Genomic DNA, 72,089 nt, shown 5'->3' with positions numbered 1-72,089 from the left:
AGAGAGAAACTGATCGTGCTTAGAAGAGGAACAAGAATAAGAGGGCTTAGATTTAGTGATCTGCAAACAAAGCAAGGGCAATGTGAGAAAAGCTTTTTTCACACATTGAGTGGTTAGGGTCTGGAACGCCCTGCCTAGAAATGTGATGGAGGCAGGATCAAGTGAGGCATTCAAGAGGGCACTGGATGGTTATTTGGGTAAGAAATGGTGTGTAGGGATATAGGAAAAATGCAGGAGATTGGCACTAGGTGATAGAATTGGTGCAGGAATGAGGGGCTAAGTGGCCTCTGCCTGCGCCGTATCAATTCTGTGAGTTTGTAATGGGCCTTGCCTCTGCCCATCACAGGTAACTTTGAGCTGAGAACCACACAATGGGACGCAGTCACCTATTAGAATGTTTTGCGGCTTGTTTTGCAACATATTATCCTCTGTTGTTGGCCCCTGACCTCCCTGTTCCCCTCTCCTCACCATGTGCTCCAAACTGTAATGTGGTTGAAGGAAGCAGGAAAGACTTGAGTTTACATAGCACCCGCCACAATCACAAAACACCAAGAGAAAAGAGTTTACAACCGAGAAGGTACTTTAAAAGTGTCACGGCTTAACCGGGAAGTGTGCACCGATTATAGTGGCCACCCCCATTCCAAAAGCTTTCATGAAACGCATAAAGTCGCACTGAGACCTTGAAGGTGACTAACTTGCCAGACTTTTAAACTGTATTGATTTTTCTATCTATTCACCATGTGGAAAGAGAGAGAGAGAGAGAGATGTTTTCAAGTTGTAGAGTCTGCATGTCTCTGGCTGCCCTACAATTACAGCTTTGAGGCAGACTGCAGCTCAACCATCAGAGGACTGCCATCAGGGAGAATTTCCTTATTTCAAAGGTGTTGCTCCGTCTCAAGGTATCTCCTTCACGGCTTTGAAAAGCAATATTGCCTTGCACAGCTAAAATGTCCACCACTTGATTTTCCCAAGCTGCAAACTCCCCTGGTATTTCTGCTAGACAGCAGTCCAGCTTCCATTTTATAGCCCCAAAAAGGAAAAATATATGGTCACTTACAAAAGTTTCATCACTGATGTAATGCAAGACCCAATTTGTGTGCAAGTTGTTATGGGACAGATTGCAAATTTTAAAACAAATCTCCCTCCCTATTCTTGCCACCTGACAATAAGCACATTGTTGCTTAATTTTCCCCCTTTTTTTAAACAGTTGGGGCCTATTTCCCCTACTCACTTTGTTGGTGGACTCTGACCTTTGCAAGAAATGCAACAACATGTGGCAATGTTAAACCAGAAATAGGGTTTATAACACACACTCAGACACAGGGGAATGCTTCACAAATCAGGCACAGATACAAATGTAGATGGAGACATGGAATCAGAAAGGATCAGGAATTATTCAATTAATATCAACTGAAGTATCAAGAAAATAAAACTGTTGGATATCGATTAGCAATGTCCTTGCTTCTTAGGATGGAGTCCAAAAGTATGGATAAATATGGAATTCTGTTTTTAGAAGGGAGGGGAGGTGGTGGATGATGGGTTAGTCAGTAGTTGAAGAATGGTAGGCAGCTTTTTCTTGTTAAAAATCCCTTTGAAGGTCTTCTGAATAAGTTTTGCTGAAACGTGACTTCTGCTTCATTCCTTAGATAAGGAAATTTCACTTGCAGAGGGCACAAATACAAGTTTTTGCCTGCTTTTTATAGGCCAGAGGCATTTCCTTTGTGGCTGGAGTTTGGGGTGTTAGTATTTAGTTGGAGCAGCACTGCCTGCTGTTTCTAGGTGGCAGGATAGGTAGAGAGAGTGATTAATAAAGCAAAGTGTTCTCAGCTTTATTAATAGGGGCATAGATTACAATAGCAAGGAGGTGAGATTGAATTTGTACAGGACACTTTTTAGACCTCAGCTGGAATATTGTGCACAGTTGTGGGCACCACATTATAGAAAAGATGCAAATGCATCAGAGAGAGTGCACAAGTACAGAAGAAGGGTTCCAGGAAATAGAACCTTTGGTTATTGGGGTAGTTTGAAGCAGTTGGGCATGGATAGGCATTCATGATTTGATAAGAGTTTTGCAAACCCATGAGTGGGCTGGATAGAACAGATAGGGAGAAATTGTTCCTGTTCATTCAAAAAAAAAGCAGGAGGGCATAGATTTAAAGTGATACCGAAACGATGCAAGGTTAACATGCTTCAGCTGTTTTATCAATGACCTTACTTCCATCGTGAGGTCAGAAGCGGGGATGTTCGCCGATGACTGCACAATGTTCAGCACCATTCACGATTCCGCAGATACTGAAGCAATCCAGGCTCAGGCTAAGAAGCAGCAAGTAACGTGTGCGCCACACAAGCGTGAGGCAATGTCCATCTTAAACAAACTCAACACCAGCCACAACATCAAACAGCCCACCTGATAACACATCATCCATCACCTCAAACAGTCACTCCTTCTACCACACTACACTTGGCAGCAGTGTGTACCATACATAAGGTCCACTGCAGCAACTGTGTGAACCTGCTTAGCAATCTAGGAGAACAGGGGCAGCAGATACTTACGAATGCCCCTCCAAGACACACACCATCCTGACTTGGAAATATATCACAAATCCTGCAGTGCCACTGGGTCAAAATGCTGGAAGTGCCCCTATGGATGGCAGTGGTTCGAGTTAGTGGACGTCCATCATTTTCTGAAGGGCAATTGGCCATGGGTAATAAATGATGGCCTTGTCAGCCATGCTCACATCCTAGAATGGAGTATGTTTTAAAAAGTACAGATTTGGAAAGAACGTGACCCAGTTGAGAGCAGTGACCTACATTCATTGACTGCTGAAGCCGTCCCTCAATCTAGACCGGCGCATTTTAGTGCAAGCAGGGTTCGCTCACCCAGGATGAACTGCCCCTTGCTGCCCTGTGTAGCTCAGTCACATGAGTTTCCCTGGCAACCGCTCAAATCTGAAATTGGAGTTGAGTCTTTGTGGTGGGCTCTCTGTTTCTCGCACAGATTCATTGTGTTCCCATGGGAACTGTGGTTTCTCTTTGACATCCTGAAATCTGTAGGATTCTAATTACAGTAGCAAACCTGCACAGAAATCTGTGGAGTGACAGGGCTGCAAGAGACACCATTGCTGCTTTGACAGAGCTGTCACCAGGAGTGGCGTTTTAGCTACACACAGTGCTGACCCTGCTCCGCGCTCTCACTGCCTGGTCTCAGCTAACGAAAGGCATTCAGGTAACTGTCAAAAATCAGGATTTCGAAGCTCTCTCACACTAGCCCCCACCTGCCCCTCCTCTCCTGATGCTGGCTGGGTACATGTTCCCCAACGGCAGCTTTCCACGCACTCTCATGAGCCACAATAGTGATTGTCACAAGGCTGGTCGACTGCAGAGGCTGCACCTACCTGCCCTCTTTGGGTCTCTCCAATCCCATCGTACACACTAGGAGCAAAGAGAGATTTATGCAATAGCTCGGTCCTAACCAGCTTTGTAGCCAATGAGGCCACTTGTCACATGGCAGACAGCAGAATGCTACAATGTGATGTGATGAGTCACTTCTCCTGCCCCACTTTGAACTTTAAACAGCTCTTTCATCCACACGATGGAGCGGGGATATAGGTGGCTGTGATTGATGCAAATTACCACACATTCCTTTGCCCAGGAGAAGCCTCTCCATCAACACTTGCTGAGTTCATGAACTGTCCTATTCTAACTACAGGGCATGGACAAGCACTATGTCCATTAGAGATAACAAGGTGTAGAGCTGGATGAACACAGCAGGCCAAGCAGCATCAGAGGAGCAGGAAGGCTGACGTTTCGGGCCTAGACCCTTCTTCAGAAATGACTACATCCATTATCTTGTTTTTCATTCATATCCAGTTTGAGAGGCTAACTTCTGTCACCTTGTCTGAGCAGCCACTATCTACAGCTAGATGTGCTAGACAATTTGACTACAGAAGAAATCACAGTTGAGTATAACACCGCCCTCACCCAACATTGACACCCACGCTCTGACATGTGTCATTAGATTGTCATTGGGAACAGTTCCCATCGAGCATGAGAACTCATTAACAATAATTTTTTTAAAAACATATTTCTATATCCAGAAGTTATATCAACCGAAAAAATTTTTTCTCCACCAAATCACCGGGACTTTCTTTTCACTATTAACTGCCACCAGTAAATCACCCACCCAACCAATGGGATATTTTACAGTTTGATTTGGACAATGCAAACCAGCAAAAGTGGGGAAAGGCTAGGGAGAGTAGGAAGGAGCAGCAATGATTTCTTTCTTCCCCTTTCCTTAACTTACAGCAAGCCGTTGGCAATTATAGCAATGCACTGGTTTTGCTGGGGGTCCTGCAGGGAACACCTCATTGAGCCTTCTGGCCAATGCAGGTCAATGCCACCCCATCTCCAGGACACTGTACCTTCAATCCAGGAGAGAAATGGTGGCTCACGACAAAATATCCATTTGATGTTCTTTGAACTCTCTCACTGTCAGATCAATACATTTCTCAAGTATGGAAAGAGATTGGGCGATTTGACTGCATGAGATGTTGGAGGCTGAAAGCCATGTGATGACACCTCCAGGAATACATGTCCAGGGCTGGCAACCCTCAGATTCTGATCAGGAGTTGAAAGAACCTGAGAATGAGTGAAGGCCATTCAGCCCTTTGATCCTCTTCTATCATTCAGATCATGGCTGATCAGTCCCTTGACTCCCTTTACTTGCCACTTGATAACTGCACCCATCAACGATCTCAAACTTGGGCATTGTAATTTGATCCATAGTCTCTTGAAAAGCCTCCAGTGTGTGTCCACTTGAACCTTCACGCACCCCTCAATTTTAAGATCAGCAACGTGACTCCTATCAATTGCCCCACCCCCTCTCACTCACTTTCTCGCTATTGGTCAGCGGATATGCCCATTCTCGCAGTGCACCAATCAGAAAGAAAACAGCTTCCTCCCATCATTGCCATGTTTCCACCGAATAAGCAAAAGTGCTGAAGTTCTGTTTGAATGCCTCTCTGGTTTCTGGTGCCAGGCTGTTCCCAACAATGCCTTGCCAGTGCTATCTTCATTTCCTGGTGGGCTGGGAACCCATCTCCGGTCGCCTACCTGGGCAACAATGTTCTGCCAACATCTCCCCAACAACCAGGGGAGTATTTACACCCACACAATCAGCTTTTGTGATTGTTTCCAAATGAAGGTCTGTGAGGAGTTAATTTTACAGGTTACATTATCTGTACAGCTTTCAAGTGGATGCTTGCCTCCCTGTTTTATGTGCTATTAATGACTGCAGTCTGTCAATAGACTGTAAAGGATATTTCACTCCTAATTAGAATTGGAGCCAAGCCCAAGGTCTGATCGGAGCACAATTCTATTTAGAATTCGTATCAGTTGCTGACAAGACTTCGCCTTAAATGGAAGAAAGATTGACAATCATAGGACAGCTTTCACAATCTCAAACCTCATCAAAGAGGTTTCTATTCTGACGTTGTCAATGTTGATCTGGGCACAGTACAAAGACTTAAGTTTGTAATCCAGGCTGGCACTCCAAGTATGTAGAATTCCTACGTGTGGAAGCAGGCCATTTGGCCCATTGAGTCCACACAGCCTCTGAAGAGCATCCCACCCAGGCCCACCCCATCCCTGTAACCCTGCATTTCCCATGGCTAATCCACCTAACCTGCACATCCCTGGACACTATGGGCAATTTAGCACAGCCAATCCACCTAATTTGCACTTCTTTAGACTGTTGGCAGAAACCAGCACTTGGAAGAAACCTAAGCAGCCATTGAGCAAGTGCAAACTCCACACAGACAGTCACCCAAGGTTGGCATCAAACCCAGGTCCCTGGCACTGTAAGGCAGCAGTGCTACTGAGGGACAGCTGCACTGCCATAAGAGCCTAGTTCCTCGCTGTAGCATCCTCAGGATACATGAAAGATCCCATTTTGAAGCTGAGTTTTCCCCGGCATAGAGGTTATTATTTATCCCCCAACCAACACCCAAAACTTATTGATAGGCCTTTTATCCCATTACAACCTGTGGGAAAAGGAACGTTTAGAAATAGAATCTGGAATTGACCTCTTTTGTCCATGTTTGAACCAAGGCTGTAATGAGGTCAGGAGCTGAGTGGCCCTGGAGGAACCTAAACTGGGCGTCGCTGAGCAGGTTATTGCTGAGCAGGTGCTGCAGGATAGCACTGTTGACGTCATCTTCCATCACTTTACTGATGATTGACAGTGAGCTAATGGGTTTGTTCTGCTTTTCGTGGACAACGTGCCTTTGTTGGTGTTCCCAATTTTGAGCGGAGTTCAGTGTTGTGGAACAGCTCGAGTTGAAATGTGGCCAGCTCTGGAGCACTCTCAAAGGGAATTGCATGAGAAAATGTCCCCACCAATGACATTGTGCTTGCTTTCACTGGTGGATTCCATCTGGGAAACCCATGCACCCACAGTTAATACTGAAAACCTTGGTTTAAAAAATACTCAGAACGCCTATTAAGACATCTAAATTGTCAGCCTGCCTTTTCTGAGAGGGTTACACACATGAAGACCAACAAACTGCAGTTAAATCCGGAAGTCAATGAAACTAACTGCTGTTAAATCCCGTCTCAGCCTCTAACATTCCTTTGCCTGCCTGCACCCAACCCTCACCCAACCCTCACCCCCCCACCCCACCAACCCCACTGTCCCACAGCCCACCAACATATTTTCCTTCAGATCTTGACTCAAAGAAGTTGTGAGTGAAAGAACCTGTACTGTTTAGGGCCCTTCATCACCTGAGTATGTCTGAATGTGCTTGATAGCCAATGAACAGCTTTCGAAGGGTAGGAACCATATCAACCGATTGGTGCACAGCAAGCTCCCACAAACTTTAATGCCCAAAAGGACCAGATAATCCATTTTGGGTCAAGAGCAAAGAGTGGGAGGTGGGGGAGGGACGGAGAGCGAGAGAGCCAGAGAGAGTCAGTGCGAGAGAGAGAGAGATAGCAAGAGACAGAGAGTAAAATAGAAAGAAATTGGTATCAGGTGTTGTTTGAGGGAAACATAATGGGCAGGATATCAGCATGAATTCATAGATCATAGCATCCCTACAGTGTGGAAACAGGCCCTTTGGCCCAACAAGTCCACACCGACACTCGAACATCCCACCCAGACCCATTCCCTTATAACCCACCTAATCTACACATCCTTGGACACTATGGACAATCCACCTAAACTGCACATCCTTGGACTGTGGGAGGAAACCCACACAGACATGGGGAGAATGTGCAAACTCCACACAGATAGTCGCCCGAGGCTGGAATCGAACCCGGGTCTCTGCTGCTGTGAGGCAGCAGTGCTAACCATTGAGCCACCGTGCTGCCCTAATTCTCTTATTCTTCTTCAAATATAGTCCCATGGAACGTTTTGATGACCCTCAATTTTGCATCTCGTGAAATTCAGCACCGATGACAATGCGGCACTCCCTCAGTCATCAACAGGTGGTGGTGTTGTGGTTATGTCACTAGACCAGTAATCCAAAACCCCTGGCTCATACCCAGAGGATATGGGCTCGTAGATACTTAAATTTAAATTCATGGAAAATCTGGGAGGAAGCGAATGGTGATGTGTAGCTATTGTTGATTGTCATAAAAGTCCCACCTGATTCACTAACAGCCTTTAGGAAAGGCTGTCCTTATTTGGTCTGGCCTATGTGTGACTCCAGTCCACAGTAAGATGATCGATTCTTAACTGCCCTCTGGGTGATAAATGCTGACCTATCCAGTGACATACACAAATAAGACGAAAAATATGTGCTCAATTCGGTGGGGCCCAAACCCACAACTTTCTGTCTCAGAAGCAACCGAATGAGCTTCAACCAATGCCGAGCTGCACAAATTCACAATTTTTTTATTACTCCCACTCCACTTAGGGATATAGAGAGTGAACAAAAATCCTGTATATTTTTCATTTTAAGCTCAGTTACCATGGAGACCACTGCAGGTTTCTGTAACTTTTAGTTCAAGACTTTTCTTTTTAATAAAAGATCTTCTGTGCAATGAAAAGGACTGAAGCTTCATGTGTAGCCATAATCAGTTGGATTTGTGCCAGTCCTGCTTCTTGCCCATCACACTGGGATGCTGGCAGACAACCAGTAGAATTTGTATCACGGCCTGGTTTCACTTTAATGGCTCAGAGAGGTGGGGATGCAGGAAATGCATTTGTTGTCCGCAGTAGATTGTATCAATAATAGCTCACATTGACTGTGGAACACTGAAGATGAATTTCCAACAAATCGCAAGGATAGGGAAATAAAAACCATTAAAAAAAATTATTTTATCATCATCTTTTGTCACTAGTTCTAAATAGTTTGGAGATGGTTTTGGACTAAGAGTTGTAACCCATAAAATCTAAATTCAGAGCCAGGTCAGGCATCATGGTGATACTTATTTCGGGAGACCAATGACATGAGTGAGAGCAGTTGGTTATGTAGGAAACCAGCAGTGATATGCCCAATCTGATCCAGCAGCTCTAATGGAAGCTCAGGACGAAAGATTATGAAACGATAGCTTTAAATCTGATGAATAAATCTGGAATCAAAAGCTAGTCTAATGGTGAGTATGATCTACTGTCAATTGTCATCTGGTTCACTAATGTCCTTTGGGGAAGGAAATCCATCATCCTTACCTGGTCTGGTCTACCAGTGACTCCAGACTCTCAGCAATGTGGCTGACTCTTAAATACCCTCTGAAATGGCCTAGCAAGCAACTCAGTTGTATTTACCTGCTAGAAAGTCTGATATTGTGCGTGCACCTACACCAAAGGACTGCAACAGTTCAAGATAGCTCCTTCACCATCACCTTCTCAAGGGCAATTCTGAATGTGGAATAAATGCTGGGCAAGACAGCAATGCCCACAATCTGTGAACATGTTTTAAAAAATAAAGCTGGGTCAGAGATCAGGGAAAAGAAATATCAAAAGCAGGAAAGGCCCAATGAATCTAGTTCCTAAGGTTCTTGAGTAGACTTGTAGCCCGGGGTGTGGATACTGTGGTTGGTTCACTCTCTGAGTTGGTTCATTAGTTCGCAGACGTTTCATTAGCCTGCTGGGTAACATCATCAGTGCAGCCTCCGGTGAAGCGCTGTTGTGTTTTCCTGCCTGGTATTTAAAAGAAGGATACTTCTACCAAGTATTTAAGGACAAAGGATACCCAAACAGCTGGGTCTAACGATGTCTAACACACAAACAACAACAGGAAGATACAGTACGCCCTGACACACTCGTCACATTACCGTACATCAAGAACATAACCGAACTGACCACAAGACTCCAACGACCATTGGGCATCAGAGTGGCACACAAACATACATCAACCCTACACCAACTGCTAACTCCAACCGAAAACCCCTTACCCACTATGGACAGAACCAACATGATACACAAGATTCTATGCAAGGACTGCGACAAACATTACATTGGACAGACAGGAAGGAAGCTGGCCACAAGACTACATGAACACCAACTCGCAACAAAAAGACACGACCAAGGTTCACTCGTCTCCATTCACACAGATAAGGAGAACTACCAGTTAGATTGGGACAACATCAGGATTCTGGGACAGGCCAAACAGAGACAAGCACAGGAATTTCTAAAAGCCTGATTCTCCACCAAGAAGGCCATCAATAAACACTCAGAATTAGACCTTATATATACACCACTATGAAGAGAAACCAGAAATGAGGTAACCAATTACAATGGATCCCAGAGTTTAAATACCAGGTGGGAAAACACAAAAGTGCTTCATCGGAGGCTGCACTGATGATGTTACCCAGCAGAGTAATGAAACATCTGCGAACTAATGAGCCAGCTCGGCGAGCGAACCAACCACAGAATCTAGCTCCTTTTCAGAGACCCTCCTGCACACTGACTCATCCTTCCCTTCAGTGTATTAGGACTTTTTGGGTAAACCATGGTTTTGTTGGGCATTCAATCCCACAATGGGAAGAGAAACTGGATTTATGTCAACAGGGATTCAGTGGGTAGCACTTGTATTTGAGTCACAACGTTGTGAGCTCAGCTCCCACTGCACAGTAAACTAGGCTGGTATTTCAGTGCAGTACTGACAGAATGCCACACAGTTGGAGATGGCAAATTTTGGATGAAACTGAGGCCCCATTGACTCTCCAAGTTGAATGTGAAAGATCTCAAGGCACATTTTAAAGATCATGGGTGTTAATTCCTGCTGTCTTGGCCAATACTTAGCCTACAATCAGCATCAGGAAAAGCAGATTATTTGTCATTATCACTTTGCAGTTCGAGAGATTTCTATAATATAACAACGACCACTCTTCAAGAGTATTTCATCGGTTACAAAATGAGACATGAAAGGGGGGCACAGTGAGAAAGACAGTGAGAAGTATAATTGTGGATGGGAGTTTAGTTCCGGATGTGGAATATATTCCTAGGCCCATCTTCCTTCGCAGGTCGTCCTTACTCAGTGGATAGTGATATCCTCCCTGTGACGAGGCGACTCGACGTGAAATGTCCCAGCTGCAGACTGACCTTCATGTAGGTTTGTCAAAGTTATTAACTCATTCATCAAGTCACAAGACTACTGCTGTAACATCCAACAATGTACAGGTTAGGTGGATTGGCATTACTAAATTGCCCCGTAGTGTTCAGGGGTGTGTAGGTTAGGTGGATTAGCCAGGTTAACACAGGGTTCCAGGGATAGGGTGGGGGGCTGGGGTTGGGTGGGATGCTGTACAGAGGGTTGGTGCTGACTCGATGGGCCGAATGGCCTCTTTCCACACTGTAGGGATTCAATGACTCTGTGAACTGCAATATGGATTTAAACACATCATCCTGGTCAACAACTCAGTGTAGTACTGAAGGAGTTCTGCACTGCTGGAGGTGCCATCGGTCAGAAAAAACCATGGGACCTCTCTGTCTGTTCAATTGGATATAATGGAAAAGAAAACTGGAATGGTGTAAAATGACAATTCCATACAATGGGGATGGAAAGTGGTTGTTTCACTGGAATTTGGAGAATCAGAGAAACTGTTACAGAGCAGGAGAGGATCATTTGGGCTATTGTCTCTGCAGCACTCTTCACACAAGCATCATTACCAAGTGTCTATGAGCTGGATTTTCTTGTTTCAGGTGGGAATTGGGAATTGATAGATTTCCTGGCAGGAAGAGGAGGCGAAGGCAAAGATGGGCTGATGCAGAAGCAGCTAGGTTAAAATACATACATTCAGATGCAGAGCCCACCAGTCAAGTTCTGGATATCATTGAGGCCCCTGATCCATCATCCTCTACCCTACCCTTTACTTCCACACCATTCTCAACCATAATAAACATCATCTTCCAATCCTCCTCACACCCAAATCTCTTCAACCCCCATACCCATCCTCCCCATACTCATCAACACCCATATCCACTGAAAGCTTCCCAGAACAACTTGTAAACAAACACTCCTCAGCAGAAAATATTAGTGGTGTGAAAGGCAGTCAAGCATTCAAATGGACATACCCCAACTTTGTGAACACAACCTCCTGGCGAGAATCCATTGTAACCTTTGGAGAAATCCAGATCACACAGCCGTGAAAACTCTGATACAGTCAAACAAATAGCTGACCTGAATTCGAAAGAGTTAGTTGAAACTCAACCACTTGTCAAGTTTAGAAATAATAAAAACAATAGCTGATCTGAACATCAAGTTAAAAATAATGGCAGTAAGACCACTGTACACAATCAGGCACAGATTTCAAACTAGGATAACATTTTAAAAATAATACAAGACAGAAGACCACTTTATCCAGTGGATTATCTACTGTAATGCATCTAAACACGTTTCTCCTTTCACAATGCGGTTCTTCCATTTGACAGATTGCTGGTTATCGGAAGTAACAACCTGACAACCACAGTATTTAATGGCCACTTCCATTTTAAACTCAAAGTAATATTATGACTCACTGTGGTAAAGACACACACATTTCATATTACAGCATCTCATACTGACATATGAATCATGCAATTACTTTTGACTTGACTTTTCGTTTAATTCCCATCCCTAAACCACAGTTCACCCATGTTCATGAGACCTCTATCCTGCTGTCATTTATATCATCTCCTACAGAAACCTGCTGGCGATGATGGGACAGCAGCAAGTTCACTCCCAATCTCCGTTCCCCCTGCCCCACACTTTTCATGCCCCAATGAAAACTGCTAGTTTTGGAAACCAGGGTGGGAATCATGATTCTGAGTCCTGCTGGCTGTTTTCAAAGGCTGTCGGATACACTTGGACCCTACGCTGGGATGGGAAAACGTGGTTCTAGTCATTGTGCGAAGAAATGCTCATGGCTGGCAATGACAGTCTATATAATTGAGCAGCCTTGCTTTAAGCACAACCACAAACAATGTCCTTGTCTGGGTCCATCCAGTGGGTTGCCACTATTACAAAATTAGCACAGGGCAATATACATAGAATATCACTTGGCCCGTCATATCAATCAAGAAAGTGATCTCATTGACTTCCACTTTCTGGGATTCTGAGATTCCTCAGAGGTAGTTCCAATCTCCCTCCAAGAAATTTTGACAAAAATTTTCAAGGTCAGTAGTATTTGAGGAGGAACAGAAAAAAAACAGGGAAAGGCTGTTTAAGAAAGAACTCAGCTCCATTTGAAGTGGCAATGCCCTATGTGCCTCCAAGCCATGGTGGTAAGATGTTGGTAATGCATCAATGTCACGAGGTATGGCTTTCTAGTGTACAGTAGGAGCAGTCATAGAATCCCTATAGCCCAACAAGTCCACACTGACCCTCAGAGCACCCACCCAAACACATCCCCCTATTACCCACCTAATGTACAAATCCCTGAACACTACAGGCAATTTAGTATGACTAATCCACCTAGCCTGCACACCTTTGGCCTGTGGGATGAAACTGGAGCACCCGGAGGAAACCCACGCAGACACGGGGAGAATGTGCAAACTCCACAGACAGTCGCCCGAGGGTGGAATCGAACCCGGGTCCCCAGTGCTGTGAGGCAGCAGTGCTAACCACTGAGCCAGCGTGCCGCCCACTGCTGTGGAAAAGGTACCCCCAGCTTGGGCTGGTCTCAGGTAAGTTAAGATTGGGGGGTGTGGGGGCAGGGGGCCCGGTGGGTGGTGGGAAGGGGATGTGGGGGAAACGGAGCCCCAGCAACAAAAAAAGCTGCGTTTACATGGCACTGTAGCATAGCAATTAGCCCATGGCATTTCACAGGGCTATCACGATCAGCATTTGACACCATACTATGTAAGGAAATGCTAGGAGAGGGAACTGAACGTTTTATGGTCAAAGACACCAGCTTTAGTGAGCATGTTAAAGAAAGCAAGAGGGCCACAGAGGCTTAGAGCAGGATCTCCTGAGTTTAGGATTGAGGCAGTTGAAAGTAACAGCATCCAGTGCTGGACAGAAGGGAATCGGTGAGGCGTAGGAGATCAGAATTGAAGGAGCGCAGATATCTGGGAGGGTTGTGAGGTGACATGAAGTTGCAGAGATAATGAAGGGTCAAGGCCATGGAAGGATTTGAAAATGATGAGAATTTTAAAATTGAGCTGCTGCTTATGCAGAAACAACTGTAGGTCAGCAAGCACAGGAGTGATGAGAGAATGATATTTGGTACAATTTAGGCAGCAGAGCTTTGGGTGAGCTGAAATACTTATGGCAGATAAAAGCTCCCCACACTGTGGCTAAACTCTGCCCTAACGCGAGTGAGAGCGGGAGATGTTTAATCCTTTCCTTCCAAAGCTGTGCCTGTTTGATAAACAGTAAATCAGTTGTTTAGTGCCACCTATTGAGAACAAAGCTTCATAATCAGAGAGTCACAGAGTCAGAGATGTATAGCACGGAAACAGACCTTTTGGTCCAACTTATCCTAATCTAGTCCCATTTGCCAGCATTTGGCCCATATCCCACCAATCTCTTTCTGTTCATATATCCGTCCAAATGCCTTTTAAGTGTTGTAATCGTATCCACCTCCAACACTTCCTCTGGCAGCTCATTCCATCCACGCACCACCCTTTGGTGTGAAAATGTTGCCCCTTACGTCCCTCTTAAATGTTTCCCCCCTCAACTTAAACCTATGTCGTCTAGGTTTGGACTCCAGTTCTCTCCCCACTAATCCTTGCTGAAACAGTACCAATTACAACTGGTTACTGTCAGCACGACAGACTTGTACAAGCAAGTTAATAGTTAGATAGGATATGCCTGTGCAACAAATGTTTGACAAAAGAAGAAAAATTATTTAAATGTAATTTATAATCTGTCATTATATTAATATATCATTCTAAACAGCAGTCCTGTACTTCCTGCAGCATTGCGTATTGTCTCGTTCTCCCAGGGTCTCAGCTTCATGTGAGCTGAACTCACTCAGCACACTGAGTCTCTAAATCCCTTTCTCCTATCGTTTCAACAGCTTCAGGGAACAGGAGGAGCCTTGACCCTACAGTAAAACAGGGACTTCTCTGCCTCCCCCACCTCAAATAAATCAGGTTGGCTACAGCCCCACCACCCTGTCACAGATTCCCACACCTATCTGAACCTATACATGAAGTTTACATACTTTAACTGATTGGGATTCTGTATCTGCACAAAAGCACAGGATTTTAAATCTCATTGATACTTAGTATTAAAGGTGAGAGGAAGACTTCCTTTTATTCACCCTGCACCTTGCACATCCTTTCACATCAGGATTGGATTCTTCAGGGTCACATTGTTAAGTAAAAATAAAAGGCTGGGCTGCAGAACTGACCAAAGTTTGTACCATTATTGTGTTAAAACAGACACAAGAAGTTAAAAAAATGTATTCATTTAATTCGCTGGTATCATGATTTATATCTACAGAAAGATGTCAGGCACTTTACAGGAGCTATGTTTCTTTTAAGGTTTTAACAAGATTTATGGAAGCCTAGGATAAATAATCCAAACAACATTTCCCAATCGATGGCACAGCCTAGAAATAGTTTCAGGCATTAACCCTATCGCAGGCTCTGCAAAGATCATTACTGTTTCATTACTGTAAATTAAACCTTCATTACTGGCTGCTTCAATCACAGAGTGCAGTCATTTTAATTTAATTACTAATTGTCCACTGCATGTCATGGTCCACACTGTGTATGAGAATCTATTCTTCAATATGTTAGAAATGAGGTCATCAGCAAGTGAGTGGGATTTTTTTTAATATATGAAGAGATCTGCATTGGAACATTGAGAAAACGATCAGGGCTGGATGTACGAATGTGTGGAAGTGCTTAGAAACCAGTTCTGCACAGCACAAACTGGAGTGTTTAGAAATAGTGAAGATCCCTTTCCATTGTCCCACCTAATAGGCCCAAATCCTAAGTTAAATACAAGAGGGGCCATCCCTAATGAACCATCTTCCATTTTCCACGTCAGTCAATTGATCATCTCATCAAGATTGGCACTCGAGTGCAACATTCAGGCAGTTTGTGTGCTTTGGGTTTAAGTCCAGATGAAACCAGCCAGGCACATTTAGAAGCTCCCTCCAAACACCTGAATCCCACCACCCAAAGCTAAATCTGGCTCCAGCACTCTCAGCTAAAAGGGTATAGCACTAATCAGCCAAGCCAGACAGCTCTCTGGCCTGATAGCATTGGGTGTTTACTTCCCTATGTCCTCAATGAATTCAGCAACAGAGTCAGCAGAGGCTTTCCTGCTCCCACAGGCAACTCTCCATTGACCAAACCCAGTATTAGGCTTCAGAACCGGCCATAACACTAACCACTCCTAACACTGGGTGCAAATCCCAGCCTATGAGACCAGCATTTCAGGGAAAGTGTGATAAACTCTGGCCATCCCCTGCACCAGCCATCCAGAAGTTATCATTCCAAGGTTTGCGAAGCACGATCATATTGGTCATATAGAGGCGCACCCACAGGCCCTTCTCCACTGCCGACATTCATATCTGGATTCTCCATTATCTGTGTCAGATCCAATCAGTAATCCATGGGCTGACAATACCAGACCATCAAGTGTGTTAGTTATGGGGATGTCTGCTAACACGTGCTTTTCCTACCCCACTTTCCACTCCCGGCGGTCATCTGTCTTCATGCTTCAGCTCAACTCATTCAAGTTTGTCGGTCATACAAAGTCCATGTCTGGTGGAACATTAGTTCTTTTGGTGCTGTGTGTTTCCTTGTCATTGTCCGGGACAGCTTCATCTCCAGGCTGCTTGGCATCATGGGCCTGGATGGTCTTGTTCAGTTCCTGGTGAGCTCGACGCACTAAGTATAACATCATGGCAACACTGAAGAAGATCTGGAGGAAAATGGACACAAGGGGTCAGAGTAAAATCGTGTGAAAAGGCATCTTCACACTGTGATACACTTACCTGTTCAATCATACTGCCGTCAAGCACAGAAGAAAATTAATTTGACTTCTTCATCTTATTGTCCTCCAAATAGCCCTCCCCTCAGCCCAGCTTCCCCGCTAGCCCCACATCTCCATTCTTCATATGCATGCTTAGAAAACAAATATGGCTTGGCTGTTCAACAACAGGGGCCATCACAGCCCAGTCACACTCTCAACTGCCCTCCGTGCAAGCACACAACGTTCAGCAGGGCCAGTGGATAGTGATCTGTTGAGACATTTTCTGCTGTCCTGGCCCATGGGATTGAGGACAATTGCAGTTCCACCACAGACTCTCTAAGTGAGCACTTTGCAAGGGATCGAGTGGGGGAGTCTTCAGGCCGAGAACAAAATCAAAGTACTGCGGATGCTCAAAAAATATAGAAAATGTGGGGAAAACTCAGCAGGTCTGGCAGCATCAGAGTTAATGTTCCAATTCCCAGAAGTGGGTTCTAAACCAGAGCCATTTCAGACTTGAATCGTCTCTGTAGATCTCTGCACAGATCTTCCAACTTGTTTAGCTGACTATAGCAGGCAAAGATCCTCATACCCACACAACCTCATCTTTTAGCTGCACTTCACGTGAGGACTTCAAATAGTCAGCATTCTCCTCGTGAAACTACTGGTGATTAACTAATATTAAACATTGGGCAGAGTTATGCTTCAATGAATGGCCCGGATTAAGTCTGTATTTCCCTTAGGATTATATTCCCAGCGGCTGGTCCACAGACCAATACAAGAAATGTTGCTTATGTAATGCTGGACATGTTCAATATCTACTTACAGTCTCTTACTCTGACCTTCTCATTTCAACATTGGTCCTTCAGGAAATAAAATTGCGGAACTAAATGCTCAAACAAACAGGGCATTTGCAGATTATTTTCTAACTGATCTATTCAGTGATGTTACGACACACCTCTGGAGTAACTGGTGTGATAGCCTAGGCCTCCTGGCTCAGAGGTAAGGACATTGCCACTGCACCAGAAGGGCCTACCAGGGCATGTTCACTCATTGTGAGGACACTTAGAATACCAGTTCCCCAACGGGGCAGCACAGTGGCTCAGTGGTTAGCACTGCTGCCTCACAGCATCAGGGACTAAGTTTGATTCCAGCCTCGGGCGACTGTCTGTGCGGAGATTGCTCGTTCTCGCCGTGTCTGTGTGGGTTTCCACCAGGTGCTCTAGGTTTCCACAGTCCAAAGATGTACAGGTTAGTTGGATTAGCCATGGGAAATGCAGGATTACAGTGATAGTGTAGAGGGCTGGGTCTGGGTGGGATGCTCTTTGGAGGGGCGGTGTGGACTCAGTGGGCCAAATGCTTCCACACTGTAGGGATGCTATGAAACACCACCTCCTATTGGAATACCCTCCTGAAATACAGCAGCCCCCATCTGTGGAGTGGCCCCTCCCATTCAGATATGTTCTCCACCCCACACCCCCAGCCACCGCCTCCCATTCAGATGGTCTTTCCAGAGAAAAGAGCCACGGAGTTTCACAAATAGATGGAGGAGCCAGTCTGCCAAGGATGTGGCCTCAGAGAGGCCTACCTGGGCCTGTAATATCACTCAAACAGGTTTACTGCTGGTTCACACACTGTCAGTTTGCATTCCAGTCAGCCAAGCTACAAATTACGATGAAAGGCCATGTTCCAAGAAAACTGCAGGATTTCACTTTTCTGTGAGTCTAAACTTGCTTATTAATCACAGAATTATTACAATGCAGAAGAACACCATTCAGCCCATCGTGCCTGCACTTGTTCTATTACCTAGTACCAATCTCCTGCCTTTTCCCCATACCCTGTTCACCATTTCTATCCAAATAACCATCAAATGCCCCTCTTGAACATTGAACATCTATCCACCACATTTCCAGGCAGTGCATCCCACACCCTAACTACTTGCTGTGTGAAAAAGTGTCTTCTCATAGCCCTCTTGCTTCATTTACATATCACTTTAGATGTGTGTCACCTCATTCTTGTTTCTTTTATGAGCGGAAATAGTTTCTCTCTAGCTACTCTGTCCAGCCCACTCATAATTTTGAAAACCTCAATTAGATCTCCTTTTGTCTGAGGAGAACTGCCTCAACATCTTCAATCTATCCTCATAACTGAAGTTTCTCGTACCTAGAACCACTGCATTGTGTACTTATTTATTCTTAGGATGTGGTTATTGGGAGCAAATCCAGCATTTACTGACCTTCCCTGGTTACCCTAGCGAACGCATTGGTATTCCTACAGCATTAGTTGGTGAGGCCCGGGGTTTTGGCCAAGAGAAGATGAAGGATTTGTCATATTCCAAGTGACTGTAGATTTGATCCTTCCACTTTACAGCCAGCTTTCCAATTGCAGCTTTCACATTAATTTTAATGGGTGTCAATTATTCTACGCACAAGCACATGCAGCTATATTCTGGTTTACTCCTGAGGGCTTCAGCAACAATGGATTTACTGCATAAAGCAGAAACTTTCAGGTTTAAGGAATGCAAGTAGTGCAAACCATACATCATTTAATACTCTCCATGTTCACTATCTATCGATGCAACAGATAAGCCACTATATCTCCCAAAATGGTCATTTAACCTGTTTTTCAGTTTATCAAACGCTTCGGGTTGCAAACATGAAAATACAGCTGAGTGGCCATTCACTTACCATTCACAACCCAGCATTGTCGATAAAAACACAGACATGAAAAGCATTTTTAATGCCAAAGAGCCCAGTGCTTCACAAGAGGAAGAGCTAGATGAAAGATAAAGAGATGATGTGCTAGAAAAGGAAACAAAGAGACTGTTAACTTCACAACAGCAAGAGTGATCAGAGAGAAAGGAGGGTTAAACAGATAGTCAAGAGAGTGGATGGAGGGTGAGAGGGATTGCATGGGGGTGGTAGGGAAAATGGATGAAGTGAGGGACAGTCAATGGATAGAGTGAGGCAGAGTGCACAAAGAGATGAAGGGAGAGTGGGCTGAAGGAGTGAAGGAAATCGACCGAGAGAACACGGGAGATTGGATGGAGAGAGACAGGGAGATTGGACAGAGGCAGTGAAGGAGAACAGCAAGAGGGAGTGATTGAGAATGTACAGAGGGAAGGAGAATTGACAGAGAGATTGAGGGAGAATGGGCATGGAGAGTGATCAGTGAGAGTGTGGTCAAACAGAATGAAGCAGAGTGGACAGCCGAGTGAGGGAAAATTGACTGTGAGGAAGAGAGAATGGACAAAGGGAGTGAGGACAGAGAACATCAGGAAGACTGGACGGAGAGAAAGGGAGAGAGGGAGTGTGGACAGAGAGACAACCAAGGGAGTGTGTACAGTGGGAGCAAAGAAGAGACTACAGAGGGATTGTGAACGGAGCAAGTGGGGAAGCGCAGATGAAGGGAGTGGGAGGGGCGCGGACGGAGGGAGTGGGGTACAGCAGACCAAGAGAGTGAGGAAGGATAGGCAGAGAGCGCGACGGACAGCGGGCAGTGAGAGTGGATGGGGAGAAGAAATTAGGGTATGGACAGATGGCGTGTACACAGAAAGAATAGGGGAGCGTGGACAGAGAAAGTGAAGCAGGTTTGACAGAGAGAGCGAGGAAGAACGGAAGAGGGAGAGAGTGAGAGTACACTGAGGGAGGAAGCATAGGAAGAGGAAATGAAGAAGAGTGTACTGAAAGAGAGGGGGTGTGTAGGAAGAAAAAGGATGAGGAGAAGCGACAGAGAGAGAGTGTGAGGGAGGGAGGGTGGACAGAGGGACTGAGTGAGAGTGCACAGAGAGAATTAGCAAAATTGTTCAGAGTGTGTGAGGGAGAGAGGATGGAGGTAGTGACAAAGAGCGGACTGAGGGAGTGAGGGAGAGTGGACAGAAAGTAGTCACAGGCATTGACGAAATTGGGACAAACAGTGGACAAAGGGAGCGAAGTGGATTGGATGGTGGGAGTGAGAAAGACGGTACAAATATGGAGTGTGTGTGAATGTCTTGTGAAGAGTGGCTTGGTAGCAACTTGAGGTGAACCAATAGTGAGCAAAACAGAAGATAAGAAACGGGAAATGCAGCAGTTGATTTTACTGCAATAAATCAGACAGTTTGTTCCTCCAACATTTTTTGAAAACTTTGTGCTTGTTAATTCTGAGAGATTGTTACCTGTAATATAAATGCCAAGTAGCCCTCTGGACTTCGATGATTTACCACATCTTCCAAGGTCCTAACAGTACTGCCCAGGTAAGAGTTGAGGATCTGAGAGGGTAACAGACCCACAGTGGAGGTGGCCAAATAGTGCAGTGTTTCCAACTTGCTGATCTGAACAGAAAACCCAAAGACACTAGTTACCACTCACAAGGAGGACATTATATTTAATAAAGTATTATTAATCATTGGCATTTTAAATAAGTCAAAAAAATTTTTAAATTTTTTAAATGATAGTTCTTGACTCTTCTTTCTCAGAAGCATTGCCTCTCTACTTGCCTGGGTATCATTCCCATTACTCATTTGGAATCCAGTGAAACAAAGACTCCGTCTCAGAAAACTCAACCAATCTGGTGTCACGACCAACAAACATTCCTCATACAGTTTTACATGGTGCACCTTCAGTGTTGCTGAGTCAGTGACCAACAAGGATGTAAAGAAGAAACAGCACTCTTTGGCATTAAATTGGCTCACTGTCTGACTAAGCCTCAAACACGCAGTCAGGAATTTCAATGGTTCGCAAATGACAGAGAAGAAATTCTTCCTCATCTTCATCTTAAATGGGCAGCACCTTATTTTGAAACTAAGTTCCCCTGGTTCTAAACTCCCCCATGAGCAGAAATATTCTCTCAACATTGTTTTATTCATTCATGCAATGCAGACATTGCTGGTTGGTCCATTCCTAAATGTCTCGAATTAAGTGATGATGAGCGACCTTATTGAACTGTCATATGTGTGGAGTGTAGGGACACCTGCACTAGGGAAGGAGCTCCGGGATATTGACCCAGCACCAGTGAAGAAACAGCCATATATTTCGAAGTCAGGATGGAGTGTGACTTAGAAGGGAACTTATATTTGGTGGTGTTCCCATGCATTTGCTGCTGTCACCTTTCCACGGAGCTCACTAGGAAGATTATGATAACATCAGCTCTCACTCTTCTAAATTCTAATGAGTACAGGCCCAACCTATCCATTTTGCGTATCAGGAAAGGATCAGTGGTTTGGATTTCTTGAAGGCTTTTTAGTGGTCATTGAAAAGAACGCAAGGTCTGGATATCATTCAGCAAGCAGAACTGCCACCACAGGGAAAGGTTGAAGGGAACCTTAAGATGCATTTAACAGGAAACTGGTTGAGCACATGAGGGAGAAAGGTGATTGTAATGGTGGATTTACAAAAGAAAAGATGGGAGACTTGAGTGGATCAGAAATTCTGGCATGGGCAAGCTGGTCTGAATGTCAATATGAAACGGAAGTCATTTTTGGCAAATTTGTTAGGGTTTATTGAGGATGTAACAAGCATGCAAATAATCTGGATACTAGTCCTCCCTTAATTTATGCCCTGTCATACAATGTATCCGCTTTTGGGAAGCCTATTAATTCTGCCAATGATCTCTGGCCCTTGTTATTGCTTATCATGACTCAAATGAATCATGTTCCCAGAATAAATTAATTTCTCGCTATCAAACTGAAATCATCCTTATTAAACTGAGCTACTCCACCTCCTTTTCTTTTCTCACTATCCATCTGAGATGTCAAGAACTTCCAAATATTTGTTTTCCAGCCTTTGTCAACTTTCAATTATGCATATTACTCCCAAATGCTTCAATTTGCACTATCAATTCATCCACCAGTATGAATTCAAATAGTGTCCTTTAACCAGTTTGTCTGCTTTATTTCTATTTGCTGGTGTGTGATGTCATGTTTGAAAATTAGTTCCTGTCACACTGGTCATCATTACCTGCAAGACTGCTTTGTCCTTTCTCTACGGCTTTCTAAATCTCTCCCCATTCAAACCCCCTCCTTACTATTTACTTAAAAGCCCTCTCTACAGCTGTAGTTCCTCATTCACCACAGCAATAATCCCAGAATTGTTCCAGAGAGGTCCATCCCAATGGAACAGTTTCTTCTTTCCCCTGTGCTGGTTCCAGTTGTCCAAGAATTGAAACCCATTATTTCCACAGTAATCTTATGAACCCTATTTATTTATGGCTCAGATAAGAATAAGGAAATTACCATGTTTCTGGTTCTCTGTTTTAATTTATTCCCCAGCTACTTGTGTTACTTATCAAAATCTCTATGTCACTCGTACCAGTGTGGACCAAACTGGACCCTCCCCCTCCTACTGCAAGTACCTTCCAGCCTCAAGGAGATGCCCTTAACCCTGGCATTGAACAAGTAACACAGTCTTTGGGATACTTGCTCTCAGCTAAAGAGAACAGCATCCACCTCCTTAGCTATAATGTCTCCTATTACTACATTCCTTTTCATTTTCCCCACTTGGTACAGAGGGGGAGCATCCATGGTCCTCTGCTCATCTATCCTGTTGCGTCTACTCTCATTCACACAGACAGCGAGAAGCTCATGACAAGTGAGGGGCTAAGGGTTACCCTCTGGATTGCCATACCTGCTCTACTGATAGTCACAGTCATAGCCTCCTGCCCCTGATGACAGACCAACTCTGATGCACGTAACGGATGTCATTGCCTGCTGGAAGAAAAAGTGTTAAGGAAACTTTCTCCCTCTCTGATTCATCACAAGGTGTGAAGCTCAAGCTCCAGCTCATCAACTCTGTGCGGTTTCTCAAGCAGCAGGCATTTACCGTTCTTGTGGTTGCTGTGGATCACACTGTGTGTGTGCAAGCTGCAGCACATTACCTTCCTTGTCATTTTTATTTTATTTTCTTTAACTAATTTGGTTTTGAAGTTTCACTCAATTATCCAATCATGTTTTTAACCAAGACAACAGCCTTGTTTAGTTTAGGAAATAAGTTTAGGTCTTTTCTGTCACTTTGTGCATACCTAACCCGTCTCGGAGTCAGAGTTTTGAGAATTCAAGTTCTGGAGGAACATGAACACCTAACGTAAACAGAGTGCAGTGGGGCTGCTAAATCACAGGGAGTGTTGTCTTTTGAATTAGATATTAACCCAATAGCACATCTGCCTTTTCTGTGAAAGATTGCATGGCACTGATTTGAAAAAGAGCAGGAGAGTTCTCCCCAGAGTCCTGACAAACTTTATCCACCAACATCAATAAAAACAAAACAGCTTAACCAACCATTAACTGTTTGCAGGACTTTGTTGCACAGAAATTGCCTGGCAGGTTTCCTACATTGCAACAGTTGACAATACTTCAAAAGTACTATTTGGGCTGCTGTATAAATACTGTCTTTCTGTCTGTCTTTAGTCCTGTGCCATGTGATTGATGCACTTCAGTCTTTGATTCTTAAAGTAATTTATTACTGTGGCTGTTCTGGCAGCAATTCCCACCATTCAGAACACACCAATATATTGTGTGGGCTCAAAATAGAGGCTCTGCACTGACAGAATCATAACACTGTATAACTTGCAAGGTCAGGTCCATAGGGAAGAACATTCAGCAGCTCGCCCTGCAACTCTGCCAAAGTGTTTGCTTAGCTCAATACACTAAGCTCTTCAAGGTCTAGACAGTGCATTTTGTACATTATCTAACAGCTATCAACTGTGGGCCTGTCGTCATTAGCCACTACATTCAGAATCTCAAAGCAAATAACACGTTTTTAAAAGGAGACTTTTTTCACCATTATGTTAAAAACATCTCTCACTCCAGCTGTGTTCAGTGATGCTTATGAACCAAAGCCATTAAAGGAAAATGTCTATGATGCTCTCTAGCTGTTTGTGCACTGCTATATCGGACATTAGGTTTTTGACCTGGACTTTCAAACAGACGTGCATGAGATAAATTTTTACAACCTTGTTACGTTTCCTGAGAGGTACTTTGCTCTACATTTGTCACCCATTCATTTCACAGCTCTGTTCTAATGCCTTACTGAACAACCTAACAGAACATAACATCCACGAATTCCTCCCATTGAGACAATAAGCCAAATTTCTTTGGAAAAGTAATGGCAAGTAATCAACATGCATTGATGTCTGTAAAGCAGACAGCAGGTTCAGGGAAAGCAGACAGATATTGTGATTTGAAAGCTGCCAGAACCTGTCAGCCATTTTTTGCCACTCTACCACTGGGTTTGCAAGGACAGCATCTCACTCACAGGCCACATTAATTTGAAGTGCTTGCTGGGCTTGCACATTGCCCAACAAACTTACCACAGAAAATTAAGGCTCATAATTAATTGCTCAAAGTACTCTTTAAGCAGCAGAATTATTGTTCAAACAAGGTCAACTTCTCTCATCTGGAAAGGAAACACTTTAGAGTATCACGTCTCATTTGGGAGTATGTTCTTCTTAGACATTAAACTTCAAACAAAACTAACATTTTTGAATTTGTTTGTAACATTCCTTTGTCTTTTCTTTCTTCTTTCTTAATCTAATATTTCTTGTCGTCTTATTTCTTTCTTCATCAATCCTAAGCTTATTTCCCAATCATTAAGACTCACTAGTTGAGGAAACACATTGTTGATCTCATTGTTCCCAAAGGTCCTAGATGCTGAGTTTTCTTCACCACGCTATCCACAGCTTGCATTTTTTGCAAGCTGCATAATTAATTCTAGTTGTGCTGAACATTAACAGTAAGTCTAACAACTGATGCTGCGAGATGACTCATTCCAATGAGATTGGAGGTATGAATCTTATTGTTGTTTGCCAGAAGCACTTAGATTGAACTATGTCTAGACCAGTGAAAAAAAAAACAAGCTTCCCAATTTTCCAGAAGCCTAAGTTTAAAGGCAGCGTATTATAAAGCATCAAATTTAATGCACAGAATAAGTACAGACCCTTCAGCCCAACTGACTGAGGACAGTGATTACACATCATGTTGTTTATGGGCCTGAAGGACTGAGTGAGGACAGTAAGCACCAATCACTGTGATAATGTCACAGGAATCTGGTCAGAGTAAAAGGTCAGAGACAAACCTGAGGCTACCATACTCTTAACTGTCTCTGCAATAATGCAGGCCATATTCTCGGAAGCTGTAAAAAGTGCAGCAATGCAATGAAATTTGTGTTGTTCACTTGAGAAGACTCTTTTAGTTACTCTAGATAGGTGGTCATCCTCACCCGTAATAAGTCACTGAGTTTGAAGGAATCCACAAAGACTCCAGGATATTGATCTAGTGGCAGTGAAGAAGTGGCGATCATAGATCAAACTTGCAGATAGTGGTGTTTTCTTGCATCTGCTGCTCTTGTTTCCATCTGGTAGAAGTCATCCATTTGGAAGGTGTTATCAAAGGTTGCGTGGTGAACTGATGCAGCATGCGGCGATGGTGCAGGGTGTGAATACTGAAGGCTTTGTCTGGAATGATGTTGAATTTCTTGAGCGTTGTAGGACTTTCATTCATCCAGGCAAATGGAGAGTATTTTATTACACTCATGACATGCAACTTGTAAATAGTGCACACACAATTAGAAGGTGAGTTACTTGCTTCAGGACTCCCAGCTTCGGACTTGCTTTTGTAGTCACAGCATTTATATGGCTGCTCCAGTTCAGTTTCTGTCAATTATGACCCCCAGGATGTTGATGGCTGGAGAAAATTTAGCAATTTGATCCGAATGTTACTCTCCATTTATCAACCCAAGCTTGAATGTTATCCATGACATTTTGCTTTTTGACCCTTGCAGCTTCAGTACTTGAGGAGCTGCAAATGATACTGAACATTGTGCAATCATCAGCCAACATCCCATTCTGACCCTGTGATGGAGGGAAGGTCTTTGATGAAGCAGCTGAAAATGGTTGGGCCTAGGACACTCCCCTGAGTAAAATCCTGGATCTGAGAAGATTGGACTCTAATGACTACAAGAATCTTCCTTGGACTCCAAACAATGGACAGTTTCACTTGAAATCCCATATCAAATTCAATTTTATTTGGGGCTCCTTGGTAAGAACATAAATAAGCACATCAGGACATAAGAAATGGAAGCAGGACTAGACTATTTATTGATTCAATCAGTTTGTGGCCTTGATGTCACTTTCCTGGTCTGTTTCCCCACTGCCTTTGAGACTCCTGTCAATCAAACTCAACCTTGAAGATATTGAATGACCTAGTGTCTACCGTACAAAAACTAATGACCAACTGAGAGAAGGAATTATTCCTCAACTCAGTCTTAAATGGAAGACACCTTATTTTTAAACTCATTTTCTCTAGTTCTAGATTCACCTACAAGGGGAAATGTCCTCTCAATGAGTGCCCTGTCAAGATCCCTCAAAATCTTGCACGTTTCAATAAGACCACCTCGCTTTCTTATGAACTCCAAAGAATCCAGGCTCAATCCTTTCCCATAAGCCCAGCACTTCATCCCAGGAATCACTAGTGATTATTTTTTAATTAAATGCTTCCCAGTATGTGCATCCTTAAGTAATAAGATCAAACAGTACAAGAAATGCAGTCTTGGTCTTACCAATGCCTGTACGTTCATAGCAAGACTCCCTTACTTTTCCACCTATTCAATAATGGCCAAAGTTACATTTGCCTTCCTAATTATTTGCTATGCCTGTTTGCTGACATTTTATGATTCAAGTTCAAGAATGCCAAGGTCTCTCTGTGATGAAGCATTCTGTAGTGTCTCTCTATTTAAACAATACTCTGGTTTTCTGTTCTTCCTGCCAAAGTTGACAACCTTATATTTTTCCATTTTGCACTTCATCTGCAAACTTTTTGCCAACTTACTAACTGATCTATAGTTCAATGCAGACTCTAGTGGGGTGAATTTTACTGCCCATTTTGACAAGTTACACAGAAGGATTCAGACTGGTTAGTAAGGTTAGATCACATGGGATTCAGAGAGAGATAGCCAATTGGATACAAAATTGGCTTGATAATGGAAGACAGAGAGTAGTTATTCAGACTCAATGCATGTGACCAGCAGCGTACAGCAAGGATTGGTTCTGGGTCCACTGATGCTTGTCATTTATATGAACAATTTCGATGAGAATAAAGGAGGTATGGTGAGTAAGTTTGTGGAGGAAACCAAAAATTAGTGGTATGATGAGGGGCAACTTTTTCACACAGAATGCATGTATGAAATGAGCTGCCAGAGGAAGCAGTAAAGGCAGGTACAATTATAACATTTAGAAGACATTTGGACAGGTACATCAATAGGAACGAATTACAGGGATATGGGCCAAATGCAGGTAAAGAGGACTAGTTCATTTTAGGATACCTGGTCAGCACAGATGAGTTGGACAGAAGGGTCTGTTTCAGCACCATTTCACTCAAGTCCTATCTAGGTTTCTAATGCTACCTTCCCAAACTTGCTTCATTACCTATGAACCATGCCCCTATGGCACCTTGCTCATCATACCTTCCCTCTTGCCACAGGCAGAGGTACTTGCCAGAGCTGGGACCTGCCAGGATTCTAGGTGCCCGTTACATCTTTGAAGGCCAGCTGTGAACCCAGTCAAGCAGTGGCCATCCAGAGTTGCCCTTCATAGTTTGTGACAATTGTCCCTGATGGGTGGGAAAGAGGGAAGTTGGCAGTCTGTTTTCCTGACAGGCATCTGGACGTCCAGGTGGATGGATGGGCCGCATGCAGTTGCTGCCAGTGGAACATGTCCCAAGATGGAGGGCCAGAAGGGCAAGTGATGTGCTGCGGCCTCCAGGTTTCAGCTCTGACTTTTATGTTCGGAATGGTTGCTATCTCATGCTATCCAGTGGATGGGAGAATGGGAAACTATAGAAATAAGGAACCACTAAACAAAAAGAAAAGAACTACGATGCTGGAAATCAGAACCAAAAACAGAAATTGCTGGAAAAAGTCAGGTGTGGTAGCATCTGTGGAGAGAAAGCAGAGCAGCACTGCTGAAATTATTTCTGGCTCACAGATGCTTCAATGTGAATACATCCAAGACAGGGAGTTAAGGGGGAGGGTGGTTTGTGGGTTTGGTATTCACCTGGAGATGCACTATCCCACATTTGATGTACATGAGATTATCATGAGAACTTGTTCTCATGTTAAGCATCAATAAATTGATCTGCAAAATCAGCACTGTCACAGCCTTTTTCTCAAAGAAAATGTATTCTCTCTCCACCCCACTCTGCTCTGCCTCTCTCCGGCCAGCAACCTCCATGTGGTATTATTCTCCATCTGTAAAGCTAGCCAGTGAGGAGTGAGGGAGTATTCCTGTATGACGACACCACATGTATGCCAGGTTTTTCAACACAAAAAAATGAGCAACACCACTGGCCGGCCTTTTTATCTTAAAAACTCACCATCAGCCAAGGCACAGGCCAATTGGAATGCCTCTACTTACACTAACCTGATCACTAAACTTGGCAAGGAAAGACAGATTCAGCTGTGTGATGTGGTGGGCATGGAGCAATATTCAGTTTGTTAAAATATTTTGCACAGTCTCAGTACTTTTAATTTTCATTGCATGTGGATTCCAGAACCTTTCCCAGTAAATGAAGGAGTTAGATTCCACCCTTTTCCTGTACTAAACTGAAAATTGCAGAAGAGGCACTGCAGCTCACAGTGGAAAGATGTGAGAAGGGAATGTTCACTAGTGGGAATATTGCCAGAGAGATTCAGCATCAGCTAACTGTGCTTATTCATGTCAAAAGAAGATGAACAAAGTACTGACACAAATACACGGCTGGGGGAAGACAGCAACAATGGCTATTTGACATAATGATGCATGAAGCAAATTTACTCATGTATTAACTGCCTATAAATGGGAGTAAGTTTACTAAATAATAGCACTTTAGGGAAATGTTATTTATCTATAAAGATAGAGCATCTCAGAGACTTTTACTCAACCTTGAGTACGTTAGCAGGAACAAGTTTACAATAGTGAGTTTGTTGCACATCAACTTTCTATACAGTCAATCTCAGGCACTGCATATAATAGATTGATTGTGTCAATGCATTGATGAGTAATGAGTATTTGTGAATCATGTCAATGTTTCCTGTTCCTCAAATTTCTAATACAAGGATATTATTACATTTAATATGAGTAACAAAGACGTCACAAGGTGGTAATTTTAGCTGACAATGCAATCAACATTACACTGCTTAAGTTACTTTTTCTTCCTTTCTGTGTGACAATCAACAATATTCTGAGGACATGCAACCTATAGCAGAAAAATTCAGAGCAGTGCTCTGGGTAATAATTGGTTCAAAAGGAGGAATCTTCGCAAGGGTGCTGGTAACTTGATGTCCTTGCAAATGTCACGGCATAAGGAGAAATAGGAAACTGTCTGATCTGAGTAAAAACCTTTTTTTTTCTGATTCTGTATGCATTGGATGTAAAAGGGACCATTTTTATGTCCTGTGCCAAATCCAAGTGATAACAAGCTGATATATCACCTCGAATGCAGGATTCTGACTGTTTTTCATCTTCCTCTATTCAAATCTCTTTTGATTTACAACACTGTCTAGATCAGTAATGAAGACAGGAAAAAAAAAGAAACTAGCCAAGAGTTCCAAGTGGATCAAAAACTGTGATTTTTGAGACATTCTATCTATAGGTTGATGGAAGAATTAGGGAAACTGATAACCTGCTCATGCATCACATGTTGCAGCATAATATCTATGAACAGACAGAAATGAACAGTTCTTTTTATGTCAGGAAACTATGAGTAAAATGGAAAGGGATGTTTTTGGCTGCCTTGATGGTGAGAAGAGCTCCTTACAGCGGAATAATATACTAATGAAGGCTGACTTATAGTCACTACGAACTGTGCTAGATGGACACCTTCTTCATACCAGCTTCTGCCAGGCCAAATCCATACAGGATACAATAGTGTTTTTCAATGTGGAACAAGATACCAAGGCCTGATATTAAAACCTTCCCCCAGCCCTGTAGAACAGTGTGGATGGGGAGGGTTTCTGATGAGTTCCATGAGCATATGTAAAGCCCCTCACCCGCACTCTCACACTGTCCAGTCTCTCCAACCGACTGGGTCTGAATTTATGTAGACACACTCCCTAGAGGAGCTGGGGCCTAATTTGAAATGTGAACTGGGACCCAGTTGATGACAAGTGCACCACTTCAGGTGTTGGTCTGTAAAGTCTCTACACTGGCAGGATAAATATGGGTGGCAGATACTTCCCACATGCCCTCCCAGTTTAAGTGAAATTATAAAAGTTTCTTACAGAGTAGCGGGAGCAAGTGTCCTGACATCACCAGCTGACCACTAACTCTCTGTTTCGTTTGCTGCCATTTCTAACATATCTTGTGGAGGGGTCGGTTTCTGTGGCTCTCTGGTTCCTGCATCACTTACAACACGTGCTCAATACCACCAAGATGACAATTAGCCCCAGCACTTCACCCACAGTGTCCAAGTGGGAAAGTGTATTAGAAAAAGGCCCATCCCTAATTCAGTGACTACATTAAAGTCAAGGCTTGCAATGGGCAACAGCATGGGATTAAACTGAGAGTAAAGGTTCCTCAACACTGTCCCCAATAAACACTCCTAAGACATGGACAGCACACGTTTATGTACAGAGTAAAAATTCTTCCACCCTTTTAAACTAAAAGTAAAATTTTCTTTACTCTTTAAAATGAAAGTAAACTATAAGTAAAGAGCCCCCAGGACTGTCCCTATCAAACTCTCCCAGAACAGGTACAGCACGGGGTTAGATACAGAGTAAAGCTCCCTCGGCACTGTCCTCATCAAACACTTCCAGGACAGGTGCAGCGCAGGGGTTAGATACAGAGTTAGGCATCATCTATACCTTTAAACCAAAAGTACAGCTACCTCTACGCTGTCCTGATCAAACACTCCCAGGATAAAAACAGCAGAGGTTAGATACGGAGTAAAGCTCTCTTTATCTTTTTAATCTAAAAATAAACTGAAAGCAAAGCTTCCTCAACACTGTCCTCTTCAAACATTCCCAGGACAGGTACAGCAAAGGGTTAAATATTGAGTATATCTCCCTCTATTCTTTTAAACTGAAATTAAAGTTCCTATTACAGTATCTCTGCCAAACACCCCCCATGACACTGGGTCAGCTACAAAATAATGCTTCCTCTACGCTTTTAAAATGGAAGTAAAGGTCCTTCGACTCCCAGACACTCCCAAGACAGGGACAACACGGGGTTAGAATCAGACTAAAGCTCCCTGTACTTTTTTAAACTGAAAGGAAAGCTTTCTCTACCTTCTTAAACTGAAAGTCTTTTTGACAAGCACAGAACTAGGTTAGATACAGACTAAAACTCTCCTACAATGTATCCTTCAAAGCTCCCAGGACAGGGAGAGCACAGGATTAGATAGTAAAGCTTCCTGCTCTCTTTTAAAAAGAGTAAATCTGCCCTCTACTTATTGAAGCTGAAATTAAATCTCCCTTAACACTATCTCCAGCAAACACTCACAAGGGCAAGTACAGCACAGGTTTGATAGTGTGAAGCTCCCACTATTAAACTAAAAGTAAAGTTCCTTCTACATTGCCCCCATGAAACACTTTCAGAACAGACACAGCACAAGGATACATATAGAATAAAGCATCCACCACTCTTAAAGAAAGACAGATATCCTACTCTTTGAAACTGATATTAAAGCTCGAAAGCAAAGTTCCCTCCTCATTGTCCCAATGAAACACTCCCAGGACAGACACAGCGCAGGGTTAAATATACACTGTAAAGCTCTCGCTACACTATCCCCATCAAACATTCCCACGATAGGTACAGCACAAGGTTAGATACTAAATAAATCATGCAGGAAATTAATGGATGATTTAATCCATATGAGGCTGACAGAGGAATACTGACCAAGACATTCGTAAAATTCTTCAAATAATACCCCAGGGGTTATTGTATAGCTTCCTAAACAGGTATCATGTCTCTTCTAATAGACAGTGCCTCAGAGTGAAACCCTCCCTCAGCAATGCAGTGAAATACTAGCAGGGATTGTGCCGAAGCTTTTGAAACAAAATGGCCATATCCTTCTGATTGACAGGAGAGTGTGCCACCACTGGATTGAAACCGACAAACATTTAGAAACCAAGGGATGTGGCCGTTGCTGGCTGGCCAATGTTTACTGGCTGACCTTGAGAAGGTGGTGGTGAGCTGCCTTCTTGAACCATTGCAATTGGTGTGCTACAGGTCCTACACAAGGCCCTTAGAGTGAATTCCAGGATTTTGACCCAGTAACCTTGGAAGAACAACGATATATTTCCAAGCCTGATGATAGGGGAGTTGACAGCCTAGTGGTATTATCGCTAGCCTATTAGTCAAGAAGTTCAGCTAATGATCTGAGGACTGGGGTTCGATTCCTGTCCCAGTAGATGGTGGAATTTGAATTTTAAAAAAAAAAGTCTGGAATTAAGAATCTACTGAAGCCATGAAAACATCGTCAATTGTCAGAAACACCCATCTGACTCATTAATGACCTTCAGGGAAGGAAATATGAGATCCTCACCTGGTTTGGCCTACATGCGAGTCCAGATACACAGCAATGTGGTTAACTCTCGACTGCCCTCTGAAATGCAAGCCACTCAGTTGTGTCAATCGCTACAAAATCTCAACAAAGAAATGAAACTGTACAGACCCCACCAGGCATCATCCTAGGCATCAGAAAAGACAACAGCAGAAACAGCCCTGTTGACCCTGCAATGTCCTCCTTACTAACATCTGGGGGCTAGTGCCAAAATTGGGAAAATTGTCTCACAGACTAGTCAAGTACAAGCCTGACATAGTCATATTCACAGAATCATATCGTACAGACAATGCTTCGGACACCACCACCACCATCCCTGGACATGTCATGTTCCATCGGCAGTTCAGACACAGAGGTGATGGCACAGTGGTGCACAGACAGAAGGGAGTTGCCCTGGGAGTCTTCAACATCGACTCCTGACTCTCATGGTACCAGGTTAAACATGGTTAAGGAAACCTCCTGTTGATCACCAGGTATCATCTGCCCTCAGTTGATGAATCAGTACTCCTCCATGATAAGCAACACTTGGAGGAAGCATTGAGAGTGGCAAAGTTGGGTAAAGGATTGCAATATCCAGCACCATAGTGGCTTGGCGACAGCGTTACTGACCTGACAGTGGTCAGGTCTTAAAGGACAAAGCTGCTACACTGGTCTGCAGCAGGTGGTGAGGGAGGTAACAAGAGGAGAAAACTTATTTGGCCTCTTCCTTATCAATCTTCTGGCTGCAGATGCATCTGTCCATGACAATATCGGCAACAGTAACCACTACATAGTCCTTGTGTCGATGGAGTCCCGCCTTCACATTAAGAGTGATCGAGAGGTGACAGATGGGGCGATTGGATTTGTCCTGCTTTTTGTGTACAGGACATACTTGGGCAATTTTCCACATTATCGGCTAGATACCAGTGTTGTAACTGTTCTGGAACAGCTTGGCCACGGTAGCAGCAAGTTCTGGAGCTTAAGTTTTCAGTAATATTGCCAGAATGTTGTGAGGGCCCATAACCTTTGTTGTATCCAATGTGTCCAACCGTTATCATGTGAAGTAAACTGAATTCACTGAAGACTGGTATCTGTAATGCTGGGCACCACTGGAGGAGGCAGAGATGGATCATCTAATCGGCATTTCTAGCTGAATACTGCAGGGAATGCTTCAGCCTTATCTTTTGCACCGATATGCTGGGCTCTTCCATCATTCAGGATGGGGATATTTGTGAAACCTCCTCCTCCAGTGAGTTGTCTAATTGTCCACCACCATTCACAACTGGATGTGGCAGAGCTTAGATCTGATCTGCTGGTTGTGGAATCACTCAACTCTGTGTATCATATGCTGCTTATGGTGTTAACATGCAAGTAATCCTGTTTGGTAGCTTCACCATGTTGATATCCCATCTATAGGTATGCCTGGTTCTGTTCCTGGCATGACCACCTGCACTCTCCATTGAACCAGGGTTAATTCCTTGGCTCAATGTGACCACACTTCAAAATTACTTAATTTGTGGTGAAATGCTTTGGGCTATCCTGAGGTCACGAATGATGCTGTACAAAATTATTTCCTAATTAAATGCAATCCTGAAGAGGTTACATTTTCCTTCCTTTGCCTAATTAAGCTGGGCTGTTATGCCATTGAAACTGCAGTCCCATGAGACCATAAGATGTAAGAGCAGAAGTAGGCCATTCAGCCCATTCAATCTGTTCTGCCATTCAATGAGATCATGGCTGATCGGATAATCTTCAACTCCAGTTTCCTGCCTTTTCCCTATAACCCCTGATTCTCTTACTGATTAAAAATCTGTTTATCTAAGCATTGAATATACTTAATAGCTCCGCCTCAACAGCCCTCTGCAGTAAAGAATTCCATAGATTCACTGTCCTCTGAGAGAAGGAATTCCTCCTCATCTCTGTCTTGTATGAGTGACCCCTTATGCCGAGATTATATCCTCTGGTCCTAGACTTTCCCACAAGGGGAAATGACCTTTTAACGCCATGCTCCCCAAGAGCCTTGTGTATTTCAATAAGGTCACCTCTCATTCTTCTAAATTCCAATGAGTACAGGCTCAATTTACTTAACCTATCCTCATAAGATGTTCCTTCCATAGCTGGTATCAGCCAAGTGAACCTTATTTGGACTGCATTCAATCCCATTATATCTTTCCTTAGATTAGGGGTCTAAAACTGTTCACAGTATCCCACCAGTGGTTTGTATAGTTTTGGCAAAACGTCCCTACCTTTATAGAGACAAAAAAAACTACAGATGCTGGAATCCAAGGTGAAAAAAACAGGGGGCTGGAAGAACACAGCAAGCCAGGCAGCATCTGGAGGAAAGGAGCAGTAATACCTGAAACATTGACTGCTCCTTTCCTCCAGATGCTGCCCAGCTTGCTGTGCTCTTCCAGCCACCTGTCTGTCTACTTTCATACCCTATTCTCTTTGAAATCAGGCAATCATTCCATTTGCCTTCCCAATTACCTATTGAAATTGAATACTAGCATTTTGTGATTCATGCATGAGGGCTGCCAAACCCCTCTGTTCTGTAGCTTTCTGCAGTCTTCCTCCATTTAAATAATATTCAGCTCCTCTATTCCACCTGCCAAAGTGCATAAGCTCTCATTTCCCACATTATATTCCATCTGCCAAGTTTTTGCCCTCTCACTCAACCTGCCTTTATCCCTCTGCAGACTCTATGTGTCATCCTCACCACTTGCCTTCTCACCTATTTATGTGTTAATGATTAACTTGGTTTACTACATTCATTATCCTCATCTCCTGCTGCTTTTTGTTTCCATCCCTTTTTAATTAATGGTGTTACTCTGGCAGTTTTCCAACCCTCTGACCTTTTCCAGAATCTAAGGATTCTTGGAAAATTGCCACAAGTGCATCCACCATCTCTGCCACTACTTAATATCTGGGGATGTACCCCATCAGGTCCCAAGACCTTACTGGTCATTAGCCCCATTCATTTCCCTGGTACTTTTTCTCAAACAACTGTTGTTTTTCTTTCATAGAGTCAAACTAACCCTTCATTCTAACTCATCCATACCAACTATGTATCCGAAACTGAACTAATCCCATTTGTCTGCATTTGATACATATCCCTTCTAAGTCTTTCCTAATCATGTACCTGTCCACGTCTTTTAAATGTTGTAATTATATTTGTCTCTACTATTTCCTCTGGCAACTCATTCCACACATGCACCACCCTCTGAATTAAAATGTTGCCCACGATGTCCTTTTTAAATCTCTCCCTTCTCACCTTAAACCTATGCCGTCTAGTTTTGGACGCTCCTGCCCCTGGAAGAGGACCACGGCTATTCACACTATTTATGCCCCTCATGATTTTCCCTTCCTCCTTGATTAGTAGCAGCTTCTACTGTGAATACTGATGCAAAGCATTTATTCAACTCCTCTGTCATTTTCTGGTTCCCCAACATTATTATCCCGGCCTCGATTTCAAAGGGACCTATGTTCACTTTGGCTTTCCTCTTCCTTTTTATTTACCTTAAGAAGCTCTTGCTGTCTGTCTTCATGTTACTTGCAAAGTTAATCTTCTCTCTCTTTTTGTTGGTTGTCTTCTTGACTTTTAAACTTTCCTAATCCTCTAGCTTACCACTAATCTCTGCCACAACAGGTGTCTTTTATTTCAATTTGATGCACCTTTAAGTTGGTTCATCGTGGCTGGTTTATTCTCTTAGAATCTTTATTCCTCACTGAGATATATGTTTGATATGAGCAATGAACTATTTTCTTAAACACTTGCCATTGTTCCTCAAGCATCTTTGCTGCTAAACTCCTTCCCTGGTCCTCTCCATTCTTTTGTAATTACCCTCATTTAAGCTCACAAGGTTGTTTTCGACTGAAGTTTCTCCATCTCAAAACTGAATGCTAAATTCTACGATGTTATGGTCACTGTTTCCTAGGAGATCTTTTACTGAGAGCATTTGTTAAACCTGCCTCATTACACATCACCAGATCTGAAATAGCCTGATCCCTGGTATTATTCTAGGAAACTGTCGTGAGTACACTATGAATTTTCCTTTGTGGCTAACTTTGCCAATCTGACTCTCTCAATCTACATGGAGGTTAAAGTCACCTACAATTAGTGTACTGCCTTTTTATGTGCCCTCAATATTTCCTGATTTAATCTCTGTCCTGCCATACAGCTGTGAGGAGGCCTATATCAGTGACTTCTTCCCCTTGTTATTTCTTACCTCCACCCATAATGGATTCTACATCTTCTGATCCAAGATTTTTTTTTGCTCGTACTGACAAAGCTACACCACCAACCTTTACTTTCTGCCTGTCCCACTCCAGAACAGATCACAGTTGTATAATGGCAAGTGAACCACTCGCTCAGAATCCAGTACAGTGTTGCTACCATGTCTGAGTGGCTCTCTGTTTTAAAGCTTGGCAAAAACTGAAAGAACTGTGAATGCTGGAAATCAGAAACTAAAACAGATATTGCTAGAAAAGCTTAGCAGGTCTGGCAGCATCTGCGGAGATTTTGGGTCCAGTGACCCTTCCTCAGAACTGGCTTAAAGCTTTAATGAAGTGAAATTGTTATTGCTGAGGGATTAGTGATAAAACATGCCCTGAGAAACCAGCTACCAAACTGTCTTCTTTTTATACTATCACCTCTTTGAATTGTTAGTTTGACTGATAATTGTAGATAAATGACGTACAAATGAATCTTGTGCTGCCTTCAGGGGTGAGAAACAAGGAGGGTAATGGTACTCAATTGTGCCAAAAACCAGGTTCCCAATGTTGGGATGAAAATTTGCAACTATATTCGCCGAACTTTAAAGGCAGGCTGAGCTTTGTAACAGTGTGTGGTGGGAAGCCCTTTGTTGTGTACTTACATGTCAAACCTGAACATTAAGAGACAAACTCATCCAAATCCATGTTCGCTACAAGTGGCCTCAACTGCAAAAACAATGCGCAACAGGTGAGGTACTGCACTTTGACACGAGTAGCTGCTGTTCTGCCTCCTTTGGGAAGCATTCATCTACACCAGACCATGAGTGACACTGGGTGGCAGCGGTCTAAGTTGTATGGGGCATAGAAGATGACTGAGGGAAACTGGAGGGTAATGGGCATCAGTCAAGGTGGTTGGCCAAGGGTGTCTGAGGGAGGCAGGCTAGCTGGGCAAGGGCCAGAAAGGTTAACTGAAAGTATTCACCCAGAGAGCCCAAGTGATACCTGACCGGGTGCCATTATAGTGCCAGCACTTTCAATTCCGTAATGCAATGGTGAGTGTGTTGTATTCCTGGACATTTTCTTCTGATTTCTTTGGCAACATTTTGAAGAGCAGTCATACTGGACTCGAGACATTAACTCTATTACTCTCTCCACAGTTCCTGCCAGACCTGCTGAGTTTCTTCAGCTGTTTCCGTTTTTATTTACCAAGGAAGCCCCCCTTCCTTTCTTCAAGAAGAGTGGGGTCTTCTGTGCCCACCTCCGTGTTTCGAGGACCAGTTTAAGAAAGCGAAGGAAGTAATGTCACATCTCATTTGATCCAAAGGTTATGGGTGTGGATCAACAAACCAACAAACAATGTGGGGTTTACTTGTGCTTAAGTACTTGTGGAGTGCAAATATGTTTGCAAGATGGCATCATATTGGCCAACGTACAGTTCAAGTCACATAGGTACGTGTTTCTTACCTCATCAAGTGCGTACATCAAGATGTCACGAGAAAGACTCGTGAATCAGATGTAGCAAGCAACGAGAAAGTTCTCGTCCCTGGCCATACTTTCCTGAGAGACAGGCTCTGGCTCCATACTTAAACAGCAACTGGGCACCACTTCACTCGCCTGGAGTTTCTGTGGTGACAACACCCGAGAAATACCCGCTAAGTGACAGAAACTCTCTGCCGAGCTCAGTGATGCTTTGGTACAGCTACCGTTGCATGGAGTGAGGGACAGAATAGAGGCCATCTTCACGGGGGATGATACCAGGAGGCCACCTCATCGAACCTGTCTGACCTGGGCTCAAAAAGCAGAGAGACTCCACACCATTGCCCTTCATGAACTGGTGGTGTAAGGAAATGAATATTAAGTGGCACCATCTTCTCTGTGCCAACTCATACTCTCAGAAGCATTGCTTAGTCTAACTCTCCCTCTGCACAGGGATCTCACAAAAGGCAGAGACTGTATCAGACACATCATATGCACTCTGGAGCTCCACCTACCTCATACTCTCAAACTTTGAGGCACTGTACCTCCTACTCACTGACTGTGGCATGGTTATACATCCTCACAAACCCTGCTCCCAGGCACACGGCCACCAGATTCAAACCTTCTCTCTCTCACTGCAGCTGAGGGGGCCAGGACTAGTGGAGATGGTGCCAGACATAAAGATCCTCACCTCCTCTGAGGAAGGGCCAACAGAAAAGAATGGGAACTATTCCTCTCATGACAGAGGGATAGCAATGGCCCCAAAGCCCCGTGAGCAACATATAGTGCTCTTCTCCTTTCGGATGCGCATAAAGGCACACACCTCGATGTGTATGATATATTCTGCATCTTCACCAACTAATTCTCCCTCTTCTCTCCTGTAGGCACTAATGGCAGCCAGCACCAGGCCTAGTAGAAGAGGCCACAGCCTGAGACCCTCTACACCAGTATGTCTGAGGAGGAAGCCTGTGAACCTGCAGAGGAAACACCAACACCATGTTTACCTTTACTCTCCAACAGAGACAGTCACCACGGTGTGGACATTAGCCAGCTTAGACTCACAGTTGGGTGGACATATCACCGACATGTGACGTCAGTGAAGGGAGGGGAGCCTGAGGTAGCTGCTGTGTGCCAGGCAGATGTGTTCCTGTACTTGGCCATAACTGATAGGTTCAGGTTGCAGCTTGAGGGGGGCAGGGGAGCGGCAGGCAGGTATGAAGATGGAGGACGGCCTGCAGCGGTCCTGGAACCCGGTCACTTGGCTCTCCTCAAAGAAACAGCATCGGCTGCTGTGGAGACTCAGGTCCAGCAGGAAGAACAGTGACACTGAGTATCCTTGGCAAGGGAAAATGGCACCAGACACCTCGATCCTCCCTCTGAGTGCCCATTCTTCTCAAGGAGAAAGGGTAATGCCAGCAAGCACCCACAAGGAGATGGAGTGATAGACAGGCACCTTGGCAGCTTCTTCTCAGGAGGCTCTACAAGGTGTGTTACACCTCCACCTGCTCCTCGCCTATGGCCTCTCACAAATCTCACAAGTGTGGAGCCGAGTGGAGGGATCAGCTTAAACGTTCACAGTCTTGAGGAGTGGCAGTGCCATCAGTGCGGATACTTATGTAGGGCATGAATGCAGTGAATGCTCACTGTGTTCTGCATTGCTCCAGAGATAGTGAGGTTGTAAGGTGCATCAGCTGCAGCCTCGGGATATGGGACAACTCAGTAACATTTCTTTGTGCTTCGTGTGTCCTTTGATGCAGGACCGTCTTAGTACATCCATCCAGGAGTGTGTGACCATGGCAGGGAACAGTGTATTACAGTTGTTTTGGTACTAATGTTGGTCCAGGACAAGGTGTGCACACCAGCTGTGGGTGAGATGATCAGATCCACAGTTGAAGAGAAAAGTCACCGTTTTATTCTGTGGGTGAACTGAATGGAAGCCCAATTCAATCCTGGTGAATGTCAGTGCTCCCATAGCCATAAGCTGCCTCCTTGCCTTCTGCACTGCTAAGTGAGACAAAAGTTGCTGGTTGTTCTTTACGCCAAGCTGCCACTCTGAAACAGAGCCTGGCGCCGCTGTTCTCCAGCTGAATTCCGCGATGGGCAAAGACACATCCTGGCTCGGTCTCCATGGTCACGCCTACTGCGTTGTAGAGCTTATAGTAAACATGAAGTCAAGGAACACAAGAAGGTTTTACTAGAAGCAGCCAAAGCTATGTACTCATCTAGGCTCGAGGCAGAAGAGTAAGTCTCCAGATACCTACTTGCTACATGCAGTTGGGTTTCAGAAGGGTGTAGAATTTCAATGGTGGCGGCAGTGATTTCTGTGACCCCTGAGATCAGTTACATGCTAAAACAGAGAATATCATAACAGCCTCCTTTGCAAATGGCACTTCTGACAGTGCAGCACTCCCCCAGTTCAAGTGCCAGGTTTGAGGTGACCAAACACCCAGATTTTCTAATGGCCAAACAGTTGCTCCTGCAGTGTCAACGGGAACTGTGTGTGGGAATCCTGCAGAATCTCCCACATAGCACACTCCGAGGGAAATGTGGAGGAATTGAAGATTCCAATGGGCAATTCCCCAGCACCTGAAAACTTCTGAATGTACGTATTTAAATCAGAGAAGTCAGAGGGTTCTGCAACAGTTAAGTTCCTGAGGAAAAGTTAAGACTATTAAAAACCTAGTCTAAATCTATACAACTGGCAGAAAGTCTACCACACACCCTAAACTATATCTTCCAGACCTGGTGCCAACACTGCATCTACCCCTGGGACCCGAACTTGCCCGTCCCTGGAACAAACACACCACTGCCCCCACTCCACTCAGGGCCCAACAGATCCCTTTTAACCACAGGATCTGACAAACCCAATTTACTCCTGGGCCCTGACACCATTCTACCTCTCCCCCGAGACTCAACCCTCTACCCTCCTTCTACTGCCATCCCAACACCACTCCCGCTTTCTGTCACACACCAAACATCTCCTGACCTACCCTAAAACGCTTCATCTACCTAGCCCCTTTGCCAACTTGTTTCTGGCACTCTTCCTTCATGGCAGGCTATCCCCTATCCAACTGATATCTAACCTCTCACTTACCCTTACATACCTACAGTTCCATAGGAGCTTTCGAAGTGGCTGCCTGTGATGCTGGATCTTTAAGTCACAGAATACAGCGACTGATTGCTGTGAAAATAGGGCACAGTTTGCCTTCCCTTGCATTATGAGGGACTGGTCACATTTAAACAACTCCATATTTTTCAAGGAGCCCTGATCAGAAACTCTTCATCTATGCAAAGTTCTTTCTTAATGTAAAGCTGGAGCTGAGTCACAATCCGTGCGACTGCCATTCCTCTGAAACTCAGGGCCGAGGTTTTGAAAATACTTTTTTTATGGATTGTCCACCATTTCTTTTGGTGATAGTGATGCAGCAACATGAATGCCTCTCCTGTGTTTGGACAAGTGGTCATTGATTTTGCGGGAATACTATTCAATCTGGGGCATAATTACAGATGAATTTAGTTTTGTCCTCCTCTAACATGCATACTCAGCACTTCCCAACCAGTGCAGAAGGGAAACACAGAAAATTGCAAATAAGTCTGTTAATTTCACTTTCCTTTTCATCCTGGCTGACAGAAAATATGGGGTTCCAACTGCTACTCTCCTGAGATTGGGGTGGGTACAGGTTCACACTGTGGGCCCTTCGGCTATTTTCGATTTGGTATTACGTAATGAGGAAGGATCAAGTAAATGGTCTTGCAGTAAGGATCCTCTTGGATGGAGTGACCACAAGATGTTAAAGTTTCAAATTCAAATTGAAAGGATGAAGACAGTCACATACAAGAATTTTAGTGCTGGGCAAAGGTAATTATACAGGCCTGAGGAAGGAGTTAGCTCAAGTGGACTTGGCAAAAATACTGAAGGGCAGGACAGTTAAAGACCAGTGGCAAATGCTTAGGCAGATGCTAAATACCTCTCATGTAAAGTATACCCGAGAGGAAGAGGAATTATAAAAATCATCTATGGCTTAACAAAGAAATCAAGGATAACATAAAAGCAAAATCTAAGGCATATCAAACTGCACAAGGTAGTGGCACTCTGGAGGATTGACCGAACTCTGAATGTCAACAAAGGGTTACTAAAGACAAACTCAAAAGAGCTAAGACGAACTACGGAAGGAAACCAGCAGAAAACATAAGCACTGATATTAAAAGCTTCTATCAATATATAACAAGAGACTAGTGAAACTAAATGGTGGCCCTTTAGAGGACCAAAATGGCGCGGTAGTAATGGGAAACTCAGAAACTGCAGAGACGCCAAAGCAATATTTTGTCTCTGTTTTCACAGTGGAAAATAATATTTCCTTTCCAAAAAACTGCAGTTACTACAGAGGAACTTGGTGAAATTAGGAAGAAGGTATTAAGTAAATTGATAGGAATAAAGGTTGACAAGTTCCTGGAGCTTGATGGTTCTTAAAGAAGGTGGCAGCAGAGATAGTGGATGCATGAGTTCTGATATTCAAAATTCCCTGGATTCTGGAAAGGTACCAGTGGATTGGAAACATGCTAATGTGATACCCTTAATCAAAACAAAAGGGAGATAGGCAAAAAGTGCGAAACCCTAGACCAGTTAGTTTGACCTCTTGTGGGAAAGTTGCTGAAGTCAGTCATAAAGAAGGAGCTAACTGAACACTTGGAGAAACAAAGCTCAATTCATGGTTTCACACAGGGCAAGTCATGCTTGACAAGCTTGCTGGAGTTCTTTGAGGATGTAACCAGCAAGGTGGATAATGGGGATCCCACAGATGTGGTATATCTAGAGTTCCAGAAGGCATTTGACAATGTGCCGCATAGAAGACCAATCCAGAAGGTTAGACTCCAAGGGTGCTAGGAGTAGAGTGTTGGCTAGGAAGCAGGGTGGGCTGACAATAGAAAGTAGAGGGTTGGGATAAATGGGTCTTTCTCTGGATAGCAAACTGCAACTAATGGAACGCCGCAGGGTTCAGTTCTCAGACCTCAACTATTTACAGCTATATAAATGATCTGCAAGCAGGGACAGAGGGTAACATAGCAACATTTGTGGATGATACTATGAATAGGTGGGAAAGCAGGCAGTGATGAGAGAGAAAGAATTTACAGATGGATATCAATAAGGTAGGGGAATGGGCCAGAGTTGGGCTGAAGGATCTGTTTCCATGCTGTATGACTCTAAGTGTGAGGTTTTAACAATAAAAAGGTAAATTATTTAAATGGGAAACAGATTGAAAGTGTGTCAATGCAGAGGGATCAGTGCGTGAATCACAGAAAGTGGATATGTAGGTGCAGCATATAATAAGGAAAGCAAATGCAGTCCTGGCATTTACTGCAAAAGGACAGGATTATAAAAGTAAAGAAGTGTTGTTACAATTATACAAGGCCTTGGTGAGACCACAGCTGGAGTATCATGTCCAGTTTTGGTTTCCGTACTTGAGGAAGGATTTGGTGGCACTGGAGGCAGTTCACAGGAGGTCCACCAGATTGATTCCAGGGATGAAAGGGCTGCTATAGAGAAGCAGTTGAATAACTTGGGCTTGTACTCGCTGGAGTTCAGAAGAATGAGGGGGGATCTGACTGAGCTATATAAAATGCTAATGGGGATTGATAAGATGGACATTGAACAGATGTTCCCCCTTGTGGGACAATCTCGAACAAGTCATAGATATAGAGTGGGAGGAGGTAAGTTCAAAACTGAGATGAAGAGAAACTACTTCTTTTAGAGGATTGCGAATCTGTGGAACTCACTGCCCCAGAGTGCAGTGGAGGCAGAATCAATCAACAGATTCAAGAATGAAATGGATATGTTTCTGATGAAAAGCAGGATAAAGGGCTATCGGGAGCAGGCAGGAAAGTGGAGTTGAGACCAGATAAGATCTTCCATGATCATGTTAAATGGCAGAGCGGGTTCAAAGGGCTGAGTTGCCTACTCCCGTTCCTAAATCCTATGTTCCTAACTACATGTTAACCACTGATTTGAATGAAGATACAATGACCTCTAATGTTTAAATGATCCTGAATCACATGGCATGAATCACAAAATGCTAGTGGGTAGGTACTGCAAGGATTTAGTTTGGCAAATAAAATGTTATTCTTTAATTCTAGGAAGATAAAGTCTTGTTACAACCATGTAGGGTGTTTGAGAGACTACACCATAGAGTGCTGCTTACTTTCCCCCTTTTAAGGAGGGGGTAGCATATCTTCGAAGTTCAGAGAAGGTTCATCAATCCAAGATGGTGGCAAAGTAGGACATTTCAGCCAGAGCTTATCTGCTCCATTCATTTCTTTTTTTTCTCTCTCTTTCGTGTTTTTCTTTTCTCCCTTCTTTCTTCTAGGTGACGTCCTGAATTCCCAGTCTCAGTGCAGACTTGGACTCTCAGTCTCAGTGTGGACCTAACAAGGCATCCTTTCGGCCTGGCATGGTGGTCTTTTGGTCTGGTGTGACCCGAACATGGACTTCTGGTCTTGAGGTGATTCCAGAGTTGTCTCCCGGCCTCGAGACTCTCGAGGTGAAGCCCAGTAAGGACTGGAGGCTAGGTGCCAGCATGGACTGGGTTGGAAGGACTGTTGTTTTGAACTTCTTATTTCTCTATTTTTTAGTTTATTCCTATGATCTGTAAAACTGGACTTCTTATTTCTTTATTTTCTAATTAATTTTCCTAAGAACTTCTACTGAAGAATTGTACCTAAGTACTTTGTACCCAAGATGGTGCCATAAGTGGCGACTTCTAAACTTTTCACTGCACTCATTTGAGTATATGCGACAATAAAGCTAATTCAATTCAATTCATTGCTGACATGAAACGCTTGCCCTACAATTAAAGACTGAGCAGCCTCAATCTATTCTCATTGGAATTTAGAAAAATGAGGGTGATCTCATTGGAACATTAAATTCGAAGTGATCTTGACAGGGTAAATAGCGAGAGGATGTCTCCTCTTGTGGGGGAATCTGGTACTGGGAAAAACAATTTCAGAATTAGAGTCTCCCAGTGAAGAGAGAGTTAAGGAGAGCTGTTAATCTTTGAAATTCTCTATCCCAGACAGTCAAAGCAGCTGAATCATAGAACACTATCAAGGCTAAGTTGGACAGACTTTTGGTCTTCAAGAAAATCAAGGATTTGGCAGAAAGAGATAAGTAATAATCTTTTCTAATAATGGAACAGGCCTGAGAAACCAAACAACTTACTTCCGTTCCTGATTCTTCTGTGATTTTCATTGTATCAGTTTCCAAGATTACTGTCATATCTTCAAACAGCACTTATTTTAACAACAACAATTGCATGTTACAAAACTAGTAGACTAATAGGACAGAGTTTGATACCAAAGATAGATGAACAAAAGCTTGGTCAAAGAGGCTGGTTTTAAGGAGATCTTAAGGAAGAGAAAGGCTTAAGCAGGAAACTCAAAAGCTCAGCAAGGAATACACAGTGAAAGTGGCCATAGTCCCAGAGAACTGGAGACTGTTTCTCATTTGAGAGATGACAGGCAGTGAGGTAGAGAAGATTGAGCTTTCAGGGGACTTAAGCTGGGACAGGTAAGCGAGCCTGCGATATTGGCATCCCTCTGCATTATGAGCCAGCTGACCAATCTAAGGCCAACGACAACAAAAAGGCAGGGCAAAGGAAGAGAGGGTCAGGTAAGAAGCTAGAGACGTAGAGATCTCCAAGGGTTGTGGGGTGGAGGAGGTCGCAGAGACAGGAACAGGAGACAAGAAAGAACTCGCAAGTGCCAACTTACAGCAAAGACTGCGTTCTGGAGTCCAAAGGGGATGGGCGTCAGTCTCGCCAGGAAGACCACCTTAAGCCCACTGGTACCATCCAGCACTCGGATGATGGCACTGAGCTTGGCATTCCCTCTGACCAGGGCACCCATGGGTGCCAGCAGCCAGCGCTGGGTAACCAGATGAGCTGCCAGGGTGCCCACCGCCACCCCAAAGACCAGCACCGCCAGCCCCCGCTGGAAGCCATACAGGTATCCCGGTGCCAAGCTGAGCAGCGTGTATCCCCAGGTCCAGGGGAAGGAGATGAGGATGAAGGCCAGGCTGAAGAGGAGCAGGCCGGCCCGGAACTGCTGACCCTCCAGCCAGCGCAGCACGAGGCGCCGGCACGACCAGAACGCCACTCCGCCCAGCGCCGTCCCCACGGCAACGGCCAGGAAACAGCAGCGAGCCGAGCAGGCCCGGAACCGCGACACCGACAGCGGCTCCCCCGGCAGCACAGCACCCCTCACACCGCTCGGCATCACCGCCACGACCGCGTTCTCCCACCGTCACACCGCCCGCCCGCGGCACACGGTCCCCGCCCCCGTCACCCGGCGACCGAGTCCTACACACGGGACCCGCCCCCTTCACCCGGGCACTGCCCCCTTCGGAAGGGCCCCGCCCCCTGCAGGTGCGCCCCGCCTCCGGCACCTCGCGACCGCCAACTGCAGCCGGGCACCGCCCCCTGCGCTTGGTGACCGCCCCCAGCACACGGTCACCGCCCCCGGCACCTGGTGACCGCCCCCTGCAGCCGGGCACCGCCCCCTGCGCGTGGTGACCGCCCCCTGCACGCGGGCACCGCCCCCTGCGCATGGTGACCGCCCCCAGCACACGGCAACCGCCATCAGAGCCCCGCCCCCGACATCAGAGCCCCATCTAATTACCCCAAGATTCCCCTGTTACACTGAGCTACCCAGTGTCCTGCCATTCCTTAAATACTCCCTCATCCTGATTGTTCTTCCAAAGTCCATCACCTCACACTTATCGGGGTTAAGTACCATCAGCGACTGGTCTGCCCATCTGACCAACCCATCTACATCTTTCTGTATCCTACAATTATCTTCACTATTAACCGTTCCGTCAATCTTGGTGTCGTTTTCAAATTTGCTTAACATTCCCCCGACATTTTCATTTATATCATTTGTGTGAATAACAAATAATAAGGGTCCCAGTACAGGTCCTTGTGGTACACCGCTGGACACCGGCCTCCAGTCCTATTACCAAGCCAGTTTCCGATCCATCTCACTAGGTTTCCATCAATTCCATGTGCTTTAACCTACTCAATTAGTATTCCATGTGGGACCTTGTCAAAAGCTTTGATAAAATCCACATAAACTCCATCAACTGAACTTCCCTCATCAAGACATTTGATCACATTTTCAAAAAAATCTAACAAATTTTCTAGGCATGACCTTCCTCTGACAAAGCCCTGCTGACTATCCCTAATTAACCTATGCCTTTCCGAGTGGGTATTAATTTGCTCCTTCAGAATTTTCTCCAGTAGTTTCCCTACCACTGACGTGAGATTCACCGGTCTATAATTTCCTGGTTCATCTATACCACCCCTCTTAAAACGTTGAACCACATTAGCTATCCTGCAGTCCTCTGGCACTTCCCCCATGGCCAGAGAGGAATTGAAAATTTGTGTCTGAGCCTCTGCAATTTCCTGTCTCACCTCCCACAGCAGCCTGGGATGCAATTCATCCAAGCCAGGGGATTTGTCTGTTTTTAAGAGTGACAGAGCCTCCAATACCTCCCCATTTCTTATTTCAAACTGCTCAAGTTTCTCACAGTCCCTTTTCCTGAATTCCGTACCTACGTTCTCTTTTTTTCCAGCGTGAAGATGAACAGAAGTATTCATTCAACACCTTTCCAATATCCTGTGGCTTCACACACAGGTTGCCCCCTTGATTCCTAATGGGTCCTACTCTTTCCCTGGTTAACCTCTTCCTTTTAATTTATTAATAAAATAGCTTAGGATTCTCCCTAATCCTGTTTGCAAGTCCTTTCTCATGCCTCTTTTTGCCCTTCTAATTGCTTTCTTAAGTTTTCTGTATTCCTCTAAGGCCATAGCTGAATTTCTCCTTCTGGACTTGCTAAGAGCCTTACTCTTCTTTATCCAGTCCTGAATTGTCCTAGACATCCATAGTTCTCTGAACCTATTGTTCCTACATTTCCCTCTAAAGGGTATATGTTGGACCTGTACTCTCCCCAGTTCTTTCTGCATGCCCCCGTCCCCATTTCTCCACTGTAGCCTTCACCATAAGGAGCTGTTCCCAGTCTACTGTGGCCAGATCCTGCATTATTTTAATAAAATCTGCCTTCCCCCAATCCAAAGCCTCTTTTGCAGGCTATTTTTTTCCTTGTTCAGAAGAAATTTGTACAAAACTGTACCATGTTGTGGTCGCTATTGACTAAATGTTTCCCCACCGCCATATCAAACATCTGTCCAGCTTCTTTCCCCAGAACCAGATCCAGTGCTGCACTGACCCTTATTGGGCCTTCTACACATTGATACAAAATACTCCTCTGGATACATTTCAGGAAATCCAGATCCTCTAAACCCTTAACACTATGACTACGCCAATTTATCTTGGGAAAGTTGAGATCCCCTAGTATAGTTATTACTCTAACACATCTCTGTGAACTGTCTACATGTTTGCTCCTCTATTTCCTGCTGACTCTTTGGGGGCCTATAATACATTCCCAGTAAAGTAGCATTTCTAAGTTCTACCCACAAAGCATCATTTGAGGACTCTTCCAAGATATCATCTCTCCTTATTGCAGTCATTGACTCCTTAATTAATAGTGCTACACCACCAACTTGGTGCACTCTCCTCTGTCTCACCTATATTTCTCCAGAATGTTAAATTGTCAGTCCAGCCCTTACCTCAACCATGTTTCTGTGTAAGGGTACAACTTTGGTTCTGGTCTCTTTTGAAAAGCAGTTGGTTTAGTTACAGTGATTATAGTAAAAGGCTCAGGCCCAAGATTCATGGGACAAAATTGGTTGTGAGAGATTCACCTTGATTGGCTGAACATTTTTTGAATAGAAAATGGCTGCCTGAGCGAAGTCCTAATTAAATACCCAGAAATCCTTTGGGTGGCGGAAGAGGGTGAAACGGCATTAGGAACACAAGGAACAAAGTTTATAAGAATCATGGAGATGGCCCCACAGGGGTAAGGCATGGTCAAAGCAAGGTCAGAACTGTGACACATAAAGTTTGGGAAGGTGCGATGGTCCTGAGCAAGCACATGGACTGTATGAAAGCCGCAAATTCTCACAAACGATGTGGGAGCAAAATGTGCCCTGCCCCTCAGAACCACTGGAAATGCTGCCGGAACCCAAGGGCTCACCATCTCCATCAAGAATTGGCCAAGGCCCCTCTGAATCAGGTGGACGTGGTGGATGGAGCCACCTTGATGTCTTTGCCGCTGGACGAGGAGTAGAATTCTACTGAGGCGCTCCTGGTGCAAGGTGCAAGCTCTGTGCATTGCCGACCGAGTTGGGAGGAACCTGACCCAGTGCTAAAACGCCCCAGGGAGGCTGTCCAAGAAATAAGGACCAGCCTGGAGTTGGGGGCTGTGGGGGGAAGGGTGATTTGATGATTGTAAGGAGATCAGCCAGCTGGGCGTCATAGAATATGAGTTCCCTGATTGGGGCTGTTAACCTGGTCCAATCAGATGAAAAAGGAAAAGATGGTGCCTGACACTGTATGAGGTAGTACAGTAGTCAGGGAACTGTTCATGTGTAAATAAAGGGTGACTTGGTGATGGGATACCGGCCTCTTGTGGAGTTATTTCAGCCTAGGGTAATGGTCATGTCACTGGACTGTTCATCCCAGACTGAATGTTGCTTTTTTTCCTTTTTATTTTCCAATTCTTTAGGAGATTTTAAATCCCCTGTTTGTATTTCTTCTTTTTCCTTTTCTTTCTGTTATCCCCACACTACTTAGATCTTGTTTTTCCCCACAGCAGCCATGTTGTGTGTATGTGTGTGTGTGTGTGTGAGTGTGTGTGTGTGTATATCTGTGTGTGTGTGTATGTGTGTGTGTGTGTGTATGTGTAAGTGCAGATACTCAGTGTACACCCATTGTGCAAAAGAATTTATTCAATATTTCCGCCACCAGGAAAACACCCATGTGGCCAGGGAACCAGTAAAACCAAAGCTGGATAAGGGCAATGCTGACATGAAAAAGAAATTGAAGGGGAGGGTAGGGATCAAATCCAAATAGAATTGGAAGGGGAGATAAAGCACCCCAACCCCCCGCAGTGCCCACCTCTTCCTAAAGGCATCGAGACTGTGGGTGCACACCATGTGCTCCTTTTCCAGGGACACCCGAGCTCGAAAGAGGGGCAGGCAGTCAGTGTAAATGAACCCTTCCACAGCCCGCTGCCTGGACCTGTTAAAGATCAGCTTGGCCAGGCCCAGGAGCAGACCCACGAGGGGATCCTCTGACCCACCCGTACCCCTCCGCACCTGGTGCCCAAAGATCAGGAGCTGAAGTGTCACCAAAAGCAGAGGAGAAGGTCTTTAAGATAACCAAAAAGGGAGTGCAAACACCCACACCCAATATCCACAAGGTCCACGGACTCCACAGCGCCACAAAACAGACAGTTGGGCTGGGAGACCACGAACCACCGCAATCTGCGGTTACATGGGATTGCTGTGTGCAACACCCTCCGCCCCCAGATTCCCGAGGGAAAGGGGGAGGACTCCTGCGTAGAGAGCCCTCCACTGGGGATCCCCGCTGCCTGGTGATAAATGGGCACTGTAAGGTGTGCCCGGGTGGTGGGTGAAGGAGAAGAGATGGATAGTGTACAGCAGCAGTCTGTACAGGGTCCGCCGTTTCGCCCCTCTCTAATCCATACTACCTATGTTCTGGAGGCAGCTCAGGTTGTGGGGCACAGGCTCCCGCGGGGAGGTACGGGATCCCCGGGCCGATGTGAAATTCCGTCCGGGCAGGGGTACGCGCAGACGGGATCCCACCGTACATCTGAGCATCCTCCAGCTGGTGCACAACGTCAGGTCCGAGCACTGCCGTTTTAAGGCATTGGATGGCAGTGGCTGTGAGCTGGACGTCTACTGCCGCCCTCCGTGCCAATCCCTGTGGCAGCATCCAGCCCAGGCCCCCCAGCACCCAGCACGTCCCCGACAGACTAAAGGTCAGCATAGTCCGACCATAGGCCTGCTGTCACATTAGTGAGAGATAACAGTTGGTCGTTTAACCTGAGGGTCACCACACCTCAGGGGAGGTTGAGGAGGAGACTCCTTCATGGTAACCTCAGCTGCTCTGGGATTTGAACCCATGCTGCTGGCATCACTTTGCATTGCAAACCAACTGAGCTAAATCTACCCAGACAAATGTCATAGGGAATTAAAAACAAGCATCTATGGAACAGAAGAATCACAACAGACTCAATGTTTACTCTGTTTCTCTCTCCACAGATGCTGCCGGACCTGCTGAGTTTTTCCAGCACTTTCTGCTCTTTTTAATGGCAGATTTTCAGCACCTGCAGTTTTTTGTTTTTATTTTAATTCTGGGGACCTGGGATTGAATCCCGTCATGGCAGATTGCAAAGTTTGAATTCAATTAATAAAAAGGAAAGGTGGGTGCATAACTATTGATTGTTGTAAAAGCTCACTGGTTCACGGATGCCCTTCAGCAAAGGCCAGCAGATTTCCTTCCCTACATATGACTGCAAAACAACAGCAACATGGTCAACTCTTAACTGCTGTCTGAACCAGCCTTGTGGGGCCACTCAATTCATGAGCAAATAGGGATGGACAATCCCATAAACTAAGGTTTGAAGTGATTCACAAAAGAAGTTAATGTGATTTGAGAAAAACAAACTTATCCCACAGCAAAACTTGACCTACTCGTGGGAAATAAGGCAGGGCAAGTGACTGAGGTTTCAGTGGGGGAGCATGTTGGGGCCAGTGTTCATAATTCTATTAGCTTTAAAATAGCAATGGGAAAGGATAGACTGGATCTAAAAGTTAAAGTTCTAAATTGGAGGAAGGCCAATTTCGATGGTATTAGACAGGAACATTCAAAAGTTAACTGGGGGGAGGATTTTCACAGGTAAAGGGCCGGCTGGAAAATGGAAAGCTTTCAAAAATGTGTAAATGAGGATTCAGAGAGCGTACGTTCCTGTTAGAGTGAAGGGCAAGGCTGGTGGGTGTAAGCAATTCTGGATGACTAGGGATATTGAGGATCTGGTCAAGAAAAAGGAGGCATATGTCAGGTATAGATAGCAGGGATCAAGTGAATCCCTGGACGACAATAGGGAGTGTAGTATACTTAAGAGGGAAATCAGGAGGGCAAAAAAGGAGACACGAGATGGCTTTGGCAAATAAGGTTAAGGAGAATCCTAAGAGATTCTAAGTACATTAAGGGCCAAACAGTAACTAGGGAGTGCATAGGGCCTCTTAAAGATCAACAAGGCCATCTATATGTGGAACTAGAGGGAGTGGGTGAGACACTAAATGAATATTTCACATCAGTATGTACTGTGGAGAGGGACATGAAGCGAGAGGACTTGAGAAAATGAACAGTGATGTCTTGAAAAGTCTCCATATTACAGAAGAGGAGATGCTGGTAGTCTTTAAATGCATAGAGGCACATAAATCCTTGGTACCTGATCAGGTATATCCCAAAATATTCCGAGAAGCTAGGGATGAGATTGTGGGGCCCCTTGCAGAGATATTTGTATCATCGACAGCCATGGGTGCGGTGCCAGAAGACTGGAGGTTGGCTAATATGGTGCCCTTAGTTAAGAAGGATAAGCCAGGGAACTATAGATCAGTGACAACAAGGTGCAGGGCTGAATGAACACAGCAGGCCAAGCAGCATCATAGGAGCAGAGAGTATAGATCAGTGGTGGGTATGTTTTTAATGGTAAAGAAAATCCAGGGAAGTATAGATCGGTGAGCCTTACATCAGTGGTGGGTACCTTGTTGGAGGGAATTCTGAGAGAAAGGATTTACACGTATTTGGATAGTCAGCATGGCTTTGTGCTGGGAAATCGTGTCTCACAAACTTGATTGAGCTCTTTGAAGAAGTGGCAAAGAAAATAGATGAAAGCAGAGCAGTGGACATTGTCTATATGGACTTTAGCAAAGCCTTCAATAAACTTCTGCGTGGTTGTCTGGTTGGTGAGGTTAGATCACATGGGATCCAGGGAGAGTTAGCCAATCGGATACAAAAATTGGCTTGATGGTAGGAGAGAGAAGGTGGCGATAGATGTTTCTTATTCCCCGTCCCCTATCCGGACCTGATCACAGTGTGGGATACGGTTGGCTTGTGCCGGAGCTCTCCCCCCTACGGGAGTGACAGCTCTCGTCGGGAGTCGCTGCTCAGGAACCAAATCCTCCTCGAGCACAGTTTGCGCCGGCCGAGGGAGGAGAGAGCTCGGGACATGGGACTGACCAGAGTGGGGGACATGCCGGATGGCATAGGAGTGGACTGGATAACTCCAGCACAGTGAGGGTGTCGGTCCACCTCCGATTCACAACCCAAGCCTGACAGATGAGGCACTCGGCTCGAACACCTCGAGTGCACTCAATGTGGCTCAGGCGTGGGTGGGCGTCCGTTCGGAACTGACGTTGGCCCCTCACTGCAGACCTTCCCCCGTCACATGGTGCCGCTCAATCTGAGGCGTCTCAGGGATATCCTCCCGGTGCCCTTTCAAACAGCATTGGGGATTCGATCTGTACAGATTGATGCTGCACACTCTCCACGGCCGTGTCTTCACCCACTGCGTGGACACGCCTTGGCCAAATGCTTTGTCCTCCAGTGGCAGAGAGCCCCAGTGGAGGGCCCCGTACAAAGGGGTCCACCCCTCTTACATGGGGGGTCTGGGGCGGAGACTGATGCACGTGGTGTTCCTGTGCAACCAGCGACTGAGCAAGTTTGCCAGGGGCCAGACTGCGGGCACGTTCTGTGGCCTGGATGAGAGGGTATTTCATGTATATGTTGAGTGCGTCTATATGCACCCCCTTCTTGGCTTTTTGAAAGGGCTGCTCTTTGAATTTTGGTTACACTTCAGCTCCAGGCTCGTGATCTACTGACACCTACTGCTGGGAGGAATGGACTGGGCCTGGCCAAGATGGGCATCAACAGGTCCAGGCAGTGGGCTGAGGAGGAGCTCACTATTCCTGGTTGGTCTGCCCCTCTTTTGCAGTTACGTCTGCGCTCGAGTGTCCCTGGACCAGGAGCATAGGGTGCTCATCTGCACAATGAAGGCCTTTCATCACTGATGGGGCACTGTGAGAGCTGAAGTGCATCAGTTTGAGGAATGACATTTTGATTGAGTGGTCTAAGTCTCCATTCGACTATTCAAGTTTGTGTTTGTTCCTGGTTTTTTAGCCCTGGAAAGGCCTATTTTATTTTCCTTTTGTATTGATTTTGGACCCCAAGGAAGAACCAAACGGGGCTTTCTTTACATTCATTTGCGGGATGTGGGTGCTACTTGCTGGCCCAGCATTTATTGCCCATCCCTAGCTGACCTTGAGAAGGTGGTGGTGAGCTGCCTTCTTTAACCGCTGCAGTCCTCCTGCTGTGGGTTGACCCACAATGCCTTCAGGGAGGGAATTCCAGGATTTTGACCCAGCGACAGTGAAGGAACGAAGATATATTTCCAAGCCAGGATGGTGAGTGACTTGGAGGGGAACTTGAAGGGGGTGGTGTTCCCATCTTTCTGCTGTCCTTGTCCTTCTATATGGAAGTGGTCGTGGGTTTGGAAGGTGCTGTCTGAGGATCTTCGGTGAATTTCTGCAGTGCATCTTGTAGATAGTACACACTGTTGCTACTGAGCATTGGTGGTGAAGGGAGTGGATGCTTGTGGATGTGGTGCCAATCAAGCAGCTGCTTTGTCCTGGGTGGTGTCAAGCTTCTTGAGTGTTGTTGGAGCTGCACCCATCCAGGCAAGAGGGGAGTATTCCATCACACTCCTGACTTGTGCCTTGTACATGGTTGGACAGGCTTTGGGGAGTCAAGAGGTTAATTACTTGCTGCAGTATTTCCAGCCTCTGACCTGCTCTTGTAGCCACTGTTTATGTGGCAAGTCCTGTTGAGGTTTTATTTAAACCTCATACTGTCCCTGTCCCAGGTGTGCTTAATGGGATTGGTGTGAGGGGATTCTATTTTTAGTTAAAATAAGTAGAGGGACTTTCCTCTGAATTTTCAAACCCCTGTTGCCCCTGTCCTGTGAGCATTCAATGGGGACGGAGCAGAGGGGATTTGTTTTCGTTTAGTTTCATAGAACATAGAACATAGAACATTACAGCGCAGTACAGGCCCTTTGACCCTCGATGTTGCGCCGACCTGTGAAACCAATCTGAAGCCGATCTAACCTAAACTATTCCATTATCATCCATATGTTTATCCAATGACCATCTAAATGCCCTTAAAGTTGGCGAGTCTACTACTTTTGCAGGCAGGGCATTCCATGCCCTTACCACTCTCTGAGTAAAGAACCTACCTCTGACATCTGTCCTATATCTATCACCCCTCAATTTAAAGCTATGTCCCCTCGTGCTAGCCATCACCATCCGAAGAAAAAGGCTCCCACTGTCCACCCTATCTAATCCTCTAATCATCTTGTATGTCTCTATCAAGTCACCTCTTAACCTTCTTCTCTCTAACGAAAACAGCCTCAAGTCCCTCAGCCTTTCCTCATAGGACCTTCCCTCCATACCAGGCAACATCCTGGTAAATCTCCTCTGCACCCTTTCCAATGCTTCCACATCCTTCCTATAATGCGGTGACCAGAACTGTACTCAATACTCCAAGTGCGGCCGCACCAGGGTTTTGTACAGCTGCAACATGACCTCATGGCTCCGAAATTCAATCCCTCTACCAATAAAACCTAACATACTGTACGCCTTCTTAACAACGCTATCAATCTGGGTGGCAACTTTCAGTGATCTATGCACATGGACACCGAGATCTTTCTGTTCATCCACACTACCAAGAATCTTACCATTAGCCCAGTACTCTGTATTCCTGTTATTCCTTCCAAAGTGAATCACCTCACACTTTTCCGCATTAAACTCCATTTGCCACCTCTCAGCCCAGCTCTGCAGTTTATCTATGTCCCTCTGTAACCTACAACATCCTTCCGCACTATCCACAACTCCACTGATTTGGTGTCATCCGCAAATTTACTAACCCATCCTTCTACGCCCTCATCCAGGTCATTTATAAAAATGACAAACAGCAGTGGCCCCAAAACAGATCCTTGAGGTACACCACTAGTAACTGAACTCCAGGATGAACATTTCCCATCAACCACCACCCTCTGTCTTCTTACAGCTAGCCAATTTCTGATCCAAACCGCTAAATCACCCTCAATCCCATGCCTCCGTATTTTCTGCAATAGCCCCATGGGGAACCTTATCAAATGCTTTACTGAAATCCATATACACCACATCAACCGCTTTACCCTCATCCACCTGTTTGGTCACCTTCTCAAAGAACTCAATAAGGTTTGTGAGGCACGACCTACCCTTCACAAAACCGTGTTGACTATCCCTAATCAAATTATTCCTTTCTAGATGATTATAAATCCTATCTCTTATAATCCTTTCCAACACTTTACCCACAACCGAAGTAAGGCTCACTGGTCTATAATTACCAGGGTTGTCCCTACTCTCCTTCTTGAACAAGGGGACAACATTTGCTAGTCTCCAGTCTTCTGGCACTATTCCTGAAGGCAATGACGACATAAAGATCAAAGCCAAAGACTCTGCAATCTCCACTCTAGCTTCCCAGAGAATCCTAGGATAAATCCCATCCGGCCCAGGGGACTTATCTATTTTCACACCTTCCAGAATTGCTAACACCTCCTCCTTATGAACCTCAATCCCGTCTAGACTAATAGACTGAATCTCAGTATTCTCCTCGACTACATTGTCTTTTTCCTGTGTGAATACTGACGAAAAATATTCATTTAGCACCTCTCCTATCTCTTCGGACTCCATGCACAACTTCCCACTACTGTCCTTGACCGGCCCCAATCTTACTCTAGTCATTCTTTTATTCCTGACATACCTATAGAAAGCTTTAGGGTTTTCCTTGATCCTACCTGCTAAAGACTTCTAATGTCCCCTCCTGGCTCTTCTTAGCTCTCTCTTTAGGTCCTTCCTGGCTAACTTGTAACTCTCAAGCGCCCTAACTGAGCCTTCACGCCTCATCTCTACATAAGCCTCCTTCTTCCTCTTGACAAGAGATTCAACTTCTTTAGTAAACCACGGTTCCCTCGCTCGACCACTTCCTCCCTGCCTGACAGGTACATATTTCTCTAGGACACGCAGTAGCTGTTCCTTGAACAAGCTCCACATTTCAATTGTGCCCAGCCCCTGCAGTTTCCTTCTCCATCCTATGCATCCTAAATCTTGCCTCATCGCCTCATAATTGCCTTTCCCCCAGCTATAACTCTTGCCCTGCGTTATATACCAATCCCTTTCCATCGCTAAAGTAAACGTAACCGAATTGTGGTCACCAACACCAAAGTGCTCACCTACCTCCAAATCTAACACCTGGCCTGGTTCATTACCCAGTACCAAATCCAATGTGGCCTCGCCTCTTGTTGGCCTATCTACATACTGTGTCAGGAAACCCTCCTGCACACATTGGACAAAAACTGACCCATCTAAAGTACTTGAACTATAGCGTTTCTAGTCAATATTTGGAAAGTTAAAGTCCCCCATAACAATTACCCTGTTACTTTCGCTCCTATCCAGAATCATCTTTGCAATCTTTTCCTCCACATATCTGGAACTTTTCGGAGGCCTATAGAAAACTCCCAACAGGGTGACCTCTCCTTTCCTGTTTCTAACCTCAGCCCATACTACCTCAGTAGACGAGTCCTCATCAAACGTCCTTTCGGCCACCATAATACTGTCCTTGACTAACAATGCCACATCTCCCTCTCTTTTACCATCTTCCCTGATCTTCCCTTGCTTCTGAATGAGCTGAGGAAATTTAGCCACACAATTCAGTCTCTTGTTGTCCCCACCCCAACATGGTTGGTGGGGACACAGTCAAGGGGGGAGGGCGGGCATTTTTTTGTTTATTTATTGATTCTTGTTTTTCCAGAATTGAAGGTATTTTCTTTTTGTTTTGAGAGTTGAGGAAACTTTCCATTCTGGTGAGATAGGGTAGAGGAAACGTTTCTCTGTATTTTACTGGTGCTGTCCCCATTCCAGGAGTGTCCGATGAGGGAGGTGTTGGGGCAGGAGGGTTCTTCACTTTTTTTTTGTTTCTATCTTTTATTTAAAAGAGGGTTCTTATTTGGATTGGAGGCAAGGCTCAGTGCTGGGTCCACTGTTGTTTGTCATTTATATAAATGATTTGGATTTGAATATAGGAGGCATGGTTAGTAAGTTTGCAGATGACACCAAAATTGGTGGTGTCATGGACAGTGAAGAAGATTATCTGAGAGTACAATGAGATCCTGATCAGATGGGCTAATGGGCTGAGGAATGGCTGAGATGGAGTTTAACTTAGATAAATGTAAGGTGATGCATTTTGTTAAGGCAAAACGGGCAGGAATTATACAGTCAATGCCAGGGCCCTGAGGAGTGTTGTCAAGCAGAAGGACCTAGGAGTGCAGGTACATAGTTCCTCGAAGTGGCATCTCAGGTAGACTGCAGTGAAGAAGCTGTTTGGCATGCTTGCCTTCATTAGTCAGAGCATTGAGTATTGGAGTTGGGATGTCATGTTGCAGTTGTACAAGACATTGGTCAGACCACTTTTACAACACTGCATACAACTCTGATTGCCCTGTTGTCAGAAGGATGTTTTTAAACTGGAAAGGGTGCAGAAATGATTTACAAGACTTTTGCTGGGATTGGAGGTTTTGAGTTATAAGGAGAGGCTGCATAGGCTGGGACTATTTTTTCCCTGGAGCGTCTGAGGCTGAGGGGTGACTTTATTAAGGTTTATAAAATCATAAGAGGCATAGATAAAGTGAATAGCCATGGTCTTTATCCCAAGGTTGGGGGAGAGCAAAACTAGAGGGCACAGATTTAAGGTGAGAGGGAGAAGATTTAAAAGGGACCTGAGGGGCAACTTTTTTCACAAGGAGGGTGGTGCGTGTATGGAATGAGCTGCCACACAAAGTGGTAGAGGTAAGTACAATTACAACATTTAAAAGACATTCGGACGGTTACATAATGAATGGGAAAGGTTTAGAGGGAGTATGGGCCAAATGCAGATAAATGGGATTAGTTCTGTCTAGGATACCTGGTCAGCACAGACGAGTTGAACCAAAGTGTCTGTTTCTGTGTTGTATGGCTCTAAGTTTAATGTTCAGAATTCATTGTGCAGAAATGTAGTGAAGGTGGGATCCATCAAGTTATCCAAGACGGAGACAGAGTGTAGTCGTGATGGGCCAAATGACCTCCTTCTATCAGTTACTCTTCTATATCCTGAAGTCATTGACAAATTATAACCATCAACTATTGATGAGCCAATAAACCAGAGACCAAGTGAGGAAAATCCCAGGGATGGAGACTTTTGGGATCCCTAGGTACAAAGTTACCTTTTGCTCTCATACTGTATCCCTAAGTGCAATTTCCTGAAATAACCATCCCTTATGGGCAAGGTGCTATATGATCAGTTTGGGAAATTGTTCGAGTCTGAGAGTCAGTACGTTCAGAAGACGAGGGTTAAATAAGGTAACTTGTTTCAGTGGTATGAAGGGATACTTATGGCTGTGATACAAATGTTGTCACATTAAACAATTTTGACACGCACAAACCAGGAAGTGGACATGGGCCTTTTTCTGGGAAAAGTCAACATTCTTATTTTAGTGATTTTAAAGCCAGTATTCTGCAAACCTGTGTAAAGTAATTCAACATTAGGTGACAGACCGGTCCACAGTGTTTGTTCAGTTGTTTCCTGTTGCAGTAGCTTGCAAAAGTATATAGTAGGGATTATCCAGGAGTTTCCAGAAAGATCAATTTCTTCAAACTGGATCAAATATCACAGGGTCATTAAAAGCAGTGCAGCAAATTTTTTATTAACTGGCTGCTGGACCGAGAGTGTATTGGTTGTTCAAATATTCTGGTTGATCAAGAGGTCCATATATTCAATGTAAAAACACAAAGTAATAGAAACAGTATACAGGGGCTATACACATCACTGTTATATTTTATTTACAGCATAAATCACTTTACCTTAAATAAAACTTACTGCAGAGAGTCTTCTCACTTCCACCCTTAACTGCGTGGAGATTGCAAAAATACAGAAAATGTCCGGTATTTCAGGAATATAATTTTTGCTGGTTTATCAAGAGTGCTGGTTCATTGGGTGCCGGTTAAAACAAAGTTTGTTGTACTTTGTTTTTAAATTTCCTTGTGAAGTTTTGATCATACAATATTCGAAGTGGGAAATAAAGCTGTTTTACCATTGTGAATTACTCAGTGTGGGTAACAGAGAGTTTGAGAAGGCTGTTCACCAGGACAATGATTGTGTTATTCAGCAGCTGGCTCTCCCTCCAGACCTTATCACTTTCCAGACCCCATCTTCTCTCCCTCCAGACCAAAACCTTACTCCCCAGGTCTCACTCTCCACACAGGCCCAAACCTCACTCCCCAGGTCTCACTCTCCACACAGGCCCAAATCTCACTCCCCAGGTCTCACTCTCCACACAGGCCCAAACCTCACTGCCCGGGTCTCACTCTCCACACAGGCCCAAACCTCACTCCCCAGGTCTCACTCTCCACACGGGCCCAAACCTCACTCCCCAGGTCTCACTCCCCACACAGGCCCAAACCTCACTGTCCGGGTCTCACTCTCCACACAGGCCCAAACCTCACTTCCCAGGTCTCACTTTCCACACAGGCCCAAACCTCATTCCCCGGGTCTCACTCTCCACACAGGCCCAAATCTCACTCCCCAGGTCTCACTCTTCACACAGGCCCAACCCTCACTCTCCATTCAGATCAGGCGATTATATCAAAGCTGAACATATTAAGTGTGATCCTCATCATCTCATGATGTTTCCTGCCGAAGTTGCTTGTTATTGGTCTTTTTTTCTGCCTGCAGCTGTTCCTCTGATTGAGCAGGTGACAGTATCTCCATTTCTGATGTTTTTCTGATGTAGAAGGTGTTTGTGTTTTAACCCACATTATTGACCATTTTGGCACATAGCTGATGAGCAGTGGATGATCTGGGCATATTTGCTGAGAAAGTTAGAGAGAGCTACAGTCTATCCAGCTGGTCTGGCACTGCTTACACACAGCAATGGGCACTCGCCTCCCTCACCTTCATAAACATAAAATACTCAGTGACAAAAAGGGGAATTGTTCACATCTATCATTCTGGGACAGCTCCCACCAGGTGCAGGTAGCTTATATCTGATCTTTTATGCACTGACAGGACCAGGCAGCACAGCCATTTCCAGTAAGGAGCTTGCTGTAAACAGGTCACTGTGGACAAAATGGTTGGCGCAGTCTTCATATCATCATTCCTCTGATGTAATGAACACTGCATCAATTATTAAATCTCGGATTGTGATCTGAGATGCAGTGAAAAGAGTAGTAACTACCTCTTTAAAAACTTCCAGCTTTGTGCATTTGCACAAGAAATTCATTAGCTGTGACCTCAACAAACTGGAAGCTGTACTTAGGGAGATGGATTTTCGAGTTTAAATATATGCATTAGTTATTTTGAAAGAAAAGACTTTTGTTGCTATAATTTGCATATTGTGCCAATGTAAATACTGTGGTGTCTACAAAATCACACTTTCCTTCTGTTGTGACTTTAAATTTACTGGAGAGTTGATCATTATTAGGGATGGTGATGAACTCTTCTAGTTCTGTTTCTGTATGAGTCCACTAACCCATGTGCAAACACAATTACAGAAAGAATTGTTACCGTGTTAATGTACCACCTAATAATTAGTGAGAATGAAAATGTCACACTAAAAATGAAAAAGTACCTTCCACGAGGGGTCCCTCTTCCTCAAGATGATTAAAGTATTCTACGAAAGTACAATATTAAACATGTTCAGTTATTCAATAATGTTTATTCAAAGGAAAGAAATATTTTCACACAATAGAATGGCACACTGTAAACAAAAGCCAGCAGATTGAGAATGATATGTGTTGTACATGAAAAGCATATGAAAGAATGTCAAGATTGCAATGGGAAGAAAGAGCCAAACCAAACAGCGTCTCTGTCACACAAACCTGCTCAATAGGGGCTGCTGCAGTGATTAGCACACTGCAGTGGGAAAAGGGCACCAAACAATGTGAAGCAGTGAGCTTTCACATAGCCACAGCAAAAGTTATGATTTGACAACTAAACATACCTAATAGTCACATCCCTACAATAAATTTAAGGGGAAGCATCACAGATTGGATTACTGCCAGAGACAAAGCTCTAAGGGCTGTTGGTGCAATCCATAAAGAAAGGTGAATTTTGTTACACCTTGTCAAATTGCCCAGGAACTTGCCAACATTTTTCCCACACAATGTATTTGAGAAATTTGAGTATCTTCATGTTCAAAGCCACAAAGAATGAATGGAGACAGAATCAGAGAGGGTCTGAATGAGGATCTCTGAAACAGTTGGCTGTGGTTCTCTGTGGAAGAGCCTGTGTGAAGTAAGGCACTTTGAGAAACAAAGGAGGAAATAATTAACACAATAATCTAGTTTAATAGGAAATGTAAGAATATAAAATTCCTACATTTTACAATCTGACCTATTGATGAAGAATGAAATACTTGCTGAAAATGAAGATTGTGAAGGCTGCTTATGAACCATCCCAGTTTGATCATGGGAGTGGCATTCCTGGGTGGTCTGGAAATGGGACACAGAATAAAACCGGCTAGTAGCTTTAACATGCACCTCAAGCAGGTAGCACTGCCCAGTTGAAGCAAATCCAGGCGGTAGAATTATCCAGGCTGAGATCACCTGATAATCTGCAGTGTTGCTATACGTAGAGGATATCTCACAACTCGCTGTGCTGTTGGTTGGACAATCATACAAACTTGTTAATAAGCAGATTCCACTTGGAATATAGTGATTAGAACATTGACTGAGTTAATAAAATGTTTGGAGTTTTTTGGAGAAAAACATGGGCTTTAAGCAGGAAACCCGGAGATATTTTCTCCTCTTACTTCTCAGGAGTAACACTTTTGAGGTAATAGATCCAGGACATCATACCTCCCATCCCTGCAGAACCCGGGCACGATATGACCAACTTGCCAGTGACAGGATATTTGGAGATACCTGAAGATGCTTCGAAGCTGACAATTACAACGTGGGTTTTCTTACCACGCAGTGTCTCTGAGGGCTTGCAGGCAAATGCCGGATTGTCCACTTGGAAGGAGTAGGTGGTTGTTTGGGGGAAGATATTCTTGAATGGGATGGAAGCAGTAGAACCAGCTCGAACTGAGAAGGGACCCTGAGGTTTTGCAGACAAACACACTCCAAGGAGGGGGACGTTGTACTCGCCTCCAACAGAAGAGTTGACGTTGAGTATTGCTCTGGACTCCCCCAGACAGAAAGGCTCGTAGATCACCTCCACACCCACCTCTGAGCCACCCATCGAGGCCGGTGGGACTGTGATGCTTTTCTCCACCAGGAATTGGGGACTGTCAACCTAAGGGGAGCAATAGTTGAATCAGGTTGTTACATCCAGATCGCAGAGAGCTCAGCAAAGTTACAGGCAATCTGATCAGCAATGCTCAGCAGCATCAGAAATTCCAAATGCAAAAATAAATTGAAATCAAAGCTAAAAATTCAAGTAGGAGCCTTTGGTTCACACACTTTGAATCATTCCAAAGCACACCACCTTACAACCGTTCAACAGCACCTGCAGAAACATGGTTTAAATGCGGAGCACAGCTCCTAATGTGACATTCAGTCAGCATCACTGAGAGGAGCGGGTGAGGGGAGGACACTCACTGAGAAGCAGACAGGCGGTGACACAAGTGAGACACAGGACTTAAACAAGAATAAGACTTTTGCAACTGCATGGATCTCTGTAGGAAGTCAGATTCCAGTAGGCTGTTTGTGTTGCTCTTTTTCTTCTTCGCAGAGACTGTATGAAACAAATTGAGAGCCCTTTCCATGTACTTATAGGTAAATTTTGATGAATAAAGTATATTTTTGAATTAAAAAATGCTTTCCAGTCGATACTTAAGTAGGAGCAAGGCCAAAATAAAAGCAGAGGAACTATGCTTCATTTAGCTAAGTTATGTCTAACAACTCAGGGCCATGATTTACACATCCTGCACCATGTGAGAAATTCTAGGCACTCCTGGATGACCATACTATATGGTGGAGGTGCCTCTGGCTGGAGCAACTCAAGCTCTGGGTTTTGAAGCTTGAATGGCAACTGGAGACACTATGGAGCATTCATGAAGCTGAGAGATTTGTGGATCATGCATTTCAGGACATAGCTACCCCACAGCATTATGAACTGCAGCCAGAGGGAATGGGCTACCACCAGACAGAAGGGTGTATCTCACGAGCAAATCATTTGGGCTTGGAAAATGGCGAGAGTGATGGTTCATCTGAGAGAGCCAGAGGCGGGGCCATGGTACTGAAGGTGGTCCTGCTGGGGGGGTAGGCGGGTGGGATTGGGGAGATGTGTTTGAAGTGTGGAAGGCTTATAATGGTAGAGGCTTCCTCAGTGAGGGGAGTAGAGAGGGGCTTTTGTAGACGTAGATGTGACTCCAGAATGTGATGTTGCCTCCCAGGTACCAGGGTCAAAGATGCTGCAATTCAGCTGCAGCGTATTCTGAAGCAGGGGAGGGTTAGCAGCCGGAGACTGTGCTCCATCTTGGGATCAGTGATATAGGAAGCAAGCAGACTTTAAGGAGTTGCAGGTGAAAATTTCCTCATGGAAATGACATTATGGCAATAACAGAGACTTGGCTTAAGGAGACCGGATGTTGAATACTCCTGGGTGTGAGGTATTTAGAAGAGATTGAAAAGAAAGAAAAGGAGATGGGGTAACAGTACTGGTTAAAGAGGGCACTGCAGTGCTGGAGAAAGAGGATATCTCAGATACTTCAAGAACAGAGTTAACTTGATTACAGCTAAGAAATAAAAAAGGGACAATTACATTGCTCAGTGTAGCCTACGGACCACCAAACAGTGGAAAGGATGTTGAGGAACAAATCCACAGGGAAATCACAGAGAAATGACAACGTTACAGAGGAGTTATAACAAGGGGCTTCAATTTACCAAAATAAAGAGTGGGGCAACTTGTAGTATGAAAGTGAGCAGCAATTGATCCTGGATTACGTGATAGAGAGCTTCCTACAGCAGTATGTGCCCAGTTCATCATGAAAGGGTGCATTATTGGACTTGGTTCTTCGAAGTAAAAATGGACCAAGTGTCAGTGGAGGAATATTTAGCTGGCAGTGACCATAAAATCGTGGGGATAGTGGTGGGGAGTGACGTGCAACCGTCCAGAGTGAGAAAAGTTAATCGATGGAGAGTGGTCTTTACTGGGGCATGAACAGAGCTTGGTAGGAATGACTCAAATGAGAGGCTAGTGGGAAAAATAGTAACCGAGCAGAGAGCTCCTTCAAAGAGGAGATGCTTTGGGTACAAGTCAAGGTATATCCCCTAATAATGGGAAAGGTAGGTCAAACAAATGAAACATAATTAAGAAAAAGATGAAAGATGTGCTTCTGGCAGACAGCAATAAGTAAAGCACACAATGTCCTCAATGTTATTAATAGGGGCATAGCGTACATCAGCAAAGAGGTGATGTTGAACATGTACAAGAAACTTGTTAGATCTCAGGTGGAGTATTGTGTACTGTTGTGGATGCCACATTATAGAAAATGCAAATGTACTGGAGAGAGAGAGGATGGATTGGAGAAGTGGGGACTGCTCTCCCTGGACAGGAGAAGGCTGAGAGGAGATTTGATAGAAGTTTTCAAAATCATGAGGTGGGTGGACAGGGAGAAACTGTTCCCATTCATAAAAGGATCAAGAACGAGAGGGCACTGATATAAAGGTTTCACACTTCTGCAAAATGAGCAAGGATGATGTGGGGAAAGAAAATTTTCACACATTGAGTGGTTTGGATCTAGCTTGCGCTGCCTGGGAATGTGGTGAAGACAGCTTCAAAACTGAGGCATTCAAGAGGGCATTCGATAATTATTTGAGCAGAAACAATATGCAAGGGATGGGAAAAGGCAGGGGATTGGTACTAAGGCATTATAGTCATTTGGAGAGCTGGTGAAAACATGATGACCCTTATGGCTTCCTTCTGTATCAAAACACTTTTGTGATCCATCTGGAACATACCTTACAGAAGTATTCAATTTTCTGGCGGGAGTGGTTTAGGAACTTGGCAGTGAGGGTCTGGCTGCCACCAAAGTTAGTCCGGAAGTGGAGTGGTTTCTCCAGGCCTGCTGGCTTGGCTTTCAGGATCAGATCATAATGATAGAGTCCTAAATCACCGTTGTTTAGTGTAAGGCGCCCTGTGACTTCGCCCACTTTGAGAGGCTGATATTCAAAAGACAGTATACCCTATGGAGAGAAAGGAAAGCAGTACAATTGGACAAAAATCCACCAACAGATCTTAGCAACAGAACATCAACGATGAGAGAGTATATATGATTCAGAATAAGTCAGAACCTTGTGCACTCTCTCAACTTCGCCCAGACCTGCTCCATATCCTCACATCCTCCAGCCTCTATTTTCTGGTGCACAGGCCCATACAAAAGATGCTCATGCAAGTTAGGTTAACATCAGGACTTCTATATTTCTTGCTGCTTGACAGCTCCCAATTTGAATGCTGAATGAGGAACAATCTATGAGACCTTAGGGTTCTGCATTAGGGATGTAGCAGCGACTTTTCCTTGTGCTCTGAGAATGCTACTCTGCAGGACCCCAGTGGGCATAAATAAAAGTCTCAAGTAAACAAATATATTTTTTCCATGTTATTCCAGTCATTTGGTTTGTCTCCAGCACCACCTTATTTTTAATTTTTTGTAATTACCTCTCTGCCTCATTTAATCAGATTATAGGTGACCCCTTTGTTTGTTATTCAGCTGTTGGCATTTTATTCACACCATCTGACACTTTTGATCACCTGCAGAGACTTATTATTTGACACTTGACTCACACTAGTTGTACGATCTTTTTATCTCTCTGCCCTTGATCTGCCAATAAATTCTGTGTCTGTGTGCTTCTCTCTCACTTCACCTGACAAAGGGGTTCTGCTTTGAAAGCTTGTGTTTTCAAATAAACCTGTTGGGCTATAATCTGGTGTCATGAGACTTCTGACTTTGTCCACCCCAGGCAGCACAGTGGCTCAGTGGTTAGCATTGCTGCCTCACAGTGCCAGGGACCTGGGTTTGATTTTACCCTCGGGCGACTGTCCATGTGGAGTTTGCACATTCTCCCTGTGTCTGCGTGGGTTTCCTTCGGGTGCTCTGCTTTCCTCCCACTGTCCAAAGATGTGCAGGCTAGGTGGATTGGCCATGCTAAATTGCCTGTAGTGTTCAGGGATGTGGAGCTTAGGTGGGTTATAGGGGGATGGGTCGGTGTGGACTTGTTGGACAAAGGGCCTGTTTCCACACTGTAGGAATTCTATGATCACCAGCACCTCCACATCATTTTTTTTTCAGGCAGTGACTTAATGAGAGCCCCCTAATATCAAAGTTATAGTGCTTCCCTTTCCCTCATGTAACATAGTTTGATGGCCTGAGGAATCCATCTCTTACAGTCCAATCATCCCAGGCCAAGGTAATGTAGGGGTAGTGGAGAGGACATCTCTGGGGCAGCTGGCAGACCTAAAGGTAGGGATGCTTCTGCACTGGAAGATGCAGCTCCCAGCTACCAATGTGCTCTCCTGCTCAATGTCATTTTTGTAGTATACAAAATTTTTCTCAGGAACACCTCCATTTTGCTTTGGCTATCTCAGAAACATAGAGATCTACAACACAGGAAAAGATCTTTCTATCCGCTGTGTCACGCCAGCCAAAAACAATCAGCTGACTAGTCACTTGGCCCATATATTTTGGCATCACAAGTGCACATCTAAATACTTTTTGAATGCTATGAGGGTTTCTGCCTCTCCCACCCTTAGAGGTAGTGAATTCCAGATCGTTATGATCTTCTGGGTAAGAAGTTTTTTCTCGCGTCTCTTTTAAACCTCTGTCCCTTACTTTAAATCTATGCCCATGGTCAGTGGTTCCTTCATCAAGGGGAATAATTCCTTCCTGTCTATCCTGTAAATGCCGTCATAATTTTACATCTCAATCATGTCCCCTCTCAATTTCCAGTTCTCTAAAGAAAACAACCCCAGTCCATCCAATCTCATTTCATATCTGAAATTCTCCCGCCCAGGCAACATCCTGATGAATCTCCTCTGCACCCTCTCCAGTGCTATCACATTCCTCCTATAATGCAGATTCCAGACCTGCACATAATGCTCTAACTGTTACGTAACTAACATATTATACTGTTCCAACATAACATCCCCGCCCTTTAACTCTTTACCTGAGCTAATAAAGGCAAGTATATCTTCTTAACCACTTTATCCAGCTGTCCTGATACCTTAAAGGATTGGTGTACTTGCATACCAAGGTCCCTCTGATCCTCAGTGCTTCCCAGAGTCCTACTATTCATTGTGCATTCCCTTGCCTTGTTTGTCCTGCTTTAGTGTCTTACTTCACATCTATCAGATTGAATTCCGCTTGCCACTGATCAACTCATCTGACCGGCCCATCAATATCCTCCAGTAATTTCAAGCTAACCACCTCATTATTTACTGTCCCACCAGCTTTTGTATCATCTGCGAACTTACTGATCTACCCTCCTACATTCAAGTCTAAAACATTTATAAAGAACAAACAGCAAAGGCCACAACACTGACCCCTGTGGGACCTCATTAGACACAGACTTCCAGCTGGAAGAACACCCCTCAACCATCAGCCTCTGCTTCCTGCCACTCAGCCAATTCTAGATCTAATCTGCCAAATTTCCTTGGAACCCATGGGCCCTTACCTTTGTAATCAGTCCCCTATGTGGAACATTATCAAAAGCCTTGCTGAAGTCTAAGTAGACTACATCAAAATTGTTGCCCTCATCTCCATACCTGTCACCTCTTCGAAAAGTTCAGTCAAGTTGGATAGAGGTGATCTTGCCTTCACAAAACCAAACTGACTGCTCTTAACTAATCCCTGCCTCTTCAAATGCACATTAATTCTATCCCTCAGAATTGCTTCCAATTGTTTCCACATAACCAAGGTTATCCTGCATTCTCCAGAACCTGATGGAAACATTCCTCATGGTTTCATTCCTGAAGACCAGTTGGGTAGATGTGAACTAAAATCAATGCAGAAATGAGCCAATCTGAGGTCTCCTTGATAATATACCTCCTCTGGCTTGGTGCCAGCTGGATTTGCTTGGTATATATGTGGCAATGATGTTACTTGCCACTAATCAGCCTGTCTGGATATTGTCCAAGTGTTGCTGCGCATTTGGGCACAGACTCCTTCAGTATTTGAGGAGTCGTGAATGGCGCTGAACATTGTGTTATCATCAGCGAACATCACCACTCTTGACCTTATGATGGATAGAAGGTCATTGATAAAGCTGCATAAGATGGCTCTATTCCATACCATATAGCTACTAGGCTCCAGTCAGAAATAAAGTACATACAAATTCACATTTGCTGCAATCCAGCAAGAAGGCTTTAATCCAAAGAAGCTAAAACAAGTCTGACTGAGCTCACAAACCTGGCTGATGACTCACCAGTGCTCACATAACTCACATCTTAAAGGGACACCGTCCCAATATAACATACCCAACTACGATACAATACAAAGTCAGAAGTCACACGACACCAGGGTATAGTCCAGTAGGTTTATTTGACATCATAAGCTTTTGGAGCACTACTCCTTCATCTGGTGAAGTGACTTCACCTGACGAAGGGGCAGTGCTCCGAAAGCTTGTGATTTCAGATAAACCTGTAGGGCCATAACCTGGTACTGTGTGACTTCTGACTTTGTCCATCCCAGTCCAACACTGGCACCTCCACATTACAACAATGATACACAACAGACTGGGCCTAGGACACCCTGAGGAAATCCTGGAAAGATGTCCTGGAGCTGAGATGACTGCCCTCCAACAACCACAAACATTTTTCTTTGTGGCAGGTATTACTCGAACCAGCAGAGAGTCTTCTCCCTAATTCCCATTGATTCCAGTTTTGCTTGAGCCCTTTGCTAGCACATTCAGTACAGCTGATTGTCTTCTAAATAATCAAAACTAGCTGAATGTGCATTGTGATGTGAAACTCAGTCAAGCACATCTTCAGCTGCTTTGCTCTAGACTTACAGAATACACAATAGTGTGATAGTTTCAGCACAAGACATTAGAATTCGACTCCAGTGCAACTTGAATAGAATACCTCAACCTGCAGTATAATAATAGCTCGCTGCCCTGATGTCCCAGCTCCCCGTTGAGTTTGCCCGCTGCACTTACCTTTGCCTGTGGTGGGACAATGAGCTGCGTCGGGAGAGAGATATCTGTGATTTTACATTCTGTGGTGAATATAGTTGGGACAGTCAACGGATTCTCAACCTCCACTGTCCCAGAAGTGCTCTGGCGAACCGGAGCCACCAACTCTATGGTGCCATTCAGACCAGGAGATGTGGATTTAATGTTAACGACATAGTAAAGGTATTCCTGAGTAGTCTCATTACGGAAGGTCACCTGTGGAGGCAGATTATTAGGATCTTTCGGCATTTTATTCAGTAACATCTATTAGACACATCCTGTACTTTTGGTAGGCATTTAGATACACTGGCCCAATCCTATGTGACTCCTCTGAGAATGATAGTTCTCTGAACTCTGGAGAGTATAAATCGCATCTATTTAAAATTTCCCAAATACAATCTAAGAAAAAACATAAACTGGGATAACAAATTCAGAAGCCAATTTCTTTGAATTCTCCACCAGAGTGTCTTATTACGTTCTCACCATCACATCTGAAGAATATATTTAATTCTACACGTTATCCTCCCAGAAACATTGCTATGAATGCAACATTAATCAGGTTGGCACTATTGAGCAGAAATGACTGCAGAAAATCATGGAAGTGACAGATGCCAAAGAGAAAACGATTGGAGTGATAAGTGTTTCAGCAATCCTTAAGTGTTGGATTTATGTGGATTATCTATGTTAAATATGGCAAGAGATGAGTGAATCCTCAAGGGAATGGCCCTTATCAACTGTTTGCAGCTGTGGTTCCCTCTGGTCTCTCAGTGGATTTTATCATCCATATTCACAGCCTGTGTCTTCTTTTCTACATGATATTGGGGTATGACCACTGACCAAATTCCATGTTTGTATGAATATGTTTCATCAGGGGCAAACAACAAAGTCCAAGGTTCTTCTTGAGGATAGGATTACCTATTTCTTACAACATACTCAGCTAACTGTAACTTGTTGAATCTAGGCCAAGTCTGACACAGTTCACTAATGATTACCTATGGCAGCAACAACAGATGGGTCTCAGTTGCAGGTTTCCCATTTCCCAATGAAAAAGAGCATTGAGCAGGATGTAATAGTCCTAGTTGCTGAATATATCACATTTATCAAGCTATATTTGGCCTTCTTTCAGCTGTATTTTTCTTAGTTATATCTGTCATTTAAAGTGTAATTTCTAGTTTATTATTGGCTATGATTTATCTAACTTAATGATTCTGGGTCTTAGATTGTAGGAGATTACCTAAGACTATATTTAGTGTGTGCTTTGTGTGACTCATGGATATA

At 44.4% G+C, this 72,089-nt stretch overlaps 2 protein-coding genes across 2 annotated transcripts in view; both read right to left on the bottom strand.

The window, feature by feature from the left end:
- Positions 1-14,822: 14,822 nt before the first annotated feature.
- On the bottom strand, positions 14,823-46,836 carry LOC109937383 (transmembrane protein 64-like). The gene is made up of 3 exons (XM_020535962.2): positions 46,294-46,836; positions 20,512-20,667; positions 14,823-16,307 (listed from the first exon to the last, which is right to left on the bottom strand). The coding sequence occupies exons 1-3, from the start codon at positions 46,795-46,797 to the stop codon at positions 16,131-16,133; spliced, it is 837 nt and encodes a 278-aa protein (XP_020391551.2). The 5' UTR covers positions 46,798-46,836; the 3' UTR covers positions 14,823-16,130.
- Positions 46,837-62,398: 15,562 nt separating this feature from the next.
- hydin (HYDIN axonemal central pair apparatus protein) overlaps positions 62,399-72,089 on the bottom strand; it is a 677,137-nt gene continuing 667,446 nt past the window's right edge. The window contains exons 83-85 of the mRNA XM_048605579.1: positions 70,797-71,027; positions 66,606-66,830; positions 62,399-63,936 (exon numbers count right to left, since the gene is read on the bottom strand). Of these exons, the coding sequence (XP_048461536.1) occupies positions 63,448-63,936; positions 66,606-66,830; positions 70,797-71,027 (945 nt within the window). The 3' untranslated portion in view covers positions 62,399-63,447. The remainder of the gene's footprint in view (positions 63,937-66,605; positions 66,831-70,796; positions 71,028-72,089) is intronic.

The sequence above is a fragment of the Rhincodon typus genome, chromosome 15, assembly GCF_021869965.1.
Source record: "Rhincodon typus isolate 14 chromosome 15, sRhiTyp1.1, whole genome shotgun sequence".
Lineage (NCBI taxonomy): Eukaryota > Metazoa > Chordata > Chondrichthyes > Orectolobiformes > Rhincodontidae > Rhincodon > Rhincodon typus.
This window is presented reverse-complemented; position numbering and strand designations above follow the sequence as displayed.

Coding starts and splice junctions, on each gene's coding strand:
- LOC109937383 (XM_020535962.2), bottom strand. CDS start 46,797: ATGCCGAGCGGTGTGAGGGGTGCTGTGCTGCCGGGGGAGCCGCTGTCG. Junction 20,668..46,293: donor TCCAGAACGCAGTCTTTGCT/GTAAGTTGGCAC, acceptor TTTTCTGTTCAG/ATCAGCAAGTTGGAAACACT. Junction 16,308..20,511: donor ACTTGGCATTTATATTACAG/GTAACAATCTCT, acceptor ATTTTCCTCCAG/ATCTTCTTCAGTGTTGCCAT.